This window comes from Cervus elaphus, chromosome 9 (genome assembly GCF_910594005.1).
Source record: "Cervus elaphus chromosome 9, mCerEla1.1, whole genome shotgun sequence".
Classification (NCBI taxonomy): Eukaryota; Metazoa; Chordata; class Mammalia; order Artiodactyla; family Cervidae; genus Cervus; species Cervus elaphus.
In genome coordinates this window covers 42,542,315-42,614,403 of record NC_057823.1, presented here as the reverse complement: position 1 = coordinate 42,614,403, position 72,089 = coordinate 42,542,315, and the positions used below count along the sequence as shown (strand labels likewise).

Below are 72,089 nucleotides of genomic sequence, written 5' to 3'. Positions count from 1 at the left end.
GTTCTTGGGTTTGCCTTGTGGCTCAGCTGGTTAAGAATCTGCCTGCAATGTGGGAGACTTGGGTTCAATCCCTGGGTTGGGAAGATCTCCTGGAGAAGGGAAAGGCTACCCACTCCAGTATTCTGGCCTGGAGAATTCCATGGACTGTACAGCCCATGGGATTGCAAAGAGTTGGACACAACTGAGTGAACTTCACTTTCACTTAGATACTATCATCTAAAAGTACAGCATTACCACCAATGTTATTGTTGAGGTAGAATTTTTTCTGAAGAAAAATGAATGTCCCTAATTCCCTAGCATAGGACAAGTCTGACAAACTGAATGTGTACAAAATGGAATATTTAAGCTTTATCTTAAAAAAATATAGACACACTACCTGAAGAACTATGGACAGAGGTTCATGATATTGTACGGGAGGCAGTGATCAAGACCATCCCCAAGAAAAAGAAATTCAAAAAGGCAAAATAGTTGACTGAGGAGACCTTACAAATAGCTGAGAAAAGAAGAGAGACTAAAGGCAAAGGAGAAAAGAAAAGATATACCCACCTGAATGCAGAGTTCCAAAGAATAGAAAGGAGAGAAAAGAAAGGCTTCCTCAGTAATCAATGCAAAGAAATAGAGGAAAACAATAGAATGACAAAAATTAGAGATCTCCTCAAAAAAATTAGAGATACCAAGTGAATATTTCATGCAAAGATGAGCACAATAAAGGACAGAAATGGTGTGGACCTAACAGGAGCAGAAGATATTAAGAAGAGGTGGTAATAAAACACAGAAGAGCTATACAGAAAAAGATCTTCATGACCCAGATAACCACAGTGGTGTGATCACTCACCTAGAGCCAGACTTCCTGGAATGTGAAGTCAAATGGGCCTTAGGAGGCATCACTATGAGCAAAGCTAGTGGAGGTGATGGAAATCCAGTTGAGCTATTTCAAATCCTCAAAGATGATGCTGTGAAAGTGCTGCACTCAATATGCCAGCAAATTTGGAAAACTCAGCAGCGGCCACAGAATTGGAAAAGGTTAGTTTTCATTCCAATCCCAAAGAAAGGCAATGCCAAAGAATGTTCAAATATCCCACAGTTGCACTCATCTCACACGCTAGAAAAGAAATGCTCAAAATTCTCCAAGCCAGGCTTCGACAGTACACGAACCATGAAATTCCAGATGTTCAAGCTGGATTTTGAAAAAGCAGAGGAACCAGAGATCAAATTGCTAACATATGTTGGATCATCAAAAAAGCAAGAGAGTTTCAGAAAAACATCCACTTCTACTTTATTGACTATGCCAAAGCCTTTGACTTTGTGGATCACAACAAATTGTGGAAAATTCTTCAAGAGATGGGACTACCAGACTGCCTTACCTGCCTCCTGAGAAATCTGCATGCAGGTCAAGAAGCAACAGTTAGACCTGGACACGGAACAACAGACTGGTTCTGAATTGGGAAAGGAGTATGTCAAGGCTGTATACTGTCACTCTGCTTATTTAACTTATATGCAGAGTACATCATGCGAAATGCCAGGCTAGATGAATCACAAGCTGGAATCAAGATTGCTGGGAGAAATATCAATAACTTCAGCTACGTAGATGACACCACCCTTATGGCAGAAAGCAAAGAAGAAATAAGGAGATTCTTGAAAGTGAAAAAGGAGAGGGAAAAGTCTGGCTTAAAACTCAACATTCAGAAAGCTAAGATCATGGCACCTGGTCCCATCACTTCATGGCAAACAGACGGGGAAACAGTGGAAACAGTGACAGACTTTATTTTGGGGGGCTCCAAAATCACTATAGATGGTGACTGCAGCCATGAAATTAAAAGACGCTCCTTGGAAGAAAAGGTATGATCAACCTATACAGCATATTAAAAAGCAGAAACATTACTTTGCCAACAAAAGTCCACCTAGTCAAAGCTATAGTTTTTCCAGTGGTCATGTATGGATGTGAGAGTTGAACTATAAAGAAAGCTGAGCACTGAAGAATATGCTTCTGAATATCAATTTGGAGTCTTTGGAGAAGACTCTTGTGAGTCCCTTGGACTGCAAGGAGATCAAAGCAGTCAATCCTAATGGAAATCAGACCTAAATATTCATTGGAACGATGGATGCTGAAGCTGAAACTCCAATACTTTGGCCACCTGATTCAAAGAACTGACTCGTTGGAAAGACCCTAATGTTGGGAAAGATTGAAGGCAGGAGGAGAGGGGGATAACAGAGGATGAGATGGTTGGATGGCACACCGACTGGATGGACAAGAGTTTGAGTTAGCTCCAGGAGTTGGTGATGGACAGGAAAGTCTGGTGTGCTGCAGTCCATGGGGTTGCAAAGAGTCAGACAGGACTGAACTGAACTGATAAACAATCTTTCAATTTTTCCTGAATCCCAGGAACAGAAGAGCCTGGTGGGCTGCCCTCTATGGAGTTGCACAGAGTCAGACACAACTGAAGCAGCTTAGCAGCAGCAGCAGCAGTATTCCTCTGGACACCATAAGTTTCTGTCTAGAGGTATTCAATAGGGAACTCTTTATACATACGCTAAGTCACTTCAGTCACGTCTGAATCTTTGTGACCCCATGGACTGTAGCCCACCCAGCACCTCTGTCCATGGAATTCTCCAGGCAAGAATACTGGAGTGGGTTGCCATGCCTTTCTCCAGTGGATTGTCCTGACCAAGGAATAGAACCCCTCTCTCAAAAGTCTCCTGCATGTCAGGCTGGTTCTTTACCACTAGCACCTCCTGGGAAACCACATCACTCAATCGTGTCTGACTCTTTGCAAGCCCATGGACTGTAGCCTGCCAGGTTCCTCTGTCCATGGGGATTCTCCAGGCAAGAAAACTGGAGTGGGTTCCATGCCCTCTTCCAGGGGATCTTCCCAACTCAGGCATTGAACCCAGGTTTCTCACATTGCAGGCAGATTCTTTAACATCTGATCCATCAGGGAAGCTTCCTTTATACATAAATCCAATCTTAACAAGCTCCTCTAAGAATAAAGTTAGAAATGGCCCTCAGAGTTCAAGTTTTAATATCAACAAATGTCAATATTTAGACAGGTGCTTCTGCCCCTAATATTTTATAAATATCATTACTTTTTATTTTAGCTCTTTTATGATGTTAATATCTACACTTAAAATTTTGTTTAAATGTAATTTATTTTGGAGTGAGGAGTACAGATGTTATCAGTATCATGGCAAATGTGTCTCTTTTCACTTGCAATGCCAACCATATAACGACAGTTTTTCTCAGGATCCCAAGGTAAACTGTAGCTATTTGGGAAAAGGGAACTAGAGATACATACAGCAAGATTTAAATAATATGGCTTTCTTATTTTTTTCCAGCTTTCCTCAGATATAATATAACACATGAGACTATATAAGTTGAAAATATACAATGTAGTTATATCATGTATATGTGGCAAAATAAGCAAAACTTTATTAAAATATGCTTCATTTGACATATATGAAATGTTCATATATTGACATTTGGCTATCTGCTCTATTTTTCTGACTTGAAGCTTTGATACCAGTACCATTCTTCCTAAGTTAGTTTTGCTCTATGGTTAATCTTTGTGCCATGTGTTTCCTATTAGTCTTACTTTTTCATATAATTCCTAGATATTTTTCAATATAATTGTGTTTTATAAAATGTAGTATGGAGCTACAAGCAAATAGAATACATAATATGTGTATGTGTGCAAGTTACCTTTCATTATTAAACAAAAGGTAGCAGTGTCTATAACTGCTCCATAATGAATCTGTATTTTTTAATTATTAAAACAATACATGAAAGAAAGTGAAGTCGCTCAGCCATGTCTGACTCTTTGCGACCCCATGGACTGTAGCCTGCCAGGCTCCTCTGTCCATGGGATTTTCCAGGCAAGAGTACTAGAGTGGGTTGCCATTTCCTTCTCCAGGGGTTCTTCCCCACTCAGGGATCGAACCCAGGTCTTCCGCATTGTAGTCAGACGATTTACCATCTGAGCCACCAGGGAAGTCGATGCATAACATTGTTTGTATACAAACAATACATATGTTAGGGTACAATCTTCATAACCTTATTTTTATTTCTTAATTGTGTTAAGGACATTGTGGTTTTTAATAGTTTCATTACTGTTGTCTTGAAAGTATCGCCATCAGTTTGATTATGGGCAAGGATCTCCATAGAATAGGAAAAACATTTGCAAACATTTGCAAGGCTTTAATATACAAGATAGACCACATAGGTCAAGTTGAAAGGTAGGAACTAGTAAAAGAGGAAAAATGTTCTCATTTTTCCCCCTAATTCATTATTGCGAGTGAATGGGTGTTTAATTTTTGCATTTATGCTTTTCAGTGATATTACAGTATAATTTTACTTTCTTAAATATTCTTGTTAAGCATAGATATCAAGAATTGTTCTTCATTTCATAACATGTGCAAGTGTCAACTCATACTGTAGTACACCTGAAACTAATATATTGCAAATTGACTATATTTCAATAAGCAAAGATTGTGTTTGCTGAAGAAGTTGGAGATTATGGTCTTTTTCATATTCTCAATGTGTGTAAGATAGGAATATATACATATATATTTTTTTAATCATGGAATAACTCATGAAGAAAGACATCAGGGCTCAAAATATAATAGATTCAATATTTTATATGAATGTCAGAGGATTCAAATTATCTATTTCTTCCTTTGCAAATTTTTTAAGTTGTGTTCTTTGAAAATGTTATCTGTTATCTAAATTGTCAAGTTAATTGTCAGTTTTTAAAATCATATCCATTAATTATCTTTTGGATGGCTATAGGTTATGCAGTAATATTCTTTTTCTTGTTCTGGTATTTGCTAATTTTCCTTTGTTCTCTGTCTTTTTTCATCATTATTGTTGGTTTTATTCAGAAATGAAAGAAGAGACATTACAACTGACAACACAGAAATACAAAGGCTCATGGGATTATAATGAACAATTATATGCCCATAAAATGTACAATCCAGAAAAAATGGACAAATTCCTATAAACGCACAATCTCCCAAGACCGAACAAGGAAGAAATAGAAAATACGGCCAGATCAATTATCAGTAATGAAATTGAATCAGTAATAAAAGTACTCTCAATAAAAAAAAGCCCAGGAACAGATGGCTTCACAGATGAATTCCACAAACATTTAAACAAGAGCTAACATCTATCCCTTTCAAACTATTCAAAAAATGGCAGAAAAAGAAACACTTTTAAACTAATTTTACAAGGCCAGCATCATGCTGATACCAAAAACAAAGATACTATACATACACAAAAGAGACAATTATAGGCCAAAATCACTGATAGGCATAGATGCAAAAATCCTAAACAAATTATTGCTAAACCAAATTCAACAATACATTGAAAGGAGAAAACACTATGAACAAGTAATGTTTATCCCAAGGATGCAAAGTGTTACTTGCTCAGTTGTGTCCAACTCTATGAATCCATGGACCATAGCCCACGAGGCTCCTCTGTCCATGGAATTTTCCAGGCAAGAATATGGAAATGGACTGCCATTCCCTTCTTCAGGGTATCTTCCCAACCCAGTTATCAAATCCAGGTCTCCTGCATTGCAGGCATTTTATTTATCATCTGAGCCACCAGGGAAGTCCAAGGTTGACTCAATTTCCACATATCAATTAAAGTGATACAGCACATTAACAAACTGAAGAACAAAAATCATATGATCATTATAAATAGATGCAGAAAAAAAACTTGTGAAAAAATTCAACATTGGTCTATAATGAAAACTTTTAGTTCACTCTCATTTTTATTCAACATCACATTGGAAGTTCTAACCACAGTCATATAATAAACCATAAGTCATATGTAGGTCATATATAACCATTGTCATATAATAAAATGAAATAAAAGGAATCCAAATTTTTGAAGGAGTAAAACAGTGTCCATGGGCAGATAACATGATACTATATAAAGAAAATCATAAAGACACCATCAAAAGGAGAGATAGCCAAGATGGCAGAGTAGAAAGACCCTGAGCTCACTTTCCCTCATGGGCACACCAAAATTGCAACAAATTATAGAACAACCAACAATAAAAAAAAATACCAAAACCTACTGGAAAAGATCATCTACAATTAAAGATATAAATGAAAAATCAAGTAGTCAAGATCAAGATGCTGGAGTAGTAGGAATCAGAGATCAACTCCCTTCACAGAAACCTTGAAAATACATCTACAAGTGGGACTAGTCACATGCATGCATGCTAAATTGCTTCAGTCATGTCTGACTCTGTGCCATCCTATGGATTGCAGCCTGCCAGGGCCCTCTGTCCATGGGATTCTCCAGGAAAGAATACTGGAGTGGGCTGTCATTTCCTCCTCCAGGGGATCTTCCCAACCCAGGGATCGAAATTGCATCTCTTACATCTACCTGCATTGGCAGGTGGGCTCTTTAACACTAGTGCCACTGGGGAACAATTAACACAGAACAGCTATTTTGCCAACAGATGACCTCAGATGTCTTAAAAAAGAAAAGAAAACCTCCATGTAACTGGGTAGGAAAAAAGGAAAAAGAAAAAAGGAATCAGAACAGGGTTTGTGCCCCAGGGAGGGGGCTGTGAAGGAGGAACATTTCCTTCACCTTGGGAAGGGCTCCTTACCAGTAGAGAAATTAGACTGGATGGAGGGGGTGTCTCAGAACCTAAAAGGTGATAGCAGCAACCAGTCTGTGAAAGGTAAAATAGAAAGTAACCTGCACCGGGTGTCAGTACCTCAACCCTGTGCTCCCCAACCTGAGACACTTTTCAGTCACTAAGGTGGGAGTGCAGTGCTGAAGCTCGCTCTGAAGCCTAGTCCCAGGGAGAGTACCAGGGTTAGGTGTAGAAACAGCCTGAAGAGGTTGGACCATTCCAGCTGAAAGTGTACTAGGAAGCCCTGGGCCCACCAGATGGATCAGTCATTTCAGTCGCTCAGTCGTGTCCGATTCTTTGCAACCCCATGAATCGCAGCACGCCAGGCCTCCCTGTCCATCACCAATTCCCAGAGTTTACTCAAACTCATGTCCATCAAGTCGGTGATGCCATCCAGCCATCTCATCCTCTGTCGTCCCCTTCTCCTCCTGCCCTCAATCCCTCCCAGCATCAGGGTCTTTTCCAATGAGTCAACTCTTCTCATGAGGTGGCCAAAGTATTGGAGTTTCAGCTTCAGCATCAGTCTTTCCAATGAACACCCAGGACTGATCTCCTTTAGGATGGACTGGTTGGATCTCCTTGCCCAGATGGATAAGGCACCACTATTGAGAGGTGCATGAGGAGAGGGGTTGCAGCAGCATAAGAACTCTTTCTGGGTGAGGGTTCCCAGGCAACAGGACATCATCTACAGAAGCTATGAGGGTGGGTACAACACATCACTGCCCTCTTTGGCTCCAGAGGCAGGCACTGGCCACCTCTTCCAGGCCAGAGACAGATGCCAGACCTCACCCTTGCTGACCCAGAAGGGCACAGACAGATCCAGCCACTAGCAATTCTTTCAGCAGGACCCAGGTTCTGCCCTGTTGATCCAGAGAGGCGTGGATAGATCTAGCTACTGGGAATTATGCCAGGGGGCCCCAGGACCTGCCCATGCTATCCTGGGAGGGTGTGGATAGCTTCCATGACTAGGAACTCCTATGGAGGATATTAGAATATGACCTGCAGTCCTGGGAGAACACACATAGCTCTCACTACTGGCAAACCCACCAGTAGGTGATGGGACCCACCGTGCTGTCCCAGAAGGGCACAGAAAGCTTCTGCAGCTGGAAAATCCATCAGTGAGTGCCAGAACCTTCCCTAGTGCCCAGGAGGGTGCACATAGCTCTCACTACTGCAAAACCTGTCACTGGGTGCTAGGACCTGCCCCACTGTTAAGGAGGGCTAGAGATTCTGTAAATAGGAAATCTGCCAGTGGGTACCAGGACCCACCCTACTGTCCTGAGAGAGTACAGATAGCTCCCCCCAGTAGGAATTCAGCCAGAGAAGGGTCTGAAACCACAGCTGAGCCCCAGCAGCTATGTGACTAAGAGCCAAAATCATTCCTCACAGCTGCATGAACTGTGGAGTTATTCCTCCACTGGTGCCATCCTAAATTCAGCACCTGCAAAATATCCAGAAAGACAAGTGTTCTTGCAGCTGGGGCAGATCTGGCATTAGCAGCTATGGGTTCTGTGAGCACATTCACATGGGAGTAGGGCCAGACCAGAGTTTAAGCTGCCTCCATAGTTCCCACAGCAAGTTCAGGAGCATGACTACTGCAGTACTGGGACCTAACCTCAGTGGGCCTGCACCAGTGGCCAAGTGGAAACAATACTCAAAAGACTGTGACATGACTGTGAGGGAGCATGCACACTGTTCTTCAAAAGCTTATAATTTCGGTCTCATTTACCTATTTTTGCTTTTATTTCTTTTGCCCTGGGAGACTGACCTAAGAAAATATTGCTATCATTTATATCAGGGAATATTTTGCCAAAATACTCTTTTAGAAGCTTTATGGTAGCATGTCTTATATTTAAACTTTTGAGCTATTTTTAGTTTATTTTTATGTGGTATGAGGGACTGTTTAACTTCATTCATTTACATGCAAACTGTCCAGCTTTCCAAATACCACTTGCTGAATAAACTCTTTTCTCCATTGTACTTTCTTGCATCATTGGATGAAGGTTAATTGACTGTAAATGTGTGGATTTATTTCTGAGCTCTCTATTCCATTCCTTTGATCCATATGTCTGTTTTCATGTCAATGTCACAATGTTTTGATTACTATAACCTTGTAGTGTTGTCTGAAATCAGGAAGAGTTTTGTTTCCAGCATTGTTGTTTTTCCCTCAAGATTGCTTTCCCCTCAAGATTTTAATCTGTAGACTGGAATAGCAGGGCTGCTTTAACTGTAATAGTCCTTCCAATTCAAGAGAATGGGATAGCTTTTCATTTCCTTGAATCATTTTCAATCACCTTTACTAATGTTTTATATTTCTCAGTATATTTCTCAGTATGCTTCACCTCCTTAATTAAGTATATTCCTAATTATATTATTTGATGTGATTTTAATTTTTTTAACTTCCTTTTTATGATACCTCATTGTTAGTGTAAAGAACTAACAATATACAACAGATATCTATATATTAATCTTACATCCTGCTACGTTGCTGAATTCATTTATCAATTCTGATAATCTTTGTGTGGAGTCTAGGATTTTCTACATATAGAGAATCGGACATGACTTATCAATAAAACAACAACAAATATACAATAACAATTTTACCTCTTCTTTTCTGATTTATAAACCTTTCACTTCTTATTCTTGTCTGATTGATATCTCTAGGACCTGTAGTACTTTGTTGAATAAAATTTGTGAAATACATTGCAAAATAAGATGTCAAAATAATGAGTAGAGAAAAGTACAAATGTTGAGTTGTTAAAATGTGTTTGTTTGAAATTAAGAAATAAGCCAGAGAAGAACTTGGCAGAGGAGCAGGTGGACGTGGAGTACGTCTCTTTCCACGGATATATCAGGAATACACCTTCAGACACAGAAATGCATGCAGAATACCAGCTGAGAACTGACAGGAGTACCTGACCTGTGGAAAAAATATATAGAACCATGCAAAACTTGGTAGAATGAAGGAACTAGAGGGGAAAACAAAAGTGTTAGTAGGCCTGGACCTGTCCTCGGTGGGTGGGGAAACTGAAGGAGGGGTCTGAATCCCACATCGGGGTAACTGAGTCAGAGGAGAAACATTTAAGGCTGAGGGTGAAACAGCTGATCTGTGGCAGCCTAAATAGAATGAGAATCAGACAGTCTTTGCCTCAGCCATACATATTCTGGACAGGAATGATGGTCCACTGGAAGGTGCAGTAGCTGGGAGCTGGAGTTTAGGGATTGTGGAGCAATCCCAGGGTGAGGGCTGCTGTTGACTGCGGAGAGACGGATCAGGGGAGGTGAGGGAGGAGATTGTGGTGGGAAATGCCACGGGAGGAAAGGTAGGCAGCCATGGAAGCAAGGCGATACTGCTGAGTCGCACGTAAGAGGTGGAGCCATCACCACAGCCTCTCTCTCCCCACAGGCCAGCGTTGGCAGCTGAACAATAGGGAGGCTGGCCCATCAAATGCCTGATGCACTGAACTACAGAGTAGGAACCCATCCAGGGTGCTCCTTTAAGTGACTGATGCACTGAACTACAAAGTAGGACCCCAGCCAGGGGGCCCTCTAAGTGCTGACATGCCAAACAACAGAGAAGGCCCCCAGGCAAGGGAACCCCCTAAGTGCCCGAATGGGTGGAGATATGGAGAAAGACTGCCCAAAGAAACCTTCTGATTGCCAGCTACAAGAGGCTCGACAAAAGACTCTGATAGGGCCATGACTCCTGTGGCGGAAGCAGTCTGTGTTCCTGCACACTTGGCACCGCCAGGCGCCAAGCAGCCGTGCCTTCATGCTCAACTCTCACTGGGGCAAAGCTGCCACAGGCAAAAAAGCCTGCGTCTCTGCGCACAGGGTCTCTTTGGTAGTGTCCGACTCTTTCTGCCCCTGTAGACTGTGGCCTGCCAGGCTTCTCTGCCAGGGAGGGGCTTCTCCAGGCAAGAATACTGGAGCATGTTGGCCACTACTGGTTGCCATACCCTTCTGCTGCTCCTGCTGCTGCTGCTAAGTCGCTTCAGTCGTGTCCGATTCTGTGCGATCCCACAGATGGCAGCCCACCAGGCTCCCCCGTCCCTGGGATTCTCCAGGCAAGAACACTGGAGTGGGCTGCCATTGTCTTCTCCAGCCATACCCTTCTAGAGCACTATATTCCCTGCTGCCCTAGCTGCCAACTCCCTTGAGAACCTGGTGCTGCCAGAACCCCTGCGACCCAAAGAGCTGCACCACCTCCGCACCTGGCCCTCACAGGGGCAGACCCAAGTCCTCCAGGGCAGCCTCAGGAGCAAACCCCAGTGGACGACCCACATGTAGAGGTGAAAATAAAACCACAATTGAAACCCAGAGGCAGCGTGGCTGAGGAAGAGGACCCAAAACCTTCCCACCAGCTGTACAAGCTGCAGATTAAATACGCCATCAACTAGGCAGACTCTGTGTCTATGGAATATATCAAAGGCCATTGAGAGCTCCCACAAAAGAAAATGCACTAGTTCTGATAGCTGTGGACATTGGAGGCAAGAACACACAGGAGTAGAATCAAATTAAAATGAGTTGCCCCCACAGTAGGTCCAGAGATCAGCAGTGTTGGAGGGCATCCTAGGCAGGTAAGGTGAAATATGACTCCCAGCAAGGGAAAGGACCCTGACAGCAGTGACTCGAGAAAAACACTTATTATTCTTATTTTTTTAACTTGTTCTGTAGAATCTTTTAGATTCTTTTTTTCTACCCCCCCCCCTTTTGTAGTTGATTTTATTGGCACTATGAAATCCAATTAAGCTTTTGAGGTTTTTTGTTTTTTTTTTCCTTCAGTTACATTTTTTTATTGTGGTTATAAACCTCTGCCTCTATGTTGGGATTTTGCAGTTCTGGGGCGTTTTCCTTTTTTTTTTTTTTCCTTTCTTTTCTCTCTTTTATAATTTTAATTTAAAATTTTTTAAACCTATTATTATTTTTTCTACATTTATTCCTTTATTTGCTTTTCCTATTGTTCTTTTCCCCTTGCAGTTAATCTTTAACATATACATAAATCTTCTTTAACATATAACATATATTACATAAATCTTCATATAACATTCATATAACATATAATGTGTTATATAACATATATGTCTTCATACAACATATATAAATCTTCATCTACCTGTACTTAACTTGGCATATCTATTCTTTCTTTTCTTTCTGTCCTTTCCTCTCAACATATTTGTTAGTTTTATTTTCACTACTTTATTCCCCAATTGGCACCTTGCTTTTGTTTTGTTTTCCGGTTTGTGCTTTAGTTAGTTTTATTCTGGTAGATATAATTTTTGGTTTCCTTTGTTTGCTGGGTCAATCTATTGTACTTTATTTTTGTTGGACTGTTTTGAGTTTGCTTATGGGTGTATATGCTTATCTGTATATTCAGTCACATTTTTTATTATTGTTATAAACCTCTGCCTCTACGTTGGGTTTTGGCAGTTCTGTGGAGCTTTCCTTTTTTCTTTTCTTTTTTCTTTCTTCTTCCATTTTTTTAAATTTTCTTTTTATAATTTCAATTTTTAATTTTTTAAACCTATTATATTTCTCTACACGTATTCCTTTGTGTTTCCTACTGTTCTTTTCCACTTGCACTTAGTCTTTAATATATATAAATCTTCTTCATCTACCTCCATTTAACTTTGCATATCTATTCTTTCTTTCCTTTCCTCTCAACATATTTTTTAGTCTTGATTGTTTTATTCCCCACTTGGCACCTTGCTTTAGTTTTGTTTTCTGGTTTGTGTTTTAGTTAGTTTTGTTCTTAACTGGTAAACATAATTTTTTATTTCCTTTGTTCACCAGATCAATCTACTGTACTTTATTTTTGTTGGACTGTTTTCACTTTGCTCATGGGTGTATATTCCATTATTTTAGTTATTATTTGCCTGACTTTGCAACTGCCATTTGTCTGGGGTTCATCTTTGATTTCTCATTTTTGGATATTTGTTTTAATCTCACTTAATGCCATAACAAACCACCTGTGAAATCTTCATTCCTGACCAGAGATCAAGCTCTGAGCCTGTGGAATGGGAGCACTGACTCCAAGACCAGAGACTACCAGAGAACTAACCCTAAGGAGTATAAAAAAGTGAGAACTCACACAAAAGAAACCACTTGAATACAAGACCCAGCATCATCCAAACATCAGTAGCACCCTGTGCATGATGCCTCATCTAAACAACAAACAAAGCAAAAATACAAACCCAGTTATCAGCAGACAGGATTACCACCTCACTCAGCCTTGCCCATCACAGGAAAAACAAGCAAAAAAAAAAAAACCTCAGTACAAATCTCATCCTATATGAAGCTTATACAACCACCGGACCAACCTTCAGTTCAGTTTGTACTCGGTCGTGTCCGACTCTTTGCGACCCCATGAATCGCATCATGCCAGGCCTCCCTTTCCATCACCAACTCCCAGACTTTATTCAAACGCATGTCCATCGAGTTGGTGATGCCATCCAGCTATCTCATCCTCTATCATCCCCTTCTCCTCCTGCCCCCAATCCCTCCCAGCATCAGGGTCTTTTGCAGTGAGTTTGGGGCCCCCAAAAATAAAGTCTGACATTGTTTCCACTGTTTCTCCATCTATTTCCCATGAAGTCATGGGACCAGTTGCCATGATCTTAGTTTTCTGAATGTTGAGCTTTCAGCCAACTTTTTCACTCTCCTCTTTCACTTTCATCAAGAGGCTTCTTAGTTCCTCTTCACTTTCTGCCTTAAGGGTGGTGTCATCTGCATATCTGAGGTTATTGATATTTCTCCTGGCAATCTTGATTCCAGCTTGTGCTTCTTCCAGCCCAGCGTTTCTCATGATGTACTCTGCATATCAGTTAAATAAGCAGGGTGACAGTATACAGCCTTGACGTACTCCTTTTCCAGTCTGTTGATACATGTCCAGTTCTAACTGTTGCATCCTGACCTGCATATAGGTTTCTCAACAGGAGGGTAGAAACCAAAAGGAAGAAAGAATTCAACCTTGAAGCCCGGGGGGAAAAGACCTCAAACTCAATCAGTTTAAAAAAAAATTATGAAAAGGCATAGAAATAGTACACAAATGAAGGAACAAACTAGAAACACAGAAGTCCAAATAAATGAAGAGGAAATAGATAAACTACCTAAAGAAGAATTCAGAATAATGATAGTAAAGATGATGAAAACCTTGAAAACAAAATGGAGAAAATGAAAAAAATCAATTAACAAGCACATAGAAGAATTAAAGAATAAACATGAAGAGGCAAACAACTAGAGTAAAAATACTCTAGAAGGAATCAACAGCAGAATATCTGAAGCAGAAGAATGAATCAGTGAGTTGGAAGATAAAATGGTGGAAATAACTTCTGAAGAGCAGAATAAAGTAAAAAAAAATGAAAATAACTGAGGATAATCTCAGAGACCTCTGGGACAATATCAAACACACCAACATTTGAATTATATGAGTCCCAGAAAAAGAAGAGGAAAAGAAAGGGTATGAGAATTTTTTTTTGAAGAGATTATAGTTGAAAACTTCTCCAACATGGGAAAGGAAATAGTCAATCAATTCCAAGAAGCAAAAAGAGCCCCATACAGGATAAACCCAAGAAGAAACTTGCCAAGACACATACTGATCAAACTAACAAAGACTAAATACAAAGAAAGAATATTAAAAGCAGCAAAGGAGAAGCAACAAGTAACATACAAGGGAAACCCCATAAGCTTAACAGCTGATCTTTCAGCAAAAAACCTTTAGCCAGACTTATCAAGAAAAAAAGAGAGAAGAATCAAATCAACAAAATTAGAAATGAAAAAGGAGAGGTTACAACAGACAATGCAGAAATACAAAGGATTATAAGAGATTATTATGAACAACTATATGGCAATAAAATAGCCTGAAAGAAACAGGTTCTTAAAAAAGTTCAATTCTTCCAAGATTGAATCATGAAGAAATAGACATTATGAACAACCCAATTACAAGCACTGAAATTGAAGCTGTGATCAAAAATCTCCCAAAAAACAAAAGCCCAGGACCAGATGGCTTCACAGGAGAATGTTTTCAAACATTTAGAGAAGACCTAATACCTAAACTTCTAAAACTCTTTCAAAAAATTGCAGAGGAAGGAATACTTCCAAAGTCATTCTATAAGGCCAATGTCTCCCTGATACCGAAACCAGACAAAGACAACACCAAAAAATAAAACTACAGGCCAATATCATTGATGAACATGGATGCAAAAATCCTCAACAAAATTTTAGCAAACAGAATTCAGCAACACATCAAAAAGCTCAAACACCATGATCAAGTTGGGTGTATTCCAGGGATGCAAGGATTCTTCAATATATGCAAATCAGTCAATGTGATAAACCATATTAACAAACTGAAAGATAAAAACCATAGGATAATCTCAATAGATGCAGAAAAAGCCTTTGACAAAATTCAACACCCATTTATGATTAAAACTCTTCAAAAAATGGGCATAGAAGGAAACTACCTCAACATAGTAAAGGCCATAGATGATAAGCCTACAGCAAACATTATTCTCTATGGTGAAAAACTGAAAGCATTTCCCCTAGGATCAGGAATAAGACAAGGGTGTCCATTTTCACCACTATAATTCAACATAGTTCTGAAAGTCCTAGCCACAGCAATCAGAGAAGAAAAAGAAATAAAAGGAATCCAGATCGGAAAAAAAAAGAAGTAAAGCTCTCACTGTTTGCAGATGACATGAGGTTGTACATAGAAAACCCTAAAGATAGTATCAGAAAATTACTAGAGCTAATCAGTGAATTTAGCAAAGTTTCAGGATATAAAATCAGTATGCAGAAATCCCTTGCATTTCTATATAATAACAATGAAAAATCAGAAAGAGAAATTAAGGAATCAATCCCATTCACCTTGCAACAAAAAGAATTAAATATCTAAGAATAAACCTACCTAAGGAGATAAAAGAACTGTACACAAAAAAATATAAGACACTAATGACAGAAATCAAAGACATAAACAGATGGAGAGATATGCCATGTTCCTGGGTAGGAAGAATCAATACTGTGAAAATGTATATATGTATGTACTATATACATATATATATATACACACACAAATATACATATATACATATACTATATACATATATATACATATACTGTATAAATGTATATACTACCAAACACAATCTACAGATTCAATGTGATCCCTATCAAATTAGCAATAGAACAAAAAATTTCACAATTCATATGGAAACACAAAAGACCCCTAATAGCCAAAGCAGTCTTGAGTAAGAAGAATGGAGCTGGAGGAATCATCCTTCCTGACTTCAGATTTTACTACAAAACTACAGTCATCAAGACAGTATGGTACTGGCACAGAAACAAAAATATAGACCAATGGAACAAGATAGAAAGCCCAGAAATAAACCCATGCACCTATGGATACCTTATTTTTGCCAAAGGAAGCAAGAATATACAATGGGGCAAAGACAGCCTCTTCAATAAATGGTGCTGGGAAAACTGGACAGCTTTATGTAAAAGAATTAGAACACTTCCTAACATCATACACAAAGATAAACTCAAAATGGATTAAAGACCTAAATGTAAGACCAGAACCTATAGAACTCTCAGAGGAAAACATAGGCAGACCATTCTATGACATAAATCAAAGCAAGATCCTCTATGACCCTCCTCCTAGAGTAATGGAAATAAAACAAAAGTAAACAAGTGAGACCTGACTAAACTTGAAAGCTTTTGCACAGAAAAGGAGAGTAAAAGCAAGGTGAAAAGACAACCCTCAGAATGGGAGAAAATAATAGCAAATGAAACAACTGACAAAGGATTAATTTCCAAAATATACAAGCATCTCATACAACTCAATACCAGAAAAACAAACAACCCAGTCAAAAAGTGGGAAAGAGACCTAAAGAAACATTTGCCCAAAGAAGACATACAGATGACTGACAAACACATGAAAAGATGCTCAACATCGCTTATTATTAGAGAAATGCAAATCAAAACTACAATGAGATATCACCTCACTCTGGTCAGAATTGGCATCATCAAAAAGTCTACAAACAATAAGTGCTGGAGGAGGTGTGGAGAAAAGGAAACACTCCTGCCCTGTTGGTAGGAATGTAAATTTATACAGTCACTATGCAAGATGATATGGAGATTCCTTTAAAAACTAGGAATAAAACCACCATATGACCCAGAAATCCCACTCCTAGGCATATATTCTGAGGAAACCAAAACTGAAAAAGACACATGTATCCCAATGTTCATTGCAGCACTATTTACAATAGCTAGAACTTGGAAGCAACCTAGATGTCCATCGACAGATGAATGGATACAGAAGTTGTGGTATATATATATATACAATGGACTATTACTCAGCTATAAAAAGGAACGCATTTGAATCAGTTCTAAAGAGGTAGATGAACCTAGAACCTATTATATAGAGTGATGAAAGTCAGAAAGAGAAAGATAAATATCTTATTCTAATTCATATACACCGAATATAAAAAAATGGTACTGAAGAATTTATTTACAGGGAACAATGGAGAAACAGACATAGAGAATAGACTTATAGACATAGTGAGAGAGGGTAGAGGGTGAGATGTATGGAAAGAGTAACATGGAAACTTACAATGCCATATGTAAAATAGAAAGCCAAGGGGAATTTGCCATATGGCTCAGAAGAGGGGCTTTGTAACAATTTAGAGGGGTGGGATGGTGAAGGAGATGGGAAGGAGTTTCAAAAGAGAGGGGATATATGTATACCTATGGTTGATTTCTGTTGAGGTTTGACAGAAAACAACAAAATTCTATAAATCAATTATCCTTCAATAAAAAATAAATTTTAAAAAATGTAACAAATTTAAAGTACCTAAAAAAAAAAAAAAAAAAAGAAGCAGCAGCCACATATACTGTGCTGTGCTTAGTCGCTCAGCCATGTCTGACTCTTTGCAACCCCATGGACTGTAGCCCACCAGGCTTCTCTGTCCTTTGGGATTCTCCAGGCAAGAATACTGGAGTGGGTTGCCATGCCCTCCTCCAGGGCATCTTCCCAACCCAAGAATCGAACCTAGGTCTCCTGCATTGCAGGTGGATTCGTTGCCATCTAAGCCTCCAAGGAATCCCAAGAATACTGGAGTGGGTAGCCTGTCCCTTCTCTAGGGATCTTGGAGTATAGAGGTCTCCTGCATTGCAGGTGGATTCTTTACCAGCTGAGCTACCAGGGAAGCCCTAAGCAACTAAACAACCATATATAAATGCCTTTATATATCTTTATATAAAACTCATGATAATCACAACCCAAAGATTGTAATTGCTGTTTTTCACTTGCTAAGTCAAGTCTGACTCCTTGCAACCCCATGGACTGCAGTATACCAGGCTTCCCTGTCCTTCACTATTTTCTGAAGTTTGCTCAAACTCATGTCCATTGAATCAGTGATACAATCCAACTATCTAATCCTCTGTCACCTCTTCTCTTGTCTTCAGTCTTTGGAAGCATCAAGGTTTTTTCCAACAAGTTTCAGCTCTTCACATCAGGTGGCAAAAGTATTGGAATTTCAGTTTCAGCATCAATTCTTCCATTGATATACACGGTTGATTTCCATTAAGATTGATGGTTTGATCTCTTCGCTGCCCAAGGGACTCTCAAGTCTTCTCTGGCCCCACACACAAAAACATTAATTCTTTGGCAATCAGTCTTCTTTATGGTCCAACCCTCATATCCATACATGACTAGTGGAAAAATCATAGTTTTGCAAGACCGTTGTCAGTAAAGTGATGTCTCTGCTTTTTAATATGCTGTCTAAATTTGTCATAGCTTTTCTTCCAAGGAGCAAGCATGAAATTTTAATTTCATGGCTATAGTCACCATTCACAGTGATTTTGGAGCTCAAGTAGTGTTTGCTTTGGCAGCACCTATTTTAAAATTGGAGCCCCCAAAAATAAAGTGCATCACTGTTTCCAGTTTCCCTTCTATTTGCCCTAAAGTGATGGGACCGGATGCCCTGATCTTGGTTTTTTTAATCACTCTCCTCTTTCACCCTCATCAAGAGGCTCTTTAGTTTCTCTTTGCTTTCTGCCATTATAGTGGTATTATCTGCATGTCTGAGGTTGCTATGTCTCCTGGCAGTCTTGATTCCAGCTTGTGATTCATATAGCCCAGCATTTCGCATGATGTACTCTGCATAGAAGTTAAATAAGCAGGTGACAGTATACAGCCTCGATGTACTCTTTTCCCAGTTTTGAATCAGTCCATTGTTCCATGTCTGGTTGCAGTAGGAATGCACAAAGAAAATGAATTGAAATATAACACTAAAGATATCTGTCAAATTACAAGAGAAAGGAACAAAAGATGAAGAAAGGAACAAAAAAGAATTACAGACACAACTGTAAAACTGTTACTAATGGCAATAAGAACACATATCAATAATTACTTTAAATATAATTGGAATAAATGATCCAATAAAAAAACATAAAGTGGCTGAATGAATACAAAAATAAGGCCCATTTCTATTCTGCCTACCAGAGACTCACTTATAATCCAAAGACACACACACAGTGAGAGCAAGGGAATGGAAAAAGCTGTGCCAGGAAAGTGGAAATCAAAAAAACAGAGGATAGCAATAGTTATATCAGACAAATTAGGCTTTAAAATAAAGATGATTACAAGATAAGAAAAGGATATTACACAATTATTAATCAAATAAGAAGATTAAGAAGTTATAATATTTACACAGCCAAAATATAGGAATACCTAGACATAAGACAAATATTTGTGGACATAAAGGTAGAAATTGAGAGTGACACAAATATAACAAGACATTTTAACACCTCATACATCAATGGACATATCATCCAGACAGAAAATCAATAAGGAAGCACTGGCCTTAAATGACACTTAGAAAGACCTAAAAAATATATGTACAACATCCCATCTGGTAGCAGCAGAATGCACATTCTTTTGAAGAGCACAGAGTAGGCCACATGCTAAGCCACAAATTAAGTCTCTGTAAATTTAAGAAAATTGCAATAGTATTAAGAATCTTTTCTGAACACAACACTATGATACTAGAAATCAATTACAAAAAAAAAAATCTTTAGAAAACACATACACATGAAGGCAAATGATATACTGCTAAACAACAAATGGGTCACTGCGGACATCAAAGAAGAAATTAAAAAAAAAAAAAAAAACCTGGAGGGAAATACAGACACAAACACAATGATCCAGAATCTGTGGAATGTAGCAAAAGCAGTTCTAAGAAGGAAATATATAGCAATATATGCTTACTTCAGGAAACAAGAAAAATCTCAAATAACCTAACCTTACACCTAAAGAAACTAGGAAAAAAAAACAACCAAATTTAGTAGAAGTTTCCGAAGAACTCATAAAGATCAGAGAGAAATAAATGAAATAGAGATGAAAGTACAATAGAAAATCATTGGGGCTTTCCCTGCCATCAGCACCAGGAAGCCCATGAGTATGGTGAGCTTCCTATGGAACAAGACATTGATCTGAGTAATGTGGATCTGGACAACCTGGAGAAAAATGAGTTGTGAGAGGCTCTGCACAGACTAGTTTTCTTTTCTTGGGAGTTGATTTTCCTGCAGTGAAGGAACATCTTTTCCAATCCAAGAAATCTACCAATGGCCTTTTTAACTGAGAAGTAACACTTGACTGGTCATTTGAAAACACTACAACACATTGCAGCACTATTTACAATAGCCAGGACATGGAAGCAACCTAGATGTCCATCGACAGATGAATGGATAAAGAAGCCATGGTACATATATACAATGGAATATTACTTAGCCATAAAAAGGAACACATTTGAGTCAGTTCCAATGAGGTGGATGAACCTAGAGCCTATTTTACAGAGTGAAGTAAGTCAGAAAGAGAAAAACAAATATTGTATATTAATGCATCCCTGGTGGCTCAGATGCTAAAGAGTCTGCCTGTAATGCTGGAGGCCTGGGTTCAATCCCTGGGTTGGGAAGATCCCCTGGAGAAGGAAATGGCAACACACTCCAATATTCTTGCCTGGAAAATTCCATGGATAGAGGAGCCTGGCAGGCTACAGTCCATGGGGTCGCAAAGAGTCAGACACGACTGAGCAGCTGACTTATCATATATGGAACCTAGAAGGATGGTACTGATGAATCTAATCTCAGAGCAGCAATGGAGATGCAGACATAGAGAACAGACTTACAGACAAGGGTGGAGGAGAACAGGGAGAGGGTGAGATGAATGGAAAGAGTAGCATGGATGCATATACACTAACATATGTAAATAGACAGCCAATGGGAATTTGCTGTATGACTCAAGGAAATCAAACTGGGGCTCTGTGATAACCTAGAGGGGTGGGGATGGGTGGGAGGTGGGAAGGAGATTCAAGAGGGAGGGGACATAGGTACACTGAAGGTTAATTCATATTGATGTATGACAGAAATCAAACCAATATTGTAAACCAATCATCAATTAATTAAAAATAAATAAATATATTTAAAAAACCACACACACACACTGCAATGGTGAACTTTTGTGTCTCAAGAAAACAATGAAAAATTATATGATTTGTCATAGGCACTGAACTGAATTGTATTCTGTCAAGTAATATTTTGAAGAAAGTCGATGGACAATTGAAGCATTTTCCCTCCCTCTCACTGCTACTTGAATAACCTTGGAGGCTGTTTCTTACATAAGTTTTTTAATGTGATCATTTTCATTTGAATATTAATGGCTTTTTTCCATTAAAGAATAAAACAATATTTTAGATTTAAAAAAAAAGTAAGAACTACTTCTTTGAAAAGATAAACAAAATTGATAAAACTTTAGCCAGACTCATCAGGCAAAAAAGAGAAAGCACCCAAATCAGTTAAATCAGAAATGAAAAAGGAGAAATTACAAACAAAACCAATGATATACAAAAAGTTGTGTGACTACTACAGACAACTATACACTAATGCAATGGAAAATCTATAACAAATAGACAAAGTCTCAGAAATGTATAACCTTCCAAAAATGAACCAGGAAGAAATAGAAAATATAAACAGGCCAATCACAAGCACAGAAATCAAAATTACTGTCAAAAATCTTCCAATAAACAAAAGCCCTGGGCCAGATGGCTTCATAGGCAAATTCTACTGAAAGTTTAGAGAAGAGCTAACACCTATCCTGCTCAAACTCTTCCAGAAAACTGCACAGGAAACTCCCAAACTCATTCTACAAGGCTACTATTACCTTGATACAAAAACCAGACAAAGAAAATTACAGGCCAATATCACTGATGAACATAGATGCAAAAATCCTCAGCAAAATTCTAGCAAACAGAATCCAACAGCACATTAAAAGGATTATACAGCATGATCAAGTGGGCTTTATTCCAGGAATGCAAGGATTCTTCAATATACACAATGTTGATATACCATACTAACAAACTGAATGACAAAAACCATATGATCACCTCAGTAGTTGCAGAGAAAGTTTTTGACAATATTCAACATTCATTTATAATAATAATAATAAAAAGAAAACTTTCCAGAAAGTTGGCATAGAAGAAATGTATCTAAACTTAATAAAGGCCATATGCAACAAACCCACAGAAAACATCCTCAGTGGTGAAAGACTGAAAGAGTTTCCTCTAAGATCAAGAACAGGACAAGGGTGGCCATTTTCTCCAATATTATTCAGTATAATTTTGTAATCCTAACCACAGCAATCAGAGGGAAAAAAAAAGGAATAAAAGGAATCCAGATTGGAAAAGAACAAGTAAAATTCTTACTACAGACAACATGATACTATACACAGAAAACCTTAAAGATGCCACCAGAAAATTACTAATCAATAAATATAGGAAAATCTCAGTTTATAAAATTAATACACAGAAATCTCTTTCACTCTTATACACTAACAATGAAAAATCAGAAAGAGAAATTAAGAAGGCAATCCCACTCACCATTGCAAGAATATAATACCCAGGGCTAAACCTGCCTAAAGAGACAAAGACCTATATGCAAAAAGCTATAAGGCACTGACGAAAGAAATCAGAGATGACACAAACAGATGGAGAGATAGACCATGTTCTTGGGTTGGAAGAATCAATACTGTGAAAATGACTATACTACTCATAGCAATCTACAGACTCAATGAATCCTTATCAAACTACAAATAGTATTTTTCACAGAACTAGAACAAAAAATTTCACAATTCATATGGAAGCACAGAAGACCCTGAATAGCCAAAGCACTCTTAAAAAAGAATGGAGCTGGAGGAATCAAACTTCCTGATGTCAGACTATCCTACAAAGCTACAGTCATCAAGACAGTATGATACAGGCATACACAGCAATAAAGACCAAGGAAACAAGATAGAAAGCCCAGAGATAAACCCACACACCAATGAGCACCTTATCTTTGACAAAGGAGGAAAGAATATGCAATGGAAAAAAGACAGTCTCTTCAATAAATAATGTTGAGGAAAAAATGAAATGTTTTTCAATTTCAGCTACTTGTAAGAAATGAAATTAGAACACTTCCTAACATCATACACAAAAATAAACTCAAAATGGTTTAAAGACCTAAATGTAATACTAGAAACTTTTCAACTATTAGAGGAAAACATAGGCAAAATACTCTTTGATATAAATCACAGCAAGATCCTCTATGGCCCATCTCCTAGAGCAATGGATATTTTTTAAAAACAAACAGATGACACCTAATTAAATTTAAAAGCTTTTGCACAAAGAAGAAAACTACAAATAAGATGAAAAGACAATCCTCAGAATAGGAGAAAATAATAGCAAATGAAATAACTGACAAAGGATATAATCTCCAGAATATACATGCAGCACATACATCTTAATACCAGAAAAACAAACGACCAATCAAAAAGTGGTCAGAAAACCTAAACAGACATTTCTCCAAAGAAGACATACAGATGGCTAATAAACACATGAAAAGATGCTCAACATCACTCATTATTAGAGAAATGCAAAATAAAACCACAATGAGGTAACACCTCACACTAGAATGGCCATCATCTAAATGTCTACAAATAATGAATGCTAGAGAGGGTACGGAGCAAAGGGAACCATATTGCACTGTTGGTGGGAATGCAAATTGCAACAGCCACTATGGAGAACAGTATGGAGATTCTTTTTAAAAAACTAGGAATGAAATTACCATATGACCAAGTAATCCACTACTGGCTATATACCCTCAAAAAATCATAATTAAAAAAGATATATGTACCCCAGTGTTCACTGAAGTACTATTTAAAATAGCCAGGACATAGAAACAACCTAGATGCTCATCAACAGATGAATGGATAAAGAAGTTGTGGTATGTATACAAAATGGAATAATACTCAGCTGTAAAAATGAACACCTTTAAGTCAATTCTAGTGAGGTGTATGAACCTAGAGCCTATTATACAGAGTGAAGTAAGTCAGAAAGAAAAAAACAAGTATTATATGTGCATGTGTGTTAGTTGCTTAGCTGTGTCCAACTCTTTGCAGACCCAGGAACTTGCTAGGCTCTTCTGTCCATGGAATTCTCCTGGTAAGATTACTGAGTGGGTTGCCATTCCCTTCTCCAGGGGATCTTCCTGGTCCAGGGATCAAACTCAGGTGTCTTGCATTGCAGGCAAATTCTCTACTATCTGAACCACCAGGGAAGTCCCACAAATATTATATATTAATGTATATATATATGAAATCGAGAAAGATGGCACTGATGATCTTCCTTGCAGGGCAGCAAAAGAGACACAGATGTAAAAAACAGACTTTTGGTCACAGTGGGGGACAAAGAGTGTGGGATGACTTGAGAGAGTAGTATTGAAACATATATATTACCATATGTAAAACAGATAAAACATTAGGGATTTAGTGTATGATATAGGGAACCCAAAGCCCATGCTCTGGGACAGCCTAAAGGTATGGGATGGGGAGGATGTGGGAGGAAAGTTTAGGACAAAGGGAACATATGTGTGCCTGTGGTTGACTCATGTTGACTTATGATAGAAACCATAACAAAAAGTAACTATCCTCCAATTAAAAATAAAACAAAATTTAAAAGAAAATTAATATTAAAAAATAGTATTGAGAAAATAGACAACAACATGCAAAAGAATTAAACTGGACTCTCATCTTGTGCAGCATACAAAAATAAACTCAAAATTGAATAATACATAAACGGAAGGCCTGAAACCATAAAATTTCTAGAAGAAAACTTTGGACTTAGTAATTTTTTTTTAAAGTATGTCTCCTGAGGCCAGGATCAGTTCAGTTTAGTTCAGTCGCTCAGTCATGTCTGACTCTTTACGACTCCACGAATTGCAGCACACCAGGCCTCCCTGTCCATCACCAACTCCCAAAGTTTACTCAAACTCATGTGCATCGAGTCGGTGATGCCATCCAACCATCTCATCCTTTGTCATCCCCTTCTCCTCCTTCCCTGAGTCCCTCCCAGCATCAGGGTCTTTTCCAATGAGTCAACTCTTTGCATGAGGTGGCCAAAGTATTGGAGTTTCAGCTTCAGCATCAGTCCTTCCAATGAACACCCACGACTGATCTCTTATAGGATGGACTGGTTGGATCTCCTTGCAGTCCAAGGGACTCTCAAGAGTCTTCTCCAACACCACACTTCAAAAGCATCAATTCTTTGGCGATCAGCTTTCTTCACCATCGAACTCTCACATCCACACATGACTTCTGGAAAAACCATAGCCTTGACTAGACAGATCTTTGTTGGCAAAGTAATGTCTCTGCTTTTTAATATGCCATCTCGGTTGATCATAACTTTCCTTCCAAGGAGTAAGCGTCTTTTAATTTCATGGCTGCCATCATCATCTGCACTGATTTTGGAGCCCAAAAAATAAAGTCAGCCACTGTTTCCACTGTTTCCCCATCTATTTCCCATGAAGTGATGGGACCAGATGCCATGATCTTAATTTTCTGAATGTTGAGCTTTAAGCCAACTTTTTCACTCTCCTCTTTCACTTTCATCAAGAGGCTTCTTAGTTCCTCTTCACTTTCTGCCATAAGGGTGGTATCATCTGCATATCTGAGGTTATTGATATTTCTCCTGGCAATCTTGATTCCAGCTTGTGCTTCTTCCAGCCCAGCGTTTCTCATGATATACTCTGCATTTAAGTTAAATAAGCAGGGTGACAATATACAACTTTGACTTACTCCTTTTCCTATTTGGAACCAGTTTGTTGTTCTATGTCTAGGGGAACAAAGTTCAAAAAAATTTTTCATATGCTTACATCAAACTAAACCCGGAGAAGGGAAAGGCTACCCACTCCAGTATTCTGACCTGGAGAATTGCATGGACTGTATAGTCCATGAGGTTATCAAGAGTTAGACACAACTGAGTGACTTTCACTTCACGTCAAACTAAAAACCTTTTCATGGTAAAAAGGAAAAGCATCAAGAAGCTAGTAAGGACACTTCTTGAACTGAACATGTTAACAATGTATCTGACAAGGACTCAGTATTTAAAATATACAAAAAACTCACACAATTCAACATCAAACCAAAACAAACAAACAAACAAACAAAAAAAAACACAAACAATTCAATTAAAATTGAACAAAGGAACTTCATAGACATTTTCCCAATAAATACGTATTGGTGACCAACATGGAAATAAAAAGATGCTTACATCCTTAATCATCAGGTAAATGTAAACCAAAACAATGATGAGATATCACCTAACACCTGTTAGACTGTCTATTATCAAAAAGACAGCAAATAACAAATAATGATAAGCATGTGGAAAAAAGGAAACCCTGTGAACCATTGAAAGGAATGTAAATTCTGCAGTCACTGTTTAAAAGAATATAGAGGCATCTCACAAAATTTAAAAAAAGAACTACCATATGTTGTGTCTCAGTCATGTCTAATTTTTTGTGATTGTAGTCCACCAGGCTCCTCTGTCCATGGGATTTTCCAGGCAAGAATATTGGAGTGGGTTTCAATTTCCTATCCCAGGGTATCTTCCCCATCCTCCTGGCTTCCCAGGAGGTGCTAGTAGTAAAGAATATTCCTGCCAATGCAGGAGATGCAAGAGATGAGAGTTTGATCCCTGGGTTGGGAAGATCCCCTGGAGGAGGGCTTGGCAGCCCACTCTAGTATTCTCGCCTGGAAAATACCATGGACAGAAGACCCTGCAGGACTACAGTCCATGGAGTTGCAAAGAACTGGACACGACTGAGCACACACACACAGTTTTAAAATATGTATAAATCCCCATTTGCAGCATTTTTTACTACAGACAAGCTATAGAAGCAATCTAAGTATCTATTGATAAGCATATGGATAAAGAAGATCCATATGGTGAAGTGTTATTCAACTGCAAAAAAGAGAAAAACTTTGTCATCTGTGAAAATATGGGTGGACCTAGAGGGTGTTACTCCAGGTGAAATAAATCAGACAAAAAAAGGAAAACATACAATTTCACTTATATGCAGACTCTAAAGAACATAACAAATGAACAAGCATAACAGAAACAAAGTCATAGATATAAAAAATTAATAGCTGATTGTCAGAGAGGAGGAGGTGGGATACATCTGTAAACAGATGAAGTAGATTAAGAGGTACAAACCTTCAGTTACAAAATAAGTGAGTTACATGTATGAGCTGTGAGGAATATAGTCAATAATGAAATTATATCTTTATATGGTGACAAATGATAATTAGAATTACCGTGGTGGTCATTTTGAAATGTATAGTAATACTGTATCACTATGTGTACATCATAAACTAACACAGATCTTCAAAAACAAACAAGTAAGTAGACTCATAGAAAAAGATGCCAAAAGCAGGAAGTGGAGAGAGGGGAAATTGAATGAAGGTAGTCAAAAGTTACATTGCTTCAGTAATAATATAAATAAATACCAGAGCTGTAATGCACAGTGTGATAAATATAATTAATTACCACTGCTCTATGTTATATATGAAAGTTATTGACAGTGAATCTTAAGCTCTCATCACAAATAACAAGTTTCCTTTATTTATTTAATTTTGCTTCTATATGGCATGATAGATATTTACTGAAATTATTGTTGTAATCATTTAATGATATGTGAAAGTCAAATCATTATGCTGTACACCTTAAACTTGTGCAGAATAGTGTCTCAACTAGTCTCAGAATATTTGAGGAAAAAAAGAAGACTCTGTCATTGGCCTGAGAGTAGATTTATAGGTCAATGAACTAGAATTGCAAACTGATATAAATCCTTAAATTTATATTCAACTGATTTTGTACAAGGATCGTAAGACAACTTAAATAAGCACAGAAAATCTTTTTGGAGTAATAAAATATTGTAATAAAAAATTGTGAGAATGGTTGCAGAGCTTTGTAACTTTACTCTAAATAATTGAAATATTTTAAAAGGGTGAAAATTTTGGTGTCTAAAGTATATCTCAGTAAAGATTATGTTTAAAATGTTTAGCTCATTTATATATGTCATTATATTAAGTTTTAATCTTAAATAACCACCCCCCAACATAGAAAATCCCAGAACCAGATGATTTTACTGATGCATCCTACATTTAAAGCATTAATGCTTTTAAAATCTTCCAAAATTGTGTTGCTGGAGAAGACTCTTAAGAGTTCCTATCAACTCTGAATATTCTTTGGAAGGACTGAAGCTGAAGCTCCAATACTTTGGCCACCTGATGCAAAGAGCTGACTCATTTGAAAAGACACTGATTCTGGGGAAAGATTGAAGGCAGGAGAAGAAGTGGGTGGCAGAGGATAGCATGGTTTGATGGCATCACCGACTCAATAAACATGAATTTGAGCAAACTCCAGGAAATAGTGAAGGACAGGGAAGCCTGGAATGCCGCAGTCCACAGGGTCCCAAAGAGATGGACACGACTGAGCGACTGAACAACAACAACAACAACAAATTTAAATGGAAAGAAAAACTGCCAAACTAACTTTAAGAAGCAAACATAACCCTAACACTAAAGCCAGATAGGGACACTACAGGAAAAAATATATAGGCCAATATCCAAGATGAATATAGATTTAAAAAATCTCCCTCCAAAATTGACTTATTGAATTCAACAGCACATTAAAATGGTTCATTCATGATTAAGTGGATGTATATCTGGGATTCAATGATGAGTCAAAATACACAAGTCAATAAATGTGTTATGCCACATTAATAGAATGAAAGAAAATCATATGATCATCTCAATGGATGCAGAAAATACATTTGACAAAATAAATTTTTTCATCACAAAAACACTCCCAAAGAGTCCTGTCCGACTCTTTTGTGACTTCATGAACTGTAGCCCACCAGGCTCCTCTGTCTATGGGAGTTCTGAGGCAAGAATACTGGAATGGATTGCCATTTCCTTCTCCACAGCATCTTCGCAAACCAGGGATTGAAACTGCGTCTCCTGCATTGGCAGGTGGATTCTTTACCACTTTCGGTGCCCTCTTAAGTATTAGTTGAGCATATATGTGAAAGTTTATTCTGGGCTCTCAATTCTGTTCCATAGGTTGATATGTCTATTTTTATGGCAGTACCCTGCTGTTTTGATTACTTTGATAGTTTACAGTATCACTTGCAATCAGAATGTGTGATACTCCTAGTGACATACCTCAACACAATGAAGGTTTTATATTATAGTCTTACAGACAACATTACACTCATTAGTGAAAGGTTGAAAACTTTTTAAGATCAGAAACAAGATAAATGTGCACACTGTCACCATCCCTATCCAACATAGTAATAGAAGTCCTGGCTAGAACAATAAGATGAGAAGAAAAAAAAAGGTATACAAACAAGAAATAAGAAAAAAAAGTATCTTTGTTAGCAGATGATATAATCTTACTTCTATAAAATCCTGAAGAATCCCTACAATAAGTTTCTAGAACAAATCAGTGAATTCAGAAAAACTATAAGAAACTGAAAAAAGTGAAAAAGTGAAGTTGCTCAGTCATGTCCAACTCTTTGCAACCCCATGGACTATCGCCCACCATGCTCCTTCATCCATGGGATTTTCCAGGCAAGAGTACTGGAGTGTTGCCAATGTACAAAAACCAGTTGCACTTCTGTACACTAGAAGAAAATCTGAAAATTAAATAAGGAAAACAATGCCATTCATGAGTAGCATCAAAATAAATAACATACTGATGAATAAATTTACCAAAGAGGTAAAAAATCTCTAGTGAAAATTATATAAGACCTTGATGAAAGAATCTGAAGATACAAATGGAAAGATATATTGTGCTCATGGATTGGAAAAATTAATACTGTTAAAATACCTATATGACCCAAATTCATCTAAATATTCAATGCAATCTCTATTAAAATCCCAATACCCTTTTTCACAGAAACAGAATAAATGATCCTGAAATGTCTAAGGAGCCAAAAAAGAACTTGAATAGCCAAAGTAATCCTGAAAAAGAATGAAGCTAGAGGTATCACACATCCTGATTGCAAGTATAATGTAAATTTATAGTATGGAAACAGCAGCATACTGGCATAAAAATAGGCACATTGATCAATGGAACAGAATTGAGTCCACAGTAAACTCTCATAAATATGCTCAACCAATATTTAGGAGGGCACCAAGAGTGGTAAATAACCTGCCTGACAATGCAGGAGATGTGAGTCCAATCCCTGGTTTGAGAAGATCCCCTGGAGAAAGAAATGGCAATCCATTCCAGCATCCTTACCTGGAAAATCCCATGGACAGAGAAACCTGGTGGGCCACAGTCCATGAGATCGTAAGAGTCAGACATGACTTAATGACTAAACAACAACAACAAAAGTACTCAGTGAGAGAAGGACAGTATCCTTAATAGTGTTGAAAAAAATGGATAGCCACATGCAAAGAAATGAAATTGGGTAACTATCTTATAAGACTCACTAAAATAAATTTGTAATTAAATACTTAAACATAAGAACTTAAAACTCCTAGAAGGAAAAATATGAAATAAAGCTTCTTTACATTTGTTTTTGCAGCAAATTCAAAGATATGACTCCAATGGTACAAGCAACACAAGCAAAAATTAAAAAAAGCAAACAACATCAAACTGAAAGATTCCTTTATGCACCAAAAGAAACAATCTACAAAATTAAAAATCAACCTACAGAATGAGAGAAAATATTTACAAATTATATACTTAATAAAGGGTTAATATCCAAAATATATAAACAAATCATATAGTTTGATAGCAATAAGACCAATCTAATATTTTTAAAGGGCAGAATAACAGAATACACTTTTTTACTCAAAGATGTTATATTAATGACAACAGGTACCTGAAAAGGTGATCAACATCACTGAACATCAATATATTTAATAAATGCAAAACATAAACATATTCAATATGCACTTGATAGAATGACTTCCTGAAAAGACAAGCAATAACAGTAATTGGCAAAGATGTGGAGAAAAAGAAACTCTGTGCACTGTTGGTGAGAATGCAAATTGGTTAGAGATAGTGGGAAAATTTATGAAAGTTCCTTAAAAGTTACAAATAGAACTACCATATGAGTCAGGCATTCCACTTTTGGGATATATGTAAAGGAAATGAAAATAGAATCTTGTAGGATATCTGCACCACCAAGTTCATTGTTCATTGTAGTTCAGTTCAGTTCAGCTCAGTGGCTCAGTCGTGTCTGACTCTTTGCAACCTCATGAACCACAGCACACCAGGCCTCCCTGTCCATCACCAAAGCCCGGAGTTCAGCCAAACTCATGTCCATTGAGTTGGTGATGTCATCCAACCATATAATCCTCTGTTGTCCCCTTCTCCTCCTACCCTCAATCTTTCCCAGCATCAGGGTCTTTTCAAATCAGTCAGCTCTTTGCTTCAGGTGGCCAAAGTATTGGAGTTTCAGCTTCGACATCAGTCCTTCCAATGAATATTCAGGACTGATCTCCCTTAGGATGGACTGGTTGGATCTCCTTGCAGTCCAAGGGACTCTTAAGAGTCTTCTCCAACACCACAGTTCAAAAGCATCAATTCTTCGACGCTCAGCTCTCACATCTATACACGACCACAGGAAAAACCATAGCCTTGACTAGATGGACCTTTGTTGGCAAAGTAATGTCTCTGCTTTTTAATATGCTGTCTAGGTTGGTCATAACTTTCCTCCCAAGGAGTAAGTGTCTTTTAATTTCACGGCCGCAATCACCATCTGCAGTGATTATGGAGCCCAAAAGAATAAGGTCTGACACTGTTTCCACTCTTTCCCCATCTATTTGCATTGAAGTGATGGGACCGGATGCCATGATCTTAGTTTTCTGAATGTTGAGCCTTAAGCCAACTTTTTCACTGTCCTCTTTCACTTTCATCAAGAGGCTCTTTAGTTCTTCTTTGCTTTCTGCCATAAGGGTGATGTCATCTGCATATCTGAGGTTATTGATATTTCTCCCGGCAATCTTGATTCCAGCTTGTGCTTCTTCTAGCCTAGCATTTCTCATGATATACTCTGCATTTAAGTTAAATAAGCAGAGTGACAATATACAGCCTTGATGTACTCCTTTTCCTATGTGGAACCAGTCTGTTTTTCCATGTCCAGTTCTAACTGTTGCTTCCTGACCTGCATACAGGTTTCTCAAGAGGCAGGTCAGGTGGTCTGGTATTCCCATCTCTTTCAGAATTTTCCACAGTTTGTTGTGATCCACACAGTCAAAGGCTTTGGCATAGTCAATAAAGCAGAAATAGATTTTTTTTTTCTGAGACTCTCTTGCTTTTTCAATGATCCAGCAGATGTTGGCAGTTTGATCTCTGGTTCCTCTGCCTTTTCTAAAACCAGCTTGAACATCTGGAAGTCCACGGTTCATGTATTGCTGAAGCCTGATTTGGAGAATTTTGAGCATTAGTTTACAAGCGCGTGAGATGAGTGCAATTGTGCAGTAGTTTGTGTATTCTTTGGCATTGCCTTTCTTTGCAATTGGAATGAAAACCGACCTTTTCCAGTCCTGTGGCCACTGCTGAGTTTTCCAAATTTGCTGGCATATTGAGTTCAGCACTCTCACAGCATCATCTTTCAGGATTAGAAATTCAATTGGAATTCCATCACCTCCACTAGCTTTGTTCATAGTGATATTTCCTAAGGCCCACTTGACTTCACATTCCAGGATGTCTGGCTCTAGGTGAGTTATAACACATCATTACTATCTGGGTCATGAAGATCTTTTTTGTACAGTTCTTCTGTGTATTCTTGCCACCTCTTCTTAATATCTTCTGCTTCTGTTAAGTCCATACCATTTCTGTCCTTTACTGAGCCCATCTTTGCATATGTATATATATTTATATTCACATTTTAGCTAGACATTTACACTACTGCTAAAATCTCACATATATCCCATGAGAAACTGCTCAGAAGTCTATCAAGTGATTTGGTCAGGTCGTCTCAGATGACTGTGACTTTTAGAGAAAAGAAGAATTTTTTTTAATTACTCATCACTTATTCTTTTAAAGGACAATAAGCTTTAATATATGTTCAACAGAAGAGATACACCTTCATCAAAGTATTAGCAGCCATAAATTTGTACAGTTCTTTATTTCCAAGCAGGGAAGAATATATCTTCTAGCAATTTCATCTCATTTAAATATTTCATCATTTTAAGATCTTGTACTGCACACTTCACTCAAAACATTACAGAGTGAATACAAAGTCGACAATTTTGTTTGTACTTTAAAAATAGTTTTCTTCACTTGATACGAAGAGACTGTATTATTTTATGTTAAAACAAATAAGCATAGAAAATTCTAGAACTTATTCTTTTTCCTTTTTAAAAAAAATTACAAAAATTTTCCATTATTTGCCAAGGCCTGATTCATGGAAAACTTGGTGAAATACCCACTGTTTTCAATAGGACAGAATTAGATTTCAGAATAGTTTACTAACACAGATATAATCCCAGTATCTTTAAGAATATTGCATTCAAATAAGTGGTGAAGTTGAAAATAAATGTTTTGGTATCTGGTATGTAAAACAAACAGTTTGTTGAGCTTTTATTATTTTATTCAATTTTATATGGTGTTACATTAACATGTCCCATGTACTCTGTTTTTTTTTTTTGTGTGTGATGAAGACTTGATTCTTTCATATCACATGCAAACTTTAGAAAAAACGGAATAAAAACAACAAATTTCAAGTCTGTAATAGCAATGCTATTATTTCATTTTATTCTTCAGGTATGCATAAGTTTTCCCACTCTTTTGAAAAATAAGTGACATATAAATGACTCATCAATGACTCAACTATGAATAGCCCTGTATGTTGTGGAAGATGTATATTAGGCCTTTTCTGAATTTTGTAAAATGTAATTAATACAAAAACATGATATCTCAATGCATTTTTACTCTAGCTCATGTAACAAAAAGTGCATATGATCAACCTATCATTTGATAGCCTGAAATATAATTTAAAGGATAATTTTGAAAATGACTAAGAGACAAATGACAATCCAGAGGAGGAACTGATAGATGTTTTTGAGTAACATAAGACTACCTCACATAGTGATAATGGAAAGGTAGAATGCAGATAAGGGAAAGAGAGAAGATACTGAATGCCAGAGAATGAAGAGTCAGAAATGCAGAGAGTGGGGATATACTTATTAATTGTGATCACCAGACTGAAGATTAAATTTTTAGCTATTGAGATGTCCATGATAGGGAAAAAAATTATTTTTATATATTTTATTTATTTATATTGGCTGTGCTGGGTCTTCATTTCTACTGCAGGCTTTCTCTAGCTGCCGTGTGAGGGCTTCTCATTGAGATGATGTCTCTTGTTGCAGAGCACAAGCTCTAGGGCACTGGGTTTTCAGTAGCTGTGGCACACGGGCTCTGTAGCTGTGACTCCTGGGCCCCAGAGCACAGGCTCAGTATTTGAGGCACATGGGCTTAGTTGCTCCACAGCATGTGGGGTCTTCCTAGACCAGTGATTGAACCAATGTCCCCTGCATTTCAAGGCAGATTCTTGGCCACTGGACCACTGGGGAAGCCCAGAAGATTATTAAGAAAATTAAACATGACTTCTGACTTTGAAGTATTAAGACATAGAGAAAATAATTTTACCTCTACATGTGACAAGGAGAGGGAATGGAGTGGTGTCCCATCCACAGTCAGAGACTATCCCTCTCTAAGCAAACTGAATGGAAGTGCTGCACTTCAAGGCAAAGCAGAGTCTAGTTTAATGAATTTTAGTTTGAGGAGTGGGGGAAAACTGACAATAAAAATACAAGGTAGAAGACAAGAAGATGTGTTTGTGTGTGCATGTGTGTATTAAATGATATTTCTTTCAGTTTTGACCATGTTGAGGCTATGATGATAGTAATATAGTAAGCTGAAATAGAGATCTAAATTTGTTCAGTTCAGTTCAGTCACTCAGTCATGTCTGACACAGAACTAAATGCACTCCTGTGACCAAGGACAAGCAGAACTGAGAATGGATATGATTATCAGAAAAGGGAGAAACAGAGAAATATAGAGTAAGTAGAAGCAAAAGTTGAAGAGGAAGAATGAAATGAAAACAAAAGGGAGTAAGAGCATAAGCAGTCAATCAAATAAGGGAAAGAAGTGTAAGGAGGATCTATAGATAAATATCATTTAGAAATAGATGCAAACATACAGATAGTATAGGTATATGGATATGGATAAGACCATATACCCAAGTTAATTTAAGACTACTTCAATTTATATCTCGTATATTAGTGAAATTACTAACAGTTCTCTGCTTCCTCTCAAAAATGTCAAATTTATGAAGATGAACTTAAAGATCTTGTGAATAAAGGAAGAGATATCCATATATAGAGTAGCATGGTGGTGGTGGTGGTGGTGGTGGGTTAAGTTGCTAGGTAGTGTCTGACTTTTGGGACCCCATGGACTCTAGCCCATCAGGTTCCTCTGTTCATGAGATTCCCAAGCAAGAATATTGGAGTGGGTTGCCATTTCCTTCTGCAGGGGATCTTCCCGACCCAGGGATCAAACCCAGGTCTCTTGCATTGCAGGCAGATTCTTTACCAAATGAGCCACCAGAGAAGCCCCATAGAGAAGTATAACTAAGATTATATGCATTTGCACCTGTGTGAAATTTTCTAAGTGTATGCAAGTATGCATTTCATATGTAACAATTAAAAATTATTCTATGTATTCATTCTAAAATAAACACTGAATCATTCCCTTTTAACATTAGACTTGCTGTAAACATGCTTTCTGATATAAGAGCCTTCTGATTGCTCCTTTCACCTCTGTGTTTCTCATGCTATAGATCATGGGGTTTAACATTGGAGTAATAATTCCATATAACATGGAGATGAGTCTATCTCTTGCTGGGAAGTGTTGACTGGAAAAGGGACGCACATAGGTAAATATTGTCGTGCCACCGAATAAACAGACCACCAGAAGGTGGGAAGCACATGTGGAAAAGGCTTTGCGCTTCCCTTCTGCTGACTGGATCTTTAGGATGGTAGATATGATGTAGAAATAAGAGATAAAGATGACCAGGAAGGCACTGCTCCCCAGGATACCTGCTTCCACCAAAATAAGCATTTCTGCCACATAGGTGGATGAGCATGAGAGAGCGACCACTGGTGGGATGTCACAGTAGTACTGGTTAACTTGGTTGGACTTGCAGAAAGAAAGGTGGAATGTGGACACTGTATGAAGGAGGGAATTGAGAAACCCTGCTACCCAAGTCCCAGCAGTCAGCTGAACACATCGAACCTTGGTAATGATGAGGGTGTAACGAAGAGGGAAACAGATGGCCACATACCTGTCATAAGCCATGACAGAGAGAAGGAAGACTTCAGTTCCCACAAGGGCCACCAGAAAATAAAGCTGCAAAGCACACCCAATGTAGGAAATGCTGTGCTTCTCAGTCAAGAGGTTCTCCAGCATCTTGGGGACAGTAACTGATGGGCAGGATATGTCTAAGAGCGACAGATTTGCCAAAAAGTAATACATGGGTGTGTGCAGTTTTTTCTCAGTTCCAATGGCCAAGAGAATAACTCCATTTCCCACCAAGGTGACCTGATAGATGATGGTAAAGACCACAAAGAGAGGGTAGCGCACCTCGGGGCGATCAGAAAGCCCTATGAGGATAAAATGAGTCACTGTGGTTTGATTGCAGATGCCCATCTCTTCAATTCACATCAGTCTTTCTGGAAGTAATGTAACAAACAAAGATGAATTAGAGCAAAAAGTCAAAGAGGCAAACAATGAGAAATTCTTGCAGAACACATGGTGTGAAGTTGATCATGAATTATGTAAAATAATATCTTATTAGAGATTTTCATTATTATAAATACTGTTAAGTATATCTCCTGTATTCATAATTCTTCAAAGATTTATCTCAGTGGATCCTTGTCAAGAGGAATCCCTCTAAGAAAGTAAGAATACTTTTAAAAATTTGCCTTCAGTAATACCATTGTAGATTCTTCAGGAATGCTTGAGATTTCACAATTCAGTAACACTAAAGTTCTGTTTCTCACATCTCCTTGGGCATTTACCTTATTTTTCCTTGTATTATCTCAATGTGTATAATTTTATACACTATCTCAATACAAACTGTTTGAGGGTAGAAGCTATATATTATTCCTTGGTATGTAAAATTTAATATCTGCTACCAACCTCAAATATATCATATAAAAATGTTTATATAAATTATTGGTGAATAAAGGAATAAATGTTTTACTTGTATTGTATGAGAATTTTTATCTAAATGGTTCTTGAATAAAAGAATGAGTGAGGCTTTACCTGCTCTGACAAAATGTTTCTATTAGTAAGAAATAAATATGGAAACACTTTTGTAACTTCAAAGTTGTAGTTGTTTAAATACAAGCAACTATGTATTTTCCAGAAAGAGTATACATTATATGATTAAGTTAGCCTATAAAATATAAATATGACTTGGTTGATAGTGTCTGTCACCCAAAAAGAAACAAATGCATTCATTAATATTCAATTTCTTTTCCTTTTAAAGTTTAAATAGTTGACTATGTGTCTGAGTATTTAAAGAATTATGAAGTTGCAAAAGTTAAATATGCTTGAACATACTGCTAATACCAAGTCTCCTGCATTGCAGGCAGATTCTTCACCATCTGAGCCACAGGGAAGCCCACTGGTGATACCAATTCTTATTTAATTTTCTAATTTCATTTCTATGTATCTTAATAATCCACATATTCATCCAGTTTATGATATTTACAAAAATTATTTTAATTGAAAATCTACAAATCAATATCTCTGTGGATTTTGTCACTTTGCAAACTTTTAAAATATCATATGCATATATTATAGAAACATGTGATTACAAAATAAAATAAAAAGTCATTTTTGGTGGCCCCCTCTTTCACATTTATTGTACCAACCGGAAGCTGTTAATTTATTTCTGAAATAAAATATATTAATATAAATAGCACTATTGATTTATTTATATGCATTAAATGAAATTTATTTCAGCCACCTTTTCCCCATGCAATGTTTAAATAAAAATCTTTGAGACACTTTGGGAGATATTTTTACTCTTTCTACAAGCAGCACCAGAACTACACCATGCTTGGGAAAAAAAAAAAAACTTTTATCAATAATTCTCAAATCATGACATTTAGAAAATAAGATTACTGTGATAATCACAAAGTATCTATAATTTTCAATCTATAGAAGACATTTAATGAATGAGTTAAAATGTCAAAACAAAAACATCTAATGTGTCACTTCTCAAATTCTCAAATTTTCAATAGCCTGTTGTGCTGTTCAATTTCAGTCTACAGCTAATATTTTAAAAATAATAGTCACTTCAATAAACTTTTGAAGGAACTTTATGAGAAAATATTTTGAGATAGTAAATATTAATGTCTATACTAAGTACTCATTTTTCTTTAATTTAACAAATTTCACTAATTTGTTTCATTTTTTGCAAGGATTGTGAAAAATAAGTCAAAATCATCCTGACAAGCACATAAGATAGTTCTACATAAGGATACACAATCAACACACATCTTTTAAAACATAATGAAGTGCAGTGAAGTGAAGTCACTCAGTCGTGTCCGACTCTTTGCGACCCCAGGGACTATAGCCCTCCAGGCTCTGCCGTCCATGGGATTTTCCAGGCAAGAGTACTTGAGTGGGTTGTCATTTCCTTTTCCACTAAAACATAATAGATTTTTGCTAAACTTTGCACTTTATTATTTAAGTACGTTAAGTCAAGCTTAGGGTCTTGGCATATAGAATGCAGAATTTGTTCATTTGGGAAGGGAACTTTTGCTCATTTTAACAATACACTCCTTTTAAATCAAACATATTTAAAGTTTAGGTGTTTGATATCTAAATAGAAAAATAAGTGAGTTTTTAAATTTAAGTAATATATTGCTGAGGATAAAGTTCTGTAACATTTTGTATTAATCTAGGAGATTGGTTTAATACAAAGAAAGAAATCCTCATGAAGTGTGATCTGCCACCTGGTTTGTGAAGTTAATTGGTGTAAATATAAGTATATGAGTACATGAAGAGAATACAGGTTGAAATTACATTTTTGTCATAAGCAGCCAAACATAGTGAGAACAGGAACTAAGATGTATGTCATAAGATTAGTCTTCTTTGGAAATTTCCTAGAAAAAAAACTTTATTATTATTTGTATATGGCTTACCCTTTTGCATATGGTGAAATCAACTGTATCATATATGAAGCTCTTTTCTTTAGCAAATAATCACTCCAAGGTTCAACTACACAGAGAAAAAAATTAGTTAATTATTCAGGAATAATCACTGAAAAATACTAGCTCTTAAGAAAATTCAAAATTTATAAATTATTTAGCACATCAATTACAAAGAAAAATAATATATTTGTTAAAGCTATATTGCTAAATAATAAGTTCTATAGACTTCATTTTTAACTCTTGAAGTAATAGCCAAAATAATAAAGAAAAAATATTCTTGTTACATATAATATCTCCACCGGCTTTGTGACATCTTTGTTCCTTATGGTTTCATGGACCCAGTTCTAGAGAATGTTCTTTCAGGTAAATGGGTCAGAAACACTGATTAGATACAGCAGCATTTCACATACAGAGGGGTTTGGATGCACACTTACGTGGGTATGCACAACTTTTATGACTTAATTTAAAGTATTTATAGAGGCATTCATTCTATTATATTTGAAATTTTACTCAATCTTACTCATATGGTATTTAGTTTTAACTAATTTCTTAAATGTATACATTTTCTCAACATCCAATTATTAATCTTAGCTTAAAATGTCTAGAATTTAATGTACAAATTTCAAGCCTTTTCAGTTTCAGAGGGCTCATTACAAATCCAAACATTCACTAAAAAGAAAGTAAAATGAACTAGCTGAAAAAAAGCTCAGTAAATATAAGCAAGCTATTCACTCCTACATAGGTGCATATTGCAATTTCCTTTATAGTTTATATTATGCCCACTTTTTCCTTAGGGAGAAAAAACAATAATAAGGACAATAGAGAGCATATACTTCTCTTCTTCATAATCTAAATTACTACCAACCTAACAATGGACACCTGGAGGAAACAAACAAAACCTTGGAGACCAAGGAGAAATGAGTAGTGACCCCACAAGAGACTGAGCCAGACTTGCTTGTGACTGTTTGGGAGTCTCTGGCAGAGGCGTGGGTTGATAGTGGCAAGGGTGATAGTGGTCGGGGCACTGACACTAGTGGTCCTGGGAGGTGTGGCATGCTGCCATAAGTCCTTTTGAATGAGGTTGCCATTACTCCTACTATAGTTTGCCCTTAGGCCAAATTATAGGGAGGGAACACAGTCCCACCCATCAGCAGATAGCTGGCTTAAAGATTTACTGGGCACCATTTACTTGCCCACCAGAGCAAGAACCAGTTTTCCCGAATCAGTCCTTCTCATCAGGTAGCTTGCACAAGCCTCTTATCCTCATCCATTAGAGGGCAGACAGAATGAAAACCACAAGCACAGAAAACTAATCAAATTGATTACATGGATCACAGCATTGTATAAGCCAATGAAATTATGGCCCATGCCATGTATGTCCACCCATATGAAGATGGAGAGTATTGTCAAAACCTGATCCCCTGGAGAAGGATATGGCAAACTACATCAGCATTCTTGCCTTGAGAACTCCATGAACAGTATGAAAAGGTAAAAAGATATGACACTGAAAGATGAACTCCACAGGTCAGGAGGTGCCCAATATACTACTGGAAAAGAACAGAGAAATAGCTCCTGAAGGAATGAACAAGCTGAGCCAAAGCAGAAACGACTTCCAGTTCTGGAGGAGTCTGGTGGTGAAAGTAAGATATGATGCTGTAAAAAACAATATTGCATAGGAACCTTGAATGTTAGGTCCATGAATCAAGGGAAGTTGGCAATGTTCAGATAGGAGACTGCAAGAGTGAACACTGACATTTTAGGAATCAATAAACTAAAATGGATGGCAATGAACTAATTTAATTCAGATGGCCATTATATCTACTACTGTGGGCAAAAATACCTTAGAAGAAATGGAGTAACCCTCATAATCAACAAGAGTCCGTAATGCAGTACTTGGGTTAAATCTCAAAAAAGACAGAATGATTTCAGCTCATTTCCAAGGCAAATCATTAAATATCACAGCAATCCAAGTCTATGCCCCAACCACTAAAGTTGAAGAAGTTGAAGTTGAATGGTTCTATTAGAACCTATAAGACCTCTAGAACTAAACCCCCAAAAGATGTCCTTTACATTATAAGGGACTGGAAGGCAAGAGCAGAAAATCAAGAGATACCTTGAGTAACAGGCAAGTATGGTCTTGGAGTACAAAAAGAAGCAGGGCAAATGCTAACAGAGGTTTGCCAAGAGAACATAAAGGTCATTGCAAACACCCTCTTCCAATAACACAAGAGTTGACTCTACACATGGTCATAACCAGATGGTCAAAATCAAATCAGATTGATTACACTCTTTGCAGCCAGAGATGGAGAAGCTCTATACAGTCAGCAAAGAAAACACTGGGAGCTGACTGTGGCTCAGATCATGAACTCATTATTGCAAAATTCAGACTTAAATTGAAGAAACTAGGGGAAACCACTAGACCATTCAGTTAAGCTCAGTTCACTCAGTCATGTCTGACTCTTTGCGACCCCATATTGCTGAAGCCTGGCTTGGAGAATTTTGAGCATTACTTTACTAGCATGTGAGATGAGTGCAATTGTGTGGTAGTTTGGACATTCTTTGGCATTACCTTTCTTTGAGATTGGAATGAAAACTGACCTTTTCTACTCCTGTGGCCACTGCTTGAGTTTTCCAAAATGCTGGCATATTTAGTGCAGCACTTTCACAGAATCATCTTTTAGGATTTGAAGTAGCTTAACTGGAATTCCCTCACCTCCACTAGCTTTGTTTATAGTGATGCTTCCTAAGACCCACTTGACTTCACATTCCAGGATGTCTGGCTCTAGGTGAGTGATCACATCATCATGATTATCTGGGTCATGAAGATCTTTTTTGTAAGTTCTTCTGTGTATTCTTGCCATCTCTTCTTAATATCTTCTGCTTTTGTTAGGTCCATTTCATTTCTGTCCTTTATTAAGCCCATCTTTGAATGAAATATTCCCTTGGTATCTTTAATTTTATCAAAGAGATCTCTAGTCTTTCCCATTCTATTGTTTTCCTCTGTTTCTTCGCATTGATCACTGAGAAACACTTTCTTATCTCTCCTTGCTATTCTTTGGAACTCTGCATTCAAAAGGGTATATCTTTCCTTTTCTCCTTTGCTTTTTGCTTTTCCTCTTTTCACAGCTATTTGTAAGACCTCCTCAGACAGCCATTTTGCTTTTCTGCATTTCTTTTTCTTGGGGATGGTCTTGCTCCCTGTCTCCTGTACAATGTCATGAATCTCCATCCATAGTTCATCACTCTGTCTATCAGATATAGTTCCTTAAATCTATTTCTCACTTTCACTGTATAATTGTTAGGGATTTGATTTAGGTCATAGCTGAATGGTCTAATGGTTTTCCCCACTTTCTTCAATTTAAGTCTGAATTTGGCAATAAGGAGTTCATGATCTGAGCCACAGTAAGCGCCCGGTCTTGCTTTTGCTGACTGTATAGAGCTTCTCCTTCTTTGGTTGCAAAGAATATAATCAATCTTATTTTGGTGTTGACCATCTTGTGATGTCCATGTGTAGAGTCTTCTCTTGTATTGTTGGAAGAAGGTGTTTGCTATGACCAGTGCGGACTCTGGTGGACTGTTGCAGGGTTGGGGGTACTTAGTGTAGCAGTACATGCATGGGATCTTTTGAGGGAGGTCACCTTTATCTTCATTACCTCCACATTAGTTTGGTCCCAGGTAAGTAGCAGGGAGGGAACACAGCTCCACCCATCAACAGAAAATGGATTAAAGATTTACTGAGTATGGCTGTGCCCATCAGAACAAGACCCAGTTTCCCCCCTCAGTCAGTCTATCCCATCAGGAAGCTTCCATAAGCCTTTTATCCTCCTCCATCAGGGCAGACAGTCTGAAAACCACAATCACAGGAAACTAACCAATCTAAATCACATGGACCACAGCCTTGCCTAACTCAATGAAACTACGAGCCATGCCATGTAGGGCCACCCAAGACAGACAGGTCATGGTGGATAGTTCTGACAAAATGTGATCCACTGGAGAAGGAATGGCAAACCATCTCAGTATTTCTGCCTTGAGAACTCCGTGAATGGTATGAAAAGGCAAAAAGATAGAACACTGAAAGATGAACTCCCCAGGTCAGTAGGTGCCCAATATGCTACTGGAGATTAGTGGAGAAACAACTCCAGAAAGAATGAAGACCCTTCAGGTATGACCTAAATCAAATCTCTTATGATTATACAGTGGAAGTGGAAAATAGATTCAAGAGATTAGATCTGGTAGAGTTCCTGAAAAACTATGGAGGAGGTTCATAATATTGTATAGGATACAGTGATCAAAACCATCCCCAAGAAAAGAAATGCAATAAGGCAAAATGGTTGAGAAAAGAAGAGAAGTGAAAGGCAAAGGAGAAAAGGAAAGATAAACCCACCTGAATGCAGAATTCCAGAGAATAGCAAGGAGAGATTAGAAAGCCTTCTTAAGTGAACAATGTGAAGAAATAGAGGAAAACAATAGAATGGCAAAGACTAGAGATCTCTTGAAGAAAATTCAAGATTCCAAGGGAATATTTTATGCAAAGATGCAAACAATATAGGACAGAAACATTATGGCCCTAACAGAAGCAGAAGATATTAAGAAGAGGTAGCAAGAATACATAGAAGAACTGTACCAAAAAGTTCTTAATGACCTGAAAACCACAATGGTGTGATCACTCATCTAGAGCCAAACATGGTGGTGTGTGAAGTTAAGTGGGCCTTAGGAAGCATTACTACAAACAAAGCTAGTGGAGGTGATGGAATTCCAGCTGAGCTAAAAGACAGAATTTTAGCTCCTAAAAGAATTTGCTGTTAAAGTACCACACTCAATATGCCATCAAATTTGGAAAACACAGAGGTAGCCACAGGACACAGGCTACATGAAAAGGTCAGTTTTATAATCCCAATGAAAGGCAATGCCAAATAATGTTCAAACAATTGCACAGTTACACTTATTTCACATGCTAGCAAGATAATGCTCAAAATACTTCAAGTTAGGCTTCAAAATTATGAGAACTTACAGATGTACAAGCTGGATTTAGAAAAGACAGAGGAAGAAGAGATCAAATTGTCCATGTCCATTGGATCATGAAAATGTAAGAGAATTCCAGAAAAACATCTACTTCTATTTCATTGACTATGCTAAGGCCTTTGACTGTGTGGATCACAATAAAGTGTGGGAAATTCTTAGATGGGAATATTAGACCACTTTACCTTCCTTCTGAGAAACCTGTATGCAGGTCAAGAAACAACAGTTAGAATGAATCATGAAACAACAAACTAGTTCAAAATTGGGAAAAGAGTATGTCAAGGCTGTATATTGTCAATCTAGTTAAACTTATATGAAGAGTATATCATGCGAAATGCTGGGCTGGATGAGGCATAAGCTGAAATCAAGATTGTCAGGAGAAATATCAATAATCTCAGATATGCAGATGACACCCTCTAATGTAGAAAGTGCATAGGAACCAAAGAGCTTCTTGATGAAGGTGAAAGAGGAGAGTGAAAAAGCTGGTTTGAAACTCAACATTCAAAAAATGAAGACCATGGCATCCAGTCCCACGATTTCATGGCAAATAGATGGGGAAACAAAGGAAACAGTGACAGACTTTATTTTCTCAGGCCCCAAAATCACTGTGGATGGCAACTGCAGCCATAAAACTATAATATCCTTGCTCTTTGGAATGATAGCTATGACAAACCTAGACAGCATATTAAAAAGCATAGATATCATTTTGCTAACAAAGGTCCATATAATCAAAGTCATGGTTTTCCCAAGAGTCATGTATGGATGTGAGAATTGGACTATAAAGAAGGCTGAGTATTTCTGAATTGATGCCTTCAAACTGTGGTTCTGGAGAAGACTGTTGAGAGTCCCTTGGACTGCAAAGAAATGAAACCAGTCAATCCTAAAAGAAATCAACCCTGAATATTCATTGGAAGGACTGATGCTGAAGCTGAAGCTCCAATACTTTGGCCACCTGATGTGAAGCGTCAACTAATTGGAAAAGATCCTGATGCCTGAAAAGATTGAGAGCAGGAGGAAAAGGGGGCAGCAGAGGATGAGATGGTTGGATGGCATCACTGACTCAATGGATATGAGTTTGAGCAAACTCCAGGAGATAGTAAAGGACAGGGAAGCCTAGCAAGCTGCAGTCCTAATGGTAGGAATGTAAATTGGTACACCCACTATGGAGAACAGTATGGAGATTCCTTGTGTGGGTGTGTTCTCAGTAGCTCAGTCGTGTCCAACTCTTTCCTTAAACTCTAAAGTTAGAACTACCATATGATTCTTTTTTACTTTCTCTTCCATCATAAGTTATTACAAAATATTGAGTATAGTTCCCTGTGCTGTATAGTGAAATCTTGTTGGTTATCTATTTTGTATATGTGCTATGCTTAGACCCCCAGTCATGTCTGAATCTTTGCGACCCTGTGAACTGTAGCCCACCACACTCCTCTGTCCATGAGAACTCTCCAAGTAAGAATACTGGAGTGGGTTGCCATGCCCTCCTCCAGGGGATCTTCCCAACCCAGGGATCAAACCCAGGTCTCCCACATTGCAGGCAGATTCTTTATCATCTGAGCCACTAGGGAAGCCCTATTTATGCTTTGATTCCAAACACCTAATTTACCCTTCCCCCTCTTCTTTTGTAACCACAGGTTTGCTTCCTATGTCTGCGAGTCTATTTCTGTTTTTAAAATAAGTTCATTTGTATAATTTTTTATACATATCATATTATATTTCTCTTTGTCTGGTTTACTTCACTTAGTATGATAATCTCTAGGTCCAGCAGTGTTGTTGCAAATGATATTATTTCATCCTTCTTATGGCTGAGTAATAAGTAGTCCACTGTATATACATAAACTACATCTTCTTTACCAATTAATCTATTGATGAGCATGTGGGGTGCTTCTGTGTTGTGACTATTGTAAATAGTGCTGCTGGGAATATCGAGGTGCATATGTCTTTGAGAATTATTTTTTACTGTAGATATATGCCCAGAATTTCTGACTCATACGGTAGTTCAATTTTTTTATTTTTTATTTTTAAGGAACGTCCATACTGTTCTCCATAGTGATTGAACCAATTTACATTCCTACCAAGAGTGTAGGAGGGTTCTTTTTTCTCCACACTCTATGCAACATTTATCATTTGTATACTTTTGATGTTGGCCATTCTTATCACTATGAGGTGATACTTCATTGTAGTTTTGATCTGAGTTTCTCTAGTAATTAGTGGTTGAGCATTTCTTCATGTGCATTTGGCCATCTGTATGTCTTTTTGGAGAACTGTCTTTTTAGACTTTCGACCATTTTTGCTTGGTGTGTTTTCATATATATATGTGAAATAACTGCATGAGCTATTTGTATCTTTTGGAGATTAATTTATTGAGAGTCTCATCATTTGCAAACTTTTTCTCTCCCTCTATAGGACATTTTGTTGTTGTTGTTTGCTTATGGCTTCCTTTGCTGTGCAAAAGCTTTCAAGTTCAGTTACATCTTATTTGTTTACTGTTATTCTTATTTCTATTATTCCAGGAGTTGAAGCCATAAAAATATTGCCAAGAATCAGATCTCAATTCAAGATGGTGGAGTAGAAGTGCATGCACTCATCTCTCCTGCAAGAGCTCCAAAATTTGAATTAGATGTTGAACAACCATCCACAGGAAAATGCTGGAACTCACTAAAAAAAAAAAAAAAAAATCATGTTCAAAGACGATGAATAAACTGCAATGAGAATGTAGGAGGGGCACAAACATGATAAAATCAAATCCCGTATACACTGGGTGAGCAATGCACAAACTGGAGAACAATAATACCAAAGAAGTTTTCCCACTGTTGTGAAGGTTCTGAGCCCCATATCAGGGTTCCCAGGCTGGGTATCTGGAAAAGAGACTAGGAATTCCCAGTGAATCTGACTTTGAAGGTCAGTGAGATTTGATTATAGGACTTCCACAGAACTGAGGGAAAGAGACTCCACTCTAGAAGAGCACAAACAAAATCTTGCATGAATCAGGACCCAAAAGAAAGGAGCAGTAACCCCACAGGAGACTAAACCAGACATACATGCTAGTGTTGGAGGGTCTCCTGTGGAGGTATGGATCAAGAATGGCCTGCCACAGGCATGGGGGCCCTGGTAGCAGCAGTCCTTGAAGGAGCCCCATGGTATAAATCCTCTTGGTGGCCACCACTAACCCCACCAAAGATCCCATAGACCCTGGAGCTGGGTAGCATAAGGTTAAGCAACTAACAGGGAGAAAGCTCAACCCCACCTATCAACAGACAATTGGATTAAAGTTTTACTGAGTGTGTCCCTTACCACTAGGGCCTAAGGAAGATCCAGTTTTTTCCACCACAAATCTCTTCCATCAGGAAGCTTGCACAAGCCCCTTAGCTTCATCCACCTGAGGGCAGACAGAAGTAAGAGAACCACAATCCCACAGCTGCTAGAATGAAAACCATTACACAGAAAGTTAGTCAAAACGAAAATGCAGAGGGTCATGTCCCAGATGAAGCGACAAAATAAACCCCCCAAAAAACAACTAAATGAAGTGGAGATAGGCAATTTTCCAGAAAAAGAATTTAGAATAATGAAAAAGGAGATAATCCAAGATCTCAAAAAAGGAATAGAGAAGACGCAGGAAATGCTTACCAAAGCTCTGGAAGAATGAAGGAACAAATAAATAGAGATGAACAATACACCAGAAGAAATCAATTTCAGAATAATTGACACAGAAGAATGGACAAGTGACCTGAAAGACAGAATGGTGAAAATTACTGCCACTAAATAGGATACAGGGAAAAAAGAATGAAAAAAAAAAATGCTGGTTTGGATGAAGCACAAGCTGGAATCAAGATTGCTGGGAGAAATATCAATAACCTCAGTTATGCAGATGACACTACCCTTATGGTAGAAAGCGAAGAGGAACTAAACAGCCTCTTGATGAAGGTGAAAGAGGAGAGTGAAAAAACTGGCTTAAAACTCAACATTCAAAAAACGAAGATCATGGCGTCTGATCCCATCACTTCATGGCAAATAGATGCGGAAATAGTGGGAACAGTGATAGACTTTATTTTCTTGGGCTCCAAAATCACTGCAGGTGGTGACTGCAGTACTCAAAAGATGCTTGCTCCAAGATCATAGCTTGGAGGAAAAGCTATGATCAACCTAGAAGGAAAAGAAAGAAAGAGAAATCACTCAATCATGTCCGACTCTTTGCGACCCCATGGACTGTAGCCTATCAAGCTCCTCCGTCCGTGGGATTTTCCAGGCAAGAGTATTGGAGTGGGTTGCCATTTCCTTCTCCAACAGCATATTAAAAAGCAGAGACATTACTTTGCCAACAAAGGTCTGTCTAGCCAAAGTTATGGTTTTTCCAGTAGTCATGTATGAATGTGAGAGTTGGGCCATAAAGAAGGCTGAGTGCAGAAGAACTGATGCTTTCAAACTGTGCTGTTGGAGAAGACTCTTGAGAGTGAGTCCCTTGGACTGCAAGGAGATCAAACCTGTCAATACTAAAGGAAATTAGTCCTGAATATTCACTGAAAGGACTGATGCTGAGGCTGAGGCTCCAGTACTTTGGCCGCTTGATGTGAAGAGCCAACTCACTGGAAAAGACCCTGATGTTGGGAAAGGCTGAAAGGAGGAGAAGGGGATGATAAAAGGACAAGATGGTTGAATGTCATCATTGACTCAATGAACATGAGTTTTAGCAAGCTCTGGGAGATGGTGAAGGACAGGGAAACCTGGCATGCTGCAATCTATGGGGTTGCAAAGAGTAGGACATGACTGAGTGACTAAACAACAAAAACGTATATCATATCATATGCAAATAGTGACGGTTTTACTTCTTTACCAATTGGTACTGTTTTTATTTATTTTTCTAATTGCCATGGCTAGAACTTCCAAAACTATGTTGAATAAAATTAAGAGTGGACCTCCTTGCTTTATTCCTGATCTGAGATGATATGCTTTCAGCCTTTCACCACTGAATATGAAGTTAGCTGTGAGGTGTTGTCATGTGCCTGCATGCATGTGAAGTCACTTCAGTTGTGTCTGACTCTGTGCGACCCTATGGACTATAGCCTGCCAGGCTCCTCTGCCTATGGGATTTCTCAAGGCAAGAATTCTGGGGTGAATTGCCATGCCTTCTTTCAGGGGATCTTCCAGAACCAGGGAATGAACCCACTTCTCCTATGTCTCCTGCATTGGCAGGCAGGTTCTTTCCTGCTAGTACCACCTGGGAAGCCTGTACACACTTTATTATGTTGAAGTATGTTCCCTCTGTGCTTCTCAGGTGGCGCAGTGGTAAAAGATCCACTTGCCAATGCAAGAAATGCAGGATACAATCCCTGGCTCAGGAAGATCCCTTGGAGTAGGAAATGGAAATCCACTCCAATATTCTTGTCTGGAAAATTCCATGGAAAACGAAGCCTGGCAGACTCCAGTCCATAGGATGCACAGAGTCAAGCATGGCTGAGCAGTTGATCGTGAGCATGTTCCCTCTACTCTCACTTTCTGGAGAATTTTTTATAATAAATGAATGTTGAATTTTACAAAAGCTTATTCTGCATCAGTTGAGATGATTTTTTTTTATTCTTCAGTGTGTTAACATTGTGTGTCACACTTACTGATTTGTGCATTTGATCATGGTGATCTTTTTATGAATTTGGTTTGCTAGTACGTTGAGTAGTTTTGCATATATATTCATTATGAGATTGGCCTGATTTTCTTTTTTGTGCTATCTTTATCTGATTTTGGCATCAGGGTGATGGTGGCCTCACAGTATGAAACTTGGGAATGCTGCTTCTGCAATTTTTCAGGAGAGTTTCAGAATGATAGGTGTTAACTCTTCTCTAAACTTTTATTAGAATTTACCTGTGAAACCATCTGGTCCTAGACTTGTTTGTTGAAAGTTTTAAAATCACAATTTAAGTTTCAGCACTTGTAATTTGTCAATTTATATTTTCTCTTTCTTACTGGTTTGGTCTTAGAAGCTTCTATCTTTCTAAGAATTTCTTGCTTTCTTTTAGGTTATCCATTTTATTGGCATGTGGCTGTTTGCAGTAGTCTCTTATGGTCTTTATATTTCTGCTGTGTCAGTTGTAACTTTTCTTTCTTCATTTTTAATTTTATTTGAGTCCTTTCCCATTTTTTCTTGATCAATTTGGCTGTAGGTTTTTCAACTTTGTTTACCTTTTCAAAGAATCAGCTTTTAGTTCTAGTGATCTTTTCAGTCTCTATTTCATTTATTCCTGCTCTGATCTTTATGATCTCTTTCCTTGTACTATCTTTGGATTTTGTTTGTTCTTCTTTTTCTATTTGCTTTAGGTGTAACATTTGATTGCTCATTTGGTATTTTTGTTGTACTGCTATCAACTTCCCTCTTAGAACACGTTTGATGCCTCCCAGAAGTTTTGGCTCATCATGTTTTCATTTTGTCTCTAGATATTTTTTGACTTCCTCTTTGACTATATTGGTAATCCATTGGTTGTTTAATAGCATATTGCTTAGCCTTTGTGGTTTTGTGGAGTTTTTTGGTTTCTTTTTTCTTTTTGCATTTTTTTTTTCTTATAGTTGATTTATAATCTCAATGGTTCTTTTGGTCAGAAAAGATGCTTAATACAATTTCAATTTTCTTAAATTTACTTTTAGAGAGGAGAGGGAATAAAAAAAGATATATCCATCCCTTACTTTTATTCAAGGACAAGAAACTGTGATATATGTTCAAGAGAAAAGATATGCCTTCATCAAAGTATTGCCAGCCATAAATTTAAACAGTCCAGTACTTCCAAGCAGGGGAGAGCAATGTCATCCAGTAACTTCATCCAGTTTCAATATTTTTAAAATTAATTTATTTTTTATGGAAGGATAATTGCTTTACAGAATTTTGTTGTTTTCTGTCAAACCTCAACATGAATTAGCCATAGGTATACACATAGCCCCTCCGTTTTGAACCTCCCTCCCATCTCCCTCCCCGCCCCACCCCTCTGGGTTGATACAGAGCCCCTGTTTGAGTTTCCTGAGCCATACAGCAGATTCCTGTTGGCTACCTATTTCACACATGGTAATGTAAGTTTCCGTGTTACTCTTTCCATACACCTCACCCTCTCCTCCCCTCTCCCCATGTCCACAAGTATATTCTCTATGTCTGTTTCTCCATTGTTGCCCTATAAATAAATTCTTCAGTACCATTTTTCTAGATTCTGTATATATGTGTTAGAATATGGTATTTATCTTTCTTTCTGACTCACTTCATTCTGTATAATAGGTTCTATGTTCATCCACCTCATTAGAACTGATTCAAATGCGTTTCTTCTTATGGCTGAGTAATATTCCATTGTGTATATGTACCACAACTTCTGTATCCATTCATCTGTTGATGGACATCTAGGTTGCTTCCATGTTCTAGCTATTGTAAACAGTGCTGCAATGAATGATGGGATACATGTGTCTCTTTCAATTTTGGTTTCCTCAGGATATAAGCCTAGGAGTGGGATTGCTGGGTCATATGGTGGTTTTATTCCTAGTTTTTTTAAGGAATCTCCATACCGTCCTCCATAGTGGCTCTATCAATTTACATTCCCACTGACAGTGCAAGAGTGTTCCCTTTTCTCCACACCTTCTCCAGCATTTATTGTTTGTAGACTTTTTGATGAGGGCCCTTCTGACTGGTATGAGATGATATCTCATTGTAGTTTTGATTTGCATTTCTCTAATAATGAGTGATGTTGAGCATCTTTTCATGTGTTTGTTAGCCATCCGTATGTCTTCTTTGGAGAAATGTCTCTTTAGGTCTTTCCCCCACTTTTGAATTGGGTTGTTTTTCTAGTACTGAGTTGTATGAGTTGCTTGTATATTTGGAAATTAATTCCTTGTCAGTTATTTAATTTGCTATTATTTTCTCCCATTCTGAGGGTTTTCTTTACACCTTGCTTATTGGTTTCAATATCTTGCGATTTTAAGATCTTGGGTACTATACAATTCATCCAAAATATTACAAAGGAATATAAAGACAAAGTCTAGGGTTTTGCTTGTACTTTAAGAACATTGTTTTCTTCACTTAATAAGAAGAAACTCAAATTACAATTTTTTGTTAAATGAGCATAGAAAATTCTGGAACTTTTTTCGCTTTTTAAAAAATTTTCAACAACTGTTTCCACTATTGGTTAAAGTCTGATTCACGGCAAATTGATGAGAGACCCATTGTTTTCAACAGGATAGAAATTGTTTCCAGATTTACTAACAGAGATATAACCCCAGTATCTTTAAACAATATTATGCTCAAGTAAGTGGCAAAATATAAAATAAATATTTGGTTATCTGATTGTAAAATGAACAACTTGTTGAATTCTCAATGTTTTATTCAATTTTAAATGAGTATCTTAACAAATCCTATGCATTCTGTTGCTATATGATGAAAACTTTGTTATTTCATACCACATGTAAACTTGGAGATATAGAATAAAATGAGGAGTAAGAAACAAAACAAGCCTCAAATTTATAATGGTTAAGTAATTTATTACTTCATTTCTTATTTCAGGTATGCATGAATTTTCTCACTTGTTCTAAAATTAAGTAACATATAGTTGACCCACCACAAATATTAACAGCCTTGTATGTTGTGGAAGATGTATATCAGGTCATTGCTGAATCTTAAAAAATGTAATTAATTCCAAACAATGTTATCTCAATGTGTTTTACTCTATTTCATGCGGCATAAATACAAATAATCAGGCTATATTTGGCATAATTTTGAAAATGACTAAGAAATCAATGACAATCCAGAGGCGGAAGTGATACATGTTTTTGAGTTATGTAAGACTATCTTATTAGTGATGCTATCACATAACTTAGTGATTAATAGAAAGACAGAATCCAGATAAGAGAAAACTAGAAGACACTTATGTGACAGAGTGAAAAGAGAATCAGAAATGCAGAGATTTTGTGACATACTAATTGTGATCACCAGACTGGAGACTAAATTTCAAAAGCTCTCAGGTTATCCAGGATAGGGAAAATTACTAAGAAAATTATACATGACTTCTGATTTTAAAGCAGTAGGAAATACTCCTACTCTACATGTGACAAGAAAAGGGAATGCACTGAAAATGATGTGCTATCTACAGTCAGAAACTATAGCTCTCTAGGCAAATGAAATAAAAGTACTGGAATTTAAGGCAAAGCAAAGTCTAGTTTCATGAATTTCAGTCTAAGTAGCAGAGTAAAATTTATAATAAAATACAAGGTAGCTAATAGATGTGCTTGTGTGTGTGTCTGTGTGTCTATGTAAATGACCATGTTGATGCTAAGATGAGAATAATACAGTGAGCTGAATTAAATATCTAAATCAGAGACAGAAAAAACTAAGTGCACTCCTAGAAGGCACAGGCAGAACTGAGAATGGAAAGGCTCATGGGAAAACACAGAGAAACAGAGAAATACAGAATAAGTGGAAGCTACAATTGAAGAGGAGGAAGAATGAAATGAAAACACTAAGGATAAATGTCATAAGTAGTCTATCAAATAAAATAAAGAAGCATAGGTACCATTTATACATAAATATAGATTCAAAAAAGATAAAAATATAATATATAGATATGAATATGGTAATAGATCTAAGTTAACTTAGACAGGTTCAGTTTATACCTGTTACATGAGTGTAATTGTTAACAGTTCCCTGCTTCCTTTCAGAAAATATCAACTTTTGGATGATAAAATTAACGTTTCTAGTTCATGAAGATAGTGACTTATAGACAGACATAACTAATGTTATACATATATATGTATAAAAATTTCTATATGTAGACAAGTTTGCATTCCATATACACTCACCTTAATTGAAAATTATTCTATGAATTATTTCTATGAAATCATCATAAATTGAGCTTTGAGTCATTTGCTTTGAATATTATACTTGCAGTGAATATACTCTATGACATAAGACCCTTCTGAGTGCTCCTTTCACTTCTGTATTTCTCAAGCTGTAGATCATGGGGTTTAACATTGGTGTAATAATTCCATATAACATGGAAATGAGTCTATCTCTTTCTGGGAAGTGTTGACTGGAATAGGGGCGTACATAGGTAAATACGGTCGTGCCACCAAATAAACAGACCACCAGAAGGTGGGAAGCACATGTGGAAAAGGCTTTATGCTTCCCCCCTGCAGACTGAATCTTTAGGATGGTAGATACAATGTAGAAGTATGAGACGAAAGTGACCAGAAAGGAGCTGATCCCCAAGATACCTCCTTCCACTAAAACAAGCATTTCTGCCACATAGGTGGATGAGCATGAGAGGACCAGCACTGGTGGGATGTCACAGTAGTACTGGTTAACTTGGTTGGACTTGCAGAAAGAAAGGTGGAATGTGAACACTGTATGAAGGAGGGAATTGAGAAATCCTGTTACCCAAGTCCCAGCAGTCAGCTGAACACATCGAACCTTGGTAATGATGAGAGTGTAACGAAGAGGGAAACAGATGGCCACATACCTGTCATAAGCCATGACAGAGAGAAGGAAGACTTCAGTTCCCACAAGGGCCACCAGAAAATAAAGTTGCAAAGCACACCCAATGTAGGAAATGCTGTGCTTCTCAGTCAAGAGGTTCTCCAGCATCTTGGGGACAGTAACTGATGGGCAGAATATGTCTAAGAGCGACAGATTTGCCAAAAAGTAATACATGGGTGTATGCAGTTTTTTCTCAGTTCCAATGGCCAAGAGAATGGCCCCATTTCCCCCCACAGTGACCTGATAGATGATGGTAAAGACCACAAAGAGAGGGTAGCGCACCTCGGGGCGATCAGAAAGCCCTATGAGGATAAAATGAGTCACTGTGGTTTGATTGTAGGCATCCATCTCCTCTGTCTACAATGGTCTTTCTGGAGGAAATGTAACAAACAAAAACAGATTAAAGCGAAAAGCCAAAGAGGTAAGCAATGAGAAATTCTTACATGATAGTTGGTGAGTAGTTGTGGGTAATATTAAAATTATATCTTATTTAGAGATTTTGATTATTATGTGTGTGCATTCAGGCGAGCCCAACTCTTTGAGATGCTATGGACTGTAGCCCCTCAGGCTCCTCTATCCATGGGGTTCTCCAGGCAAGAATACTGGAATGAGTTGCCACGCCCTCCTCCACGGGATCTTCCAGATCCAGGGATCAAACCCACATCTCTCATGGCTCCTGTATTGCAGGTGGATTCTTTACCCCTGAGCCACTGGGGATGTCCTTTGATTATTATAACTACTACTAAAAAATCTGTTTTCATAATTCTTGAAGATTCATTCTCTGTTCATTTTCAAAAGGAAGCCCTCTGAGAAAATGTAAAAAAAAAATTCAAAATTTGCCTTCCTTTAAACCACTGTGGACCTGTTTGGGATTTCACAGTTCAGTGAAGCTAGACGTGCTTCCCACACCTCCTTGCGCATTTACCTTATTTTGCCTATATTATCTTAATGTGTACAATTTTATGCACAATCTCAGTATAAACTACCTTGCAGTTAGAAGCAGTGTATTAATGCTTGGTATATACATTTTAATAAATGCTAGAAACTTGAAAACATATTGTATATGAACATTCATCCAAATAACTGTTGAGGAAAGGAATGAACAAAGGCCTCCTGCATTGTGGGCATATTTTTTACCATCTGAGCCATCAGGGAAGCCCAAAGGAATGAATGTCATTTAATTTCCTCTGACAAAGTGTTTCTATAAGTAAAAAATAAATATGGAGATGTTTTCATAACTTCAGAATCATAATAAATATCAACATTAACATGTATTCTCCACAGACAGTATAGTGAAAGTGAGTCACTCAGTCGTGTCCGACTCTTTGCGATCCCATAGACTATACAGTCCATGGAATTCTCTAGGCCAAAATACTGGAATGGGTAGCCTTTCCCTTCTGCAGGGGATCTTCCCAACCCAAGGATAGAACCCAGGTCTCCCGCATTGCAGGTGGATTCTTTACCAGCTGAGCCACAAGGGAAGCCCACAGAAAGTATACTTCAATAAAATTAAATTTGCCTACATAATATAAAGTAAACCTGGTCTGATAGTGTCTGAGTTTCCCAGGTAGCACTAGTGGTAAAGAACTCGCCTCTCAATGTCAAAGACATAAGAGACATGAGTTTGATCCCTGGGTGGGGAACATCTGCTGGAGGAGGGCATGACAACCCACTCCAGAATTCTTGCCTGGAGAATCCCCTTGAACAGAGGAGCCTGGAGGGTTAGAGTCCATAGAGAGTAGGACACTACTGAAGCAACGAAGCATGCATGCAGGCTGAGAGTGTCTGAATGTGAGCCTAACACAAAACAAATGTATTCATTAATATTTTTTCTTCTTAAAATTTAAATAAATCACTATGTGTACATGAATATTTAAAGAAATATGGGGTTCCAGAATTATATATGCTTCAACATACTGGCAATACTAATTATTCTTTAATTTTCTAATTTTAATTGCATGGATATTAATAGTCCACATAATCAGTGTTTATGATATTTACAAAAAATGATTTTAGTTGAAGATCTACAAATCAATACCTCTGGATTTTTTTGTCACTTTTTTTTTGTCACTTTGAAATTAACTTTTTTTATATCATATGTGTAACAGAAAAACTTGATTAGAAAATAAAATGCAAAAGTCATTTTCAGTGGTTCCCCCTTTCTCAACATTTGTTTTGCCTACTGGACATTCTTAATGATTTACTTACTGAGATAATATATATTAGTCGAAATGATATAATTTATGCACAATGATTTATTTATACATGTGAAATGAAATTACTTTCTGCCATGTTTTTTTTTTCCCATGTAATATTTAAATAAGAATCTTTGAGAAACTTTGGAAGATGTTTTTTCTCTTTCTACAAGGAGCACCAGATCTGTACCATGCTTGAGAGAAAAAAAAAAAAGAGAGAGACTCTCAATAATTCTCAAATCATGAAATTTAGGAAAGAAAATTCTGATAATAACTACAGTGTCTGGATACTGTTAGTCAATCAATAGATGTTTAATAAGTAAGAAAAGTATCAAAACAACAGCGTCTACCATGTCAGTTCTCAAATCTCAAATTTTCAATATTTTACTGCACTGTTCAATTTCAGTCTACACCTTAATAAGGCTAAGAGTTTTAAAACAGTATTCAATTTATGAAACTTTTGAAGATACTTTATAAGAAAATTAGTATCTTGAGATATTAACTTCTATGCTAAGTACTCATTTTTCTTTATACCCACACTTACTAATTTGACTAATTTTTTTAGTGAGGATTATGAAAAATAAGTCAAAAACATCCTGACAGACACATAAGGTAGTTCTACATCAGGATACATAATCAACATGCATCTTTTAAAATATAAGATTTTTCCTAAATTTTGTACTTTATCACTTTAAGTCAAGTTTAGGTTCTTGGCACATAGAATGCAGAATTTGTTAATGAGGGGAAGAAACTTTTACTCATGTGAACAATACATATCTTAAATCAAACATAGTTAAAGCTTACGTATTTCTCATCTGATTAGAAAATAATCTTTTTAATAATACATTGCTAAGGAAGAGGTTCTATAACATTTCTTATTAACCCAAGAGATTGGTAGCAGTATATTAAAAAATCAAAAAAATTCTTAGAAAATAAAATCTCACTTGCTTTGTGAAGTTAATTGGTATAAATATAAGCATATGAGTTTTTTTGAAGAGTCCAGGTTAAAATCAGTTTTTTATCATAAACAGCCAAATAATGAGAACTGGAAGTAGAAATGAGTGGCTTAAAACTAGCCTTTTTTTGGAAATTGCCCAGAAATCAACCTTTCTTATTGTATTTGCATATGGTGTAATCAAGTGTATAAACTTTTTTCTTTAGCAGTTATTTGATGATTCCACTAAATAGAGAAAAAGAAAATTAGTTAATTAAGCAGGAATAATCACTTAAAACTATTACATCTTAAGATAATTGAAAATTTATAATTATAATTAAGTTATATATCAATATCAAAGAAAAATTACATTTAAACAGGATTTTTTATTAAAGATAAATTGCTAGAGAAGTTCTATAACCATTTTTAACTCATGAAGTGACAGCTAATAAACTTAAGAAATTTTAAAAATATATCCTTTACCAAGTTTTATCTGCTTTGTGACACCTTTGTTGCCTGTAGGGCTCATGGACCTAGGTTTCTAGAGAACATACATTCATGTCTACAGATCAGAAACATTGATTAGATAGAGCAGCATTTCCCATAGAGAGGTTTTGGATACACACTTGTGTGGGAATGCACAACTTTCAGGACTGAAATTAAACAACTTAAAACCTTTATAAAAATACTCATTTTAAAATATTTGAAATTTATCACTTTATCTTACCCATCTAGCATTTAGTTTTAACTAATTTTTAACACGTGTATATATTCTCACCATATTAACATTTTTACAAACATTCTATTTTTTATCTTAGTTTTAAAAAGTCTAGAATTTAACATACAACTTTCTAGCCTTTTCAGCAAACTCATTACACATATGAACATTCACTAAGAAGAAAGTAAAATGATCTAACATGCCCCCCACCTTCCCCCCACCCACCACCAAAGCTCAGTTAATTAAAGTAAACTACTCAGGTCTATGGACTTCCCTAGTAGCTCAGAGGGTAAAGAATCTGTCTACAATGCAGGAGACCCAGGTTTGATCCCTGGATTGGGAAGATCTCCTGGAAAAGAGAATGGCAACCTACTCTAGTACTCTTGCCTGGAAAATTCCACAGACAGAGGAGTCTGGCAGGCTACAGTCCACTGGGTTGCAGAGTCAGACACTAGTGAGTGACTAACACTTTTACCCACCTCTATATAACATGCATTCTGCAATTTATTCTATGGTTTATATTGTGCCTTCTTCTTCCTTAGGGAGGATAAAACAATAATAAGGACTATGGAGAATACATACTTTTCTTCATGATCTCATCTATTACCTACCTAAAAATGGACACCTGTTAATAATAATGGACATTTATTAATAGTAACAGGCACTTAATGTATAATTAGCCAATTTAATCTAAGTTGAAAAAGAAGTTACAATACATAAGAGTGAAAATTTTGTTTCTTATAATTGTCTAGAATACAATTAAATAAAATATTTTCCAGGAATTAAACTGCCAGATAAAAGTGAGGAAGTTAGTGTTACTGAATTTTTTCTGTAATCAGAGTAATCATTTCAGCAAAATATGATTATATAATCTACTTGCTATAATTTGCATTTTTGAGATAGATAAAAATTTTATAATACATGTATGTATTAAACATATTTTTATGGTGCTAAGACTACCCAGCTGAAAAGCTGTTTATTATAACCATTTGGCTTGAGGCTCAACATTCAGAAAACTAAGATCATGGCATCTGGTCCCATGCCTTCATGGCAAATAGATGGGGAAACAACGGAAACAGTGTCAGACTTTATTTTGGGGGGCTCCAAAATCACTGCAGATGGTGACTGCAGCCATGAAATTAAAAGACGCTTGCTCCTTGGAAGAAAAGCTATGACCAACCTAGACAGCATATTAAAAAGCAGAGACATTACTCTGCCAACAAAGGTCCATCTTAGTCAAAGCTATGGTTTTTCCAGTAGTCATGTATGGATGTGAGAGTTGGACTACAAAAAGCTGAGTGCTGAAGAATTCATGTGTTTGAACTGTGGCGCTGGAGAAGACTCTTGAGAGTCCCTTGGATTGCATGGAGATCCAACCAATCCATCCCAAAGGAATTCAGTCCTGAATATTCATTGGAAGGACTGATAATGAAGCTGAAACTCCAATACTTTGGCCACCTGACTGAATCCTTGGAGAAGACCCTGATGCTGGGATAGATTGAAAGCAGGAGGAGAAGGGGACAACGGAGGATGAGATGGTTGGCATCACCAACTCAATGGATGTGAATTTGGGTACACTCCAGGAGTTGGCAATGGACAGGGAGGCCTAGCATGCTGCAGTCCATGGGATCGCAGAGTTGGACACGACTGAGTGGCTGAACTGAACTGAACTGAGACTCAAATTGCATGGAATTTCAAACTTATTTCAACCTATAACTGCAAACTCAATTTTCTAGAATAATGGTTTTAATTTTAAAAATTCAGATATATACATTTCAAAAAATATATGTGCATATTATATGTTTTGGGGGCTTCTCTGGTGACTCAAATGGTAAAGAATCTACCTGCAATGCTGGAGACCTGGGTTAGATCCTTGGGTGGGGAAGATTCTCTGGAGAAGGGAATGACTATCCACTCCAGTATTCCCTGGAGAATTCCATGGACTGAAGGGCTACAGTTCATGGGGTCACAAATAGTTGGACACAACTGAGCAACTCATACTTTCATTCTCCATATGTGTTTAGTGAATACAGGTGAAGGGTACACAGTGTTCATCATACAATTTCAATTTTTGTATAACTTTGTAACTTTTCAAAACAAAATGTTGGGGAAAAATCAAACACAAACATAAAACAGGACACAGGGAAAACTCAGTTTTGCCATCTAACCTGATGTTCACATGCCTACACAACCATTCTGTTATTATGAAATAGCAACTACTTTTAGCTCTATGCTATTTTCTTTTGGAGATAGACTTTTCCCATTTACTCAGAGTAATTTGGTTACATGGACTTTTCTGTTTGCTTTTTCCTTTTTTTCTTTAGTTTGTTTACTGACTATTTGGAAGGTCTGTAATCTTTTTAGACCTTCGCATGGTTTCTGTTGTACTTTACAAAATAAATTTTAACCTAAATTTATTTATATGTTACCCTCATCTTTCAGACCTTTGGATAACAGAGATGGATACCCTGTTAAGAAATAACATGGAAAAGCCTGTTCAGTCAGTCAGTTGAGTCACTCAGTTGTGTTCAACTCTTTGCGACCCCCATGGACTGCGGCACGCCAGGTTTCCCCGTCCATCACCAACTCCGGGAGCCTGCTCAAACTCATGTCCATGGAGTTGGTGATGAACCATCTCATCCTCTCTTCCCTTCTCCTCCTGTCTTCAATCTTTCCCAGCATCAGGGTCTTCTCTAATGGGTCAGCTCTTCACATCAAGCGGCCAAAGCACTGGAGCCTCAGCCTCAGCATCAGTCCTTCCAATGAATATTCAGGACTGATTTCCTTTAGGATTGACTGCTTTGATCTCCTTGCAGTCCAAGGGACTCTCAAGAGTCTTCTCCAACACCACAGTTCAAAAGCATTAATTCTTTGGCGCTCAGCTTTTTTTATGGTCCCACTGTCACTTCCATACATGGCTGCTGCTGCTAAGTTACTTCAGTCGTGCCGACTCTCTGCGACCCCAGAGACACCAGCCCACCAGGCTCCCCTGGCCCTTGAATTCTACAGGCAAGAACACTGGAGTAGGTTGCCATTTCCTTCTCCAATGCATGAAAATGAAAAGTGAACGTGAAGTCGCTCAGTCGTGTCCGACTCTTAGCGACCCCATGGACTGTAGCCTACCAAGCTCCTCCGTCCTAGGGATTTTCCAGGCAAGAGTTCTGGAGCGGGTTGCCATTGCCTTCTCCGCATCCATACAGGACTACTGGAAAAACCATAGCTTTGACTAGATGGACCTCTGCCGGCAAAGTAATGTCTCTACTTTTCAATAGACTGGTCATAGCTTTTCTTCCGAGGAGCAGGTGTCTTTTAATTTCAAGGCTGCAGTGATTTTGGAGGCCAAGAAAATAAAGTCTGTCACTGTTTCCATCCCCCCCCCCCATTTATTTGCCATCAAGTGATTCCTAAATTAAGAGATCTGTCAACAGTATCCGGGGCCCAAACCTCCCCACTTCCAGTTGGGGGAGGGTCCCGCTGGGCCCACGGGGCGGCTGGCAAGTGAGACCGCGCGTGCGCTGTGTGCGGGCAGCGAACCCCGTGGTGAGCTCGGGACGGGGACGTCGGGTCCTTGCTCCCCAGTCCCGCGGCGGTTAGAAGCCCCTAGAGCCTACCCTCGCCAAGGAGCCGCAGCCGCTGCTGGTGTGCGGGCACGGGCTGGGCCGCCTCGCTGGAGAACTTATCCCTAGGACGTGACTCTTGAGTCGGACTAGATGAAGACAGATCTGCCAAGGACTGACGGATGATTTGCGTGGACTGGGCCCCTCGGCGGCACGCGTTGGGGCCGCAGGTAAGACGCCCCGGCGGCGGAGCCGGGTCGCGGGAAGCTCCGCGGTGGCGGGGTCCGGCCGGCCTATCAGGCGTTGGCGAAGCGCCCTCGTGTGTGTGGCGGTGGGACCCCGCGCTCCTTTTCCTGGTGGTCCGGCCGTGTCTCTGTCTTTCTGTTCCCTGGACAGCGCCTGTGCCCCTGAGCCACGGCCCTGGCGGTGAGTGCTTGCCGCCCCTCCCTGTCGCAGCTGGCCCTTGCCCTGTCCCTCACGGGTGACCGCCGGCGCCCCCTTCCGCTGTCTGGGACCGAACCGGCCACACCTCACCTGGATGTCGTCCCCCGGCCTCCGTCGCCTGTGGCGCCCCCGGGCGGAGGGCCCTCGGTTCAAGAGCGGGGAACGCTGGGACGCCGGGTTGCGCGTGAGGGGCGTGGGGGCGCAGGTACGCGCCCTGAGAGCGTTCTCCCGCCCCGGCTGCGACTTTGGATGTTGGCGGTGGTGGTCGAGAGACCCGCAAGGGCTCCCCTGGTGGCCGGGGAGGCCAGTCGGCGTTCTGGGTGCCGCGCGACCGCCCCTGTGCTGGAGGCCTCTGGCGGTGAGACCCCGTGGCGTGCCCGGGCGGCCGACTCGCAATGGCGACTCGTTTTGAACGTCCTAGGGCCCCTCGCGATGGCGCGCGGCAGCCCCACCCAACAGCCGCTTCTACGCCGCCGCCACGTCTTCGCGACGCCGGCCTACCTGGCTGCACCACGTGGGTCCCTTTCTCCGTCAGTCGGTCCGCCGACCCGCAGGGCCGCGCCGGGTACGGTTCGCTTCGCGAGCCGCCGCGGCCCCGCTCCGTTGCCCGACGCCGAAGCCTGTCCGCCGACGTCATTTAGTGCTGGGCGAGGTGGAGCGCCATGCCCCGCAGCGCCCTTCTCCGGCCGCTCCCGAGCGCGGGTTGGGTCCCCGCCAGCCGTCGTGGACCGGCCGCGTGCACGCGCCGACCGCCCCCGTGTGGGAGAAAGCGGGAGCGCATCGGCAGGTCCCGACGCAACAGGCGGGTGTCCCCCGATCCGCTCCCGGGCCGCCGGGGCAGGGTGCCTGCCACGGGGGACGCCCCCTCGTTCCTCCACGCCGCCGCTGTGATGCTCTGCGCCTCGAGTGGACCGGGCGTGGGTAGGTGCGCCCTCCTCGGTGAGGCTGGTCAGTCGGCCCCCAGTGATCGCCTCCCCCTTCCTCTCTTCGTGGGTTGCTGCCGCCCTGCCGCCCGCCACCCGCGCCCATCTCCCTGTGCTCGCTTGGCCAGCTTCCCTGGTGGCTCAGATGGTTAAAAAGTCCGCCTGCAATGCTTGAGACCCAGGTTGGATCCCTGGGTCTGGAAGATCCTCTGGAGAAGGGAATGGCAACCCACTCCAGTATTCTTGCCTGCAGAATCCAGTTGACAGAGGAGCCTGGCAGGCTCCAATCCACGAAGTTGCCAAAGAGTGGGACATGACTGAGCGAATAACACTTCCCTGGTGGCTCAGAGGTTAAAGTGTCTGCCTGCAATGTGGGAGACATGGGTTCAATCACTGGGTTGGGAAGATCCCCTGGAGAAGGAAATGGCAACCCACTCCAGTATTCTTGCCTGGAAAATTCCATGGACGGAGAAGCCTGGTGGGCTACAGCCCATGGGCTCGCAAAGAGTCGGACATGACTGAGCGACTTCACTTCATCAACTGTATAGCTGAGCCATGATTTGTTAACATCTGTTTAAATTCATATAAATTCTTTCCAGTTCTCATTATTTCAACAAAATACTTTAGTAAACACCTTTGATTATGGTTAAGTGCATGTTGGAGTCATTAGGATAGAATTATAGAACTAGCTTACTTGCTTAAAGATTTCACAAAATTTTCGTTTAGACGGCTTCTGCCAATTTACGTCAAATCCTTAAACCTATCTTACTACTGATAGCAGGTATTATTTGATCTATTTGTACAAGCAGAAGCTGGACCAACCTCTATAACCATGTGCCAAGGGAACCTTTCATGCAAAGATGGCCTCAATAAAGGACAGAAATGGTGTGGACCTAACAGAAACAGAAGATATTAAGAGAGGTGGCAAGAATACACAGAAGAACTGTACAAAATAGATCTTCACGACCCAGAGAATCACGATGATGTGATTACTCACCTAGAGCCAGACATCCTGGAATAAGTCAAGTGGGCCTTAGGACGCATCACTATGAACAAAGCTAGTGGAGGTGATGGAATTCCAGTTGAGTTATTTCAAATCCTATAAGCTGAAGCTGTGAAAGTGCTGCATTCAATATACCAGCAAATTTGGAAAACTCACCAGAGGCCACAGGACTGGAAAAGGTCAGTTTTCATTCCAATCCCAAAGAAAGGCAATGCCAAAGAATGCTCAAACTACCACACAGTTGCACTCATCTCACATGCTAGTAAAGTAATGCTCAAAATTATCCAAGCCAGGCTTCAGCAATACATGAACCATGAACTTCCAGATGTTCAAGCTGGATTTAGAAAAGGCAGAAGAACCAGAGATCAAATTGCCAGCATCTGCTGGATCATTGAAAAAGCAAGAGAGTCCCAGAAAAACATCTATTTCTGCTTTATTGACTAGGCCAAAGCTTTTGAGTGTATGGATCACAATAAACTGTGGAAAATTCTGAAGGAGATAGGAATACCAGACCACCTGACCTGCCTCTTGAGAAGCCTGTATGCAGGTCAGGAAGCAACAGTTAGAACTGGACAGGGAACAACAGACTGGTTCCAAATAGGAAAAGGAGTATGTCAAGGCTGTATATTGTCACCCTGCTTATTTAACTTATATGCAGACTACATCATGAGAATGGGCTGGAGGAAGCACAAGCTGGAATAAAAATTGCTGGGAGAAATATCAATAACCTCAGATATGCAGATGACACCACCCTTATGGCAGAAAGTGAACAACTAAAAAGCCTCTTGATGAAAGTTGAAGAGGAGGGTGAAAAAGTTGGCTTAAAACTCAACATTCAGAAAACAAAGATCATGGCATCCGGTCCCATCACTTCATGGGAAATAGATGGGGAAACAGTGGCTGACTTTATTTTGGGGGGCTCCAAAATCAGTGCAGATGGTGATTGCAGCCATGAAATTAAAAGACACTTACTCCTTTGAAGGAAAGTTATGACCAACCTAGACAGCATATTAAAAAGCAGAGACATTTTACTTTGTCAACAAAGGTCTGTCTAGTCAAGGATGTGGTTTTTCCAGTAGTCTTGTATGGATATGAGAGTTGGACTATAAAGAAAGCTGAGCGCTGAGGAATTGGTGCTTTTGGACTGTGGTGTTAGAGAAGACTCTTGAGAGTCCCTTGGACTGCAAGGAGATCCAACCAGTCCATCCTAAAGGAGATCAGTCCTGGGTGTTCATTGGAAGGACTGATGTTGAAGCTGAAACTCCCAATACTTTGGCCACCTGATGCGAAGAGCTGACTCATTTGCTATACCCTGATGCTGGGAAGGATTGAGGGTAGGAGGAGATGAGGACGACAGAGGATAAGATGGTTGGATGACATCACTGACTCAATGTACATGAGTTTGGGTAAACTCCAGCAGTTGGTGATGAACAGGGAGGCCTGGCGTGCTGCAGTTCATGGGGTCGCAAAGAGTCGGACACGACTGAGCGCCTGAACTGAACTGAACTGAATGTTAGAAGTAAATGCCTATTTATATTATGACAGAGCTAATGGAGAGAATTTTTGCAAAAGTTTGCTTCATTATAATAAAATCAACAAAACAAAGTTATAGCACAATTCTCTTGTAAAACTGAAGTTTTCTCCTGTAAACTTGATTCAATTATTTGCTTTTTTCCTTCCTTTATAGAGTTTCAAAGGGAGAGTGGGGAATATATAATTAGTATCTCAGATTCATAAATAGCTTAAATTATCCATGAGAAGCAGAAACTATTGGTTATTTTGGGGTCACAATAATTCTTGTAGTTGTTTTTTTCTTTCATGAATTTATTTATTGTAATGAAGTATACATAAAATATTTTTTTCTTGCCTATTTGCTCTGGGTGGAGTTCTAGTGCTGTGTTTAATAAGAAGGAGGGGGTGAAAGTGGGCACCCTTGTCTTCTTCCTAATCATAGAAGAAAAGGTGTCAGGTTTTCATCACTGAGTATGATGTTAGCTGTGGGTTTGCTATATATGGGCTTTATTATGTTCACATATGTTCCCTCTATACCCAGTTTATTGAGAGTTTTTATCATGAAAAACTGTATTTTGTCAAATGTTTTTCCTGTATCTATAGAGATGATCCTACAATTTTACTCTTACTTCTATTAATGAAGTGCAGTATGTTTATTGGTTTGCATATGCTGCTTGGAATCCCAGGATAAATCTCACTTGGTCATGGTGTATGACCCTTTAATGTGCTGATGAGTTAGGTTTACTAGTATTTTGTTGAAGATTTTTGCATCTATGTTCATCCAAGTTCATACAGTTTTATTTTCTTGTAGTGTCTTTGGCCGTGGTGTGAAGATAATTCTGGCCCCATAAAGTTAGTTTGCAAGTATTCCATAATCAGTTTTTTTAGAAGAGTTTTAGAAGGGTTGGCATTAATTCTTAAAGTGTTTGGTACACTTCACCAATGAAACCAATGGTATAAGGCTTTTCTTTGTTGGAAGGCTTTTTATTACTGCTTTAATCTCCCTACTTGTTATTAATCTGTTCACATTTTCTATTTCTTCACTATTCACTTTACTAGATTATGTGTTTCGAGAAACTGTTTCATCTAGGTTAACGTTCAAAGAAATATGCTTAATATATGAAAAATATGCCTATTTGGATGGGACAAATAGTTTCTTTAGGGCCGCCTGCATGTCTGTGTTTCTCAGACAGTAAACAACAGGATTAAGACTAGGTGTTAGAATGGAGTAAAACACAGACACTAGCCGTCCTTGAAGGGGGAAGTAACGAGAAGTAGGTCTCAGGTAAGCAATGCTCCCAGTGACATAAAATAGAATGATGGTAGTAAGATGAGAGGAGCAGGTGGAAAAGGCCTTCCAACGGCTACCAGCAGAGTGGGTCCGAGCGATGGTGGCAATGATGAGAACATAGGAGATGATGGTGAGGGCAAAGGCACCAAGAATAGTACACCCACCCACCACAAATACAACTTCCTCGTTGGTGTGGGAATCACTGCAGGAGAGTCTCATGATAGGGGAGCTGTCACAGAAAAAGTGGTCAATGACATTAGGCCCACAGAACTGGAGGGAGAAGGTGTTGATGGTGTGAAAGATGGCATAGAGAGCTCCGCTCAACCAGGCCACCATAACAAGCTCTGTACACAGCTTTCTGCTCATAATGACACCATAAAGGAGAGGCTTGTAGATGGCCAAACAACGGTCATATGCCATAGAGGTGAGCAGGAAGCACTCAGAAGCACATAGCGTTACAAATAAGAAGAGCTGAGCCACACATTCCCAAAAGGAGATGACTTCTGAACCCATGAGTGAATTAATCAGTGCCTTGGGGATGATGACTGTGGTGTAGCACATGTCCAAGAAAGAGAGATTCTTCAGGAAGAAATACATAGGGATGTGGAGGCAGCTGTCTCGGCTCACAGCTGCAATGATGGAGCTGTTTCCCAGGAGGGCAAAGAGATAGATGAAAAGGAAAAAGACGGTGCTGATGAGCCTCAGTTCAGGCACGTCTGAGAAGCCCTTTAGAATAAATTCAGTTACAGTTGTCTCATTTGTCATTTCCTTCCCAAATCATGAAAAGCAATAGAGAATATTCAAGATGGATATGGTCTTAGTGATAGTGCAAAACACACGCTCACAGATTTGTCCATAAAGATGGTAAAAAGTAAATCTGGTTCTCTGCATAGTTCATGGATCCCACTAACTTTTCTTTTTCTTTTTTCTTTTGCTCTTTCTCTGTTAAGTCTGAGCAATAACAGATTATAAATGAACAAATAAGCATATTTTTCCAGATAGTATGGTTATATACGTGCATAATAACAAGTTGTGAAAACTAATGCAAAAGGTGAAATAATCATATTCATTCAGTAATTATCCACTCAACAAGTACTATTAATAAACGTGCTGCACTAGGTACAGTGCAGTTTGTGAGTTTTTGGCAGGGGTGGGGGGCACTGAAATGGATGTAACAGAACCACTCACAGAGGTTGAGCAGGTACTATAAATATCGTAGCAGGTCAAGAGCTGGTAGTGATGGAATTGCTCCGGGTTTCCATATGAGATTTCAGTTACTGTGATGTCAAATTTTCACAGCTTTTAGTAGAAATAAACTTGAGTTTAGCATAACATTTACTAATGTTCCAAATAGCACTGTGGCCTGGATTTAACCTAGTGGTCTCTGCTAAACAGGACTGTGTCCTGTTTCTGAGTCTTCTCTTCCAGTAGAAATCTTGCTAGCCTATGATCTTTAAAGTCACAATTTTAAGTCATGTTGCAGGAAAAGCATGTGGGACAGGGCCCTGAAATATTGGCACACGACTGGCCTTGTTTTAGGACCTACCGGAACTGAAGATTGACTTTGTCTGTGATACTTGAGAGTCTGATGGTACATCACTCTCACTGCACCTGGAAGGTGTCATCAATATCTTCACAGGACCTAATATTTTAAGTAAGAACAGGAAAGTGAGTATGGAGCAAAAAGCTTTGACTTGAGGAAGAGACAACCTGTTTGCCTACGTGGTTCAAATAAAAGGAAAGAGTTACTCTAAGAAACGATACCCCCAAACGTTTGTATTTAACCAATAGCAGTGCTATAAAAACAATCTATTGGACCCATTAAAATTTGACTTTTTAAACATCAATTTAAATTTTCTTTTGAGTAAATCTGTCACCTCTACAACTTTTATTGTTCATAAGATAATTTTTGTGTCATTAGAGTAAATGAATTTTTAATATATCACTTAGTATAAAAGATTTTTAGGACCTAAAAAAATCTCTAACATATATGCAATAAGTGTGGTTATCTCTGGGAATGAGAAAAAATTTTTTTTCAAAAGTTAGAATGAATACACATTGGTGTTAATATTATAATCTTTGTTGTTGTCATTGTTGTGTTTGGGTGCTAAGTAGTTTCCAACTCTTTGTGACCCCATGGACTGCAGCCCACCAGGCTCCTCTGTCCGTGGGATTTCCCAGGAGAGAATACTGGACTGGGTTGCCATCTCCTTCTCCAGGGGATTTTCTAGACCTAGGGATCAAACCTGTGTCTACTACTTGGCAGACGGATTCTGCACCACTCAGCCACCTGGAAAGCCCATTATAATCTTACTTTTTAAATAATAAAATATTTTAAAAGTTATTTCAAGAACTAATTTAAGAATTTTGCTTTTCTAATATTTTTATTACAATATAAAGACATGAAGGAGAAAAAGAATAAATTTTGGAGAATGTCAGTGGACTTTCCTCTGGGTATTTTTGTATCCAAATTTCCCCTTCTTATAAAAACAGAAGTCATATTGCATTAGAGCCCACCACAATGACCTCGTTTTAACTCAATTGTCTCTAAAGATCCAGTCTCCAAACTAAGTCACAATTGGAGTACTGGAGTTAGGATTTCAACATATGAATTTTGGAGGGGATACAATTCAACTTGTAATGGTTAATAAGAAACAAAGCATACTACAACTTATCCTTGTGGAAGAAAGATTGGGATGTCTAAGGACTGCTCATCTGGTCCAAGACAAGAAGTATAGGAAGGGTTCCTTGATCTCCATGAAAGTGACAGTGTCTTTCAAAGAGAGACAGAGAAAACTGACTTATTCAGATTAGCTGTTATCTGCCCTCCAGCATGATCCAAGCCACCTCTGCTATAAGAGTTGCTAGAGTAAGAGTGTTGTTCTTTTCCTGATTTGGGCTTCCATGGTGGCTCACAAGGTAAAAGAATCTACCTGCAGTGCGGGAGACTCAGGTTCACTACCTGGCTTGGAAAGATCCCCTAGAAAAGGGAATGGCTACCCACTCCAGTATTGTTGCCTGGACAGAGGAGCTTGACAGGCTACAGTCCATGGATTTGCATAGAGTTGGACATGACTGAGCAACTAACACTTTCACTTTTTTTCTTTTCCTGATTTACTATAATATCCACTTAGTGAGAGTGATTGAAATAATGTACTTTGGATGTCTTAGGAGTGTGGCCTTAGGGTGGCTGGTTTCAGCACAGCTAATAATATTCACATTACTTAAACACTAAGCATAGTTTTCTCAACATTTAAGAAAATTATGCCTATGTCCTAAGTTTGTCTTGAGAGTCAGTGAAGTTGTGTAATCAAGCTCAATGTTTCCTCATTTTCCTAATGAAGGGGTTTGGGCACAATGACATTGAGATTCCATTTTGACCTGATAGTCTCAGATTCTAAATGAGTTAGAATCAAGCAGAATGTCCAGGAGAAGCCACAGGAAAAGAGAAAACTTGCCTCTGGCACTTCTGCTTGCTTCCACTGTGCTCTCTGCTGGAACTGACTCCTTCCTTCACTAGGACCTCTGCCTGACTCATCACTCCTTCCCATCACTTCTTATCCAGATGATAGAAATCTGGTGTCAGTCACTTGCATCACAGTATAATTAAGCTGTTTTCTTGGCCAGTGATGTCTGGATTTAAAACTAAGTATTTTCATATCATTGAAATATGCTTACTTCTATTCTAGCCATTTTCAGGCACTAATGCATTGATTTAAATTATGGTTCATCAAATAAGATGAACTTGTTCTTGATAGGCCAGGGGGCCTTATTAATTTGGTGAATCCTTGTGTTTGCATAACGCTGGAATGAGTGTTTCATTATATGCAAGACAGTAGGTTTCCCTGATGGCTCTGTTAGAAAATCTGCCAATGCAGGAGACTCTGGTTCTATCCCTGGGCCAGGAAGATCCCCTGGAATAGGAAATGGCAACGCACTCCAGTATTCTTGCTTGGAAAATTCCATGGACTGAGGAGCTTTGCGGGCTATAGACCATGTAGTCACAAAAGAGTCAGAGATGACTGAGTGACTGAGGACATAGCACGTGGGACAGTACCAATACCGGTATATGCAAACTAGCAGACAGCACGGTTATTACCAGGCTCTAATATGCCCTGTGGAATCAGACCAATACAGAAAAGTTTAAAGTCAATTATTTCTCAAAATTCTGAGTGTACCATTGTACCTGGTTTACTTTGATCTTGATGGCTGTTGAATCCAAAGAAATAAGCTGATGAGCTTTGCAAACCATATGAAGAATCACTAAAGAATCTAATGCACACTGGTAATAGAACTAAGAGTTGTTCTGTCCTTATAGTAGACTGATTTTAGACCAGTTTCATCACCTTTCTGTAAATTTCTTCACATATCAGGCAGAAATAGTGTATATACCTTGCCCCCGTTGTTCATTATAAGTAGCTCAATTAGGTAATGTATATATCCATAATATTACTATTTCTCTTGAATTACCAATACAAAAGCAGGTAAGATTGATTATAGAAAAGATAATAAAAACAAAGAGCCATGTATTCTGACCAAAAAGAAGAATTTATAATTGTGTATAAAACGTATCTTTTCACTGACTAATTTCTGCAAACTTACTATGTTCCTGTTCTTTGACAGGAACTATGTTTGGCACTTAGCATGATCATTCTCACTGCTAATCCATTCCTTCCTATTTATTTTCTTCATAGCATCTGTTTTAATGCTGCAATTTGCTTATTGTGAATAAAGTATTATTCC

At 38.5% G+C, this 72,089-nt stretch overlaps 3 protein-coding genes across 3 annotated transcripts; all 3 read right to left on the bottom strand.

The window, feature by feature from the left end:
* Positions 1 to 35,797: 35,797 nt before the first annotated feature.
* LOC122700947 (olfactory receptor 5V1-like) lies at positions 35,798 to 63,205 on the bottom strand. Its single transcript, XM_043913970.1, has 3 exons — positions 63,119 to 63,205; positions 39,256 to 39,331; positions 35,798 to 36,768 (listed from the first exon to the last, which is right to left on the bottom strand). The coding sequence occupies exon 3, from the start codon at positions 36,743 to 36,745 to the stop codon at positions 35,798 to 35,800; it is 948 nt and encodes a 315-aa protein (XP_043769905.1). The 5' UTR covers positions 36,746 to 36,768; positions 39,256 to 39,331; positions 63,119 to 63,205.
* Positions 54,170 to 55,261, bottom strand: LOC122700948 (olfactory receptor 5V1-like). Its single transcript, XM_043913971.1, has one exon. The coding sequence runs from the start codon at positions 55,115 to 55,117 to the stop codon at positions 54,170 to 54,172; it is 948 nt and encodes a 315-aa protein (XP_043769906.1). The 5' UTR covers positions 55,118 to 55,261.
* Positions 63,206 to 67,187: 3,982 nt separating the features above from the next.
* LOC122699146 (olfactory receptor 5B12-like) lies at positions 67,188 to 68,111 on the bottom strand. The gene has a single exon (XM_043910721.1). The coding sequence runs from the start codon at positions 68,109 to 68,111 to the stop codon at positions 67,188 to 67,190; it is 924 nt and encodes a 307-aa protein (XP_043766656.1).
* Positions 68,112 to 72,089: the final 3,978 nt, after the last annotated feature.

Coding starts and splice junctions, on each gene's coding strand:
- LOC122700947 (XM_043913970.1), bottom strand. CDS start 36,745: ATGGGCATCTGCAATCAAACCACAGTGACTCATTTTATCCTCATAGGG.
- LOC122700948 (XM_043913971.1), bottom strand. CDS start 55,117: ATGGATGCCTACAATCAAACCACAGTGACTCATTTTATCCTCATAGGG.
- LOC122699146 (XM_043910721.1), bottom strand. CDS start 68,111: ATGACAAATGAGACAACTGTAACTGAATTTATTCTAAAGGGCTTCTCA.